General features: G+C 35.0%; 2 protein-coding genes across 2 annotated transcripts; one reads left to right on the top strand and one right to left on the bottom strand.

Moving 5' to 3' along the window:
* Nucleotides 1-23,614: 23,614 nt before the first annotated feature.
* On the bottom strand, nt 23,615-24,634 carry LOC149554701 (uncharacterized). The gene is made up of 2 exons (XM_089828962.1): nt 24,287-24,634; nt 23,615-24,193 (listed from the first exon to the last, which is right to left on the bottom strand). The coding sequence occupies exons 1-2, from the start codon at nt 24,632-24,634 to the stop codon at nt 23,615-23,617; spliced, it is 927 nt and encodes a 308-aa protein (XP_089685088.1).
* A 7,590-nt stretch (nt 24,635-32,224) lies between these two features.
* LOC149554700 (metal-nicotianamine transporter YSL3-like) lies at nt 32,225-37,032 on the top strand. The gene is made up of 7 exons (XM_089828752.1): nt 32,225-32,628; nt 33,163-33,335; nt 33,431-33,528; nt 33,722-33,856; nt 34,068-34,257; nt 34,431-34,548; nt 35,919-37,032. The coding sequence occupies exons 1-7, from the start codon at nt 32,238-32,240 to the stop codon at nt 36,893-36,895; spliced, it is 2,082 nt and encodes a 693-aa protein (XP_089684878.1). The 5' UTR covers nt 32,225-32,237; the 3' UTR covers nt 36,896-37,032.
* Nucleotides 37,033-72,089: the final 35,057 nt, after the last annotated feature.

Below are 72,089 nucleotides of genomic sequence, written 5' to 3'. Positions count from 1 at the left end.
TGAGTACCTTTCTTGACTTGCATAGGGTTCAAGGTATAGACAACTATACTTACAACTTCTCTCTAGTGTTTCAAAGCAACATTTTTCTCCATCATGAGTGTCCTTGCATAGTCCATTATAGATTTGTTCCTCCTTTTAGCAATTCTATTTTGTGGAGGGGTTTTAGGAGTAGATGTTTGTCTTTTGATTCCTCTGTCATTACAAAACATCTCAAAATCATTTGATGTAAATTGTCCTCCTCTATCAGATCCCAAATATTTTAGATTTTTACTTATTTCTTTATCAACTCTTATTAAGTACCACTTAAACATTTGGAAAGCATTATATTTTTTTTTCAGAAACATAATAGTCATCATTCTAGAATAATCATTAACAAGCAACATAATGTACTTATCTCCTCTGTAGCTTTTCACTTCAATTGGTCCACACAAGTCAGTATGAACAATCTCTAATATTCCTTTAGAGGTATGAATCTTGCGTTTAAAACTTAACTTTGTCATTTTGCCTAACTGGCATTATTTACAAATTATATTGTCAGGTTTCTTCAACTTAGGCAAACCTCTGACTCTTTTCATGTTATTGATAGTAACCAAGTTATCAAAATTAACATGACATAACCTCTTGTGCCATAGCCACAGATCATCAAATTTTACAATTAAACAAGTATCATCCTCTATATCAAGATAGAATAGATTACCTCTAGTTTGATCACCTTTTCCAATTAGTTTTCCATCAATATTATATATCTTAGCAATCTTGTTTTCAAAATCAACCTTACAACTTGAATTATTTAGTTATTACACACTCAATAGATTATAGTTAAGTCCTTCAACATAGTAAGCATTGTCAAATATGAGCTTGATAAAAACTTTTCCTTTTATCAGACATGGTGCATCATTACTAAATCTTACACTATTTCCATCATAATAATTCAAGCTAATGAACTTACTTTTATCTCTAGTCATGTGATGTGAACACCCACTATCAATGATCCATCTGTCATTCTTGTTCACACAAGACACTAGTACAATTGCCTCATCTTCATCAAATTCATCCTTCAATGCAACATACACCACTTCATCATCATGATCATCAGATCCATCTTTTGTTTCCTCTTCATCAATGTAGCAAGACTTCTTGCCTTTGCCTTTGTAATCTTTACTATCTTCATCTCTTCTACTTTGTACTTGTCATGACCTCTATAATTCTTCTTCTTTGGACATCCAGTAGCAATATGACCAACCTCATTGCAATTGAAACACATGATGGGTAACTTACATTTACCTCTGTGAAATCTCCTTGCCAGTAGTGTTTCAAGTTGATCTACATCTTCCTCATTTGTATCACTATCACTGGAAACATATTTTGTCTTTTCCTTTTTCTTCTCATTAGGTTCCTTCAATGACATCTTAGCTTTGAAAGCATATCCCACATTTTCAAGTTTAGATCATATCCTGACATACATCTTTGTTCTTGTATTGTAGAAACCCTAATAACATAAATAGGTAGCAGTGTTCTCAAAACTTTTCTTAGTACAGTATCATCATCTATTTTACTAGTAGCTCCTCTTATTGCATTAACATCTTTTATCCTAGAGCAATATTGAGCAATATTCTCACCTTCTTGCATTCTCATATCACTAAACTTACCCCTAAGACTTTCAGCTTTGGCTCTTAGAAATTTTTTATCACCTCCATAGATAGTGTGTAGAGCATCTCACATTGCACTATCACAACCTTTGATATCATCAAACTTAAAATTTCTTAGGGCAGAGGCAATCTCCAACATTGCCTGGTTTTTTTCTTTCTTCCTTTTCAAATCTTTAGTAGTTAAGACTCCAACAGGATCAACATACTCAATAGCGCATGATCTCCAAGACCTCCTAGGTGTAGCTTGATCAGAATTTTTCATGCAAGAAAGTTATCTCTATTAAGATGGGTACCTCTCTATTCGACATCTTGATCTTTTTGCTTCTAGTACCTTCAAACTAGTCCTCTTTAGTAGATAACTTTAATAACAATTTTTGGAATTCTTTAGAATAACTAAGAGGGGCAAGATGAATCAGTTATCCAAGGTCCAAATGTACAATTAAAACTTTTCATAGCTCAGTAAACCCATATCGATAAAATATTTTCATTATGCATGTATCCATTAAATTATGTAATCATTTAAACTTGTAGGTTACTATCAAATCAACTTTGCATAAATGTAAACATGAAACATAATAGTTTCAATAACACATTTGATATAATGATTTAATGTGGAAACCCAATTTGGGAAAATCCACTAGTAGAATGCTACTCATTCTCACTCTTCTGAAGTGATGCCTTGTGAAAGGCCAACCCTATTAAAGGTTACAATGCACATTGTTAAATGTGACCTGGTTAAAGGATTTCAATCACCATGTGGCAATGATCCTTGTTAGAGGACTTTAGATCATTCACTTGGAATGTCACCCAATTAAAGGATTTAAAAATGACTATTAGGTCAACCTTAATCCAAAGGATTTACTCCAAACTAGTACAATGATTAGAAAGAAACAGTAAGGCTTGATCTACTAAAAACTTACAACACACTTCCAGATTATAGATCTTTGTTTCAATCCTCCATTTTTCTTGGCTTTCACACACTTCAGCTTTGATAGCTTGTTCAACCTTCAAGCATCCATATCCTTGAGCCTTCTTTCTTTTCTTGCCAATGCGGTCTCTTCACTTTGGTCACTAAATGAAGCAATACCCTAGACTCCTTGTCTTTCTTAGGTTCTCACACATGACAACCTTTTCTTCTAACCAACCATCTCTATAAATAGAGAATTAAGATCTTTAGTTGTTCATCCTCCATCATCCATTTCAGAGTTAGGTTAGATTAGGTAGGATTCAATGAACCTACTCCTCATTTCATTCCATTCCCTTCTAGAAACTTCTCCTTCAATCCTCTTTGAAAATTTTTCAAAATGGTTCACCATTAATTCTGTGCCACCATCTCATCAGTCTTATCTTCCACACAGTTCACACAATTCAAGAAATCAAACTTGTCACCTTAGATTCATTGTATTTTCAATATTTCTCATAATGCTAAAACTCAACATTAACTTGCTTCTAATGCTTGACATAGACTGCATTGCTCAACATCCTCTATCAAATCACTCAGCACTAACTAAAGTTTTTTGGTGCTTAACATCAACTAAAATCTACTCAACTTACATTGTATTACTTGGCTTACATTGAAATTGACTTTGCTTGGTGTTGGTAAATAGATTGTTCTTTCCAATGTAACTCTTAAATGCCCAAACCTGTGAAAAACAATTTGATGCCAACATTTGTATAATCTATCATGAGGTTGATAGATTTTCTCTAAATTAAAAGGTACAACTCCCTTATCAATGATATTCAATGAATCTTATTTTATTCCTAAACTAACTGGGTACGTTCTTAACTTGAGAACAAAAGAGGAAAACCAAGCCAACCCTAGACAAAACTAACTCAAGCAGAGAATTCAGTTCTACACCTAGCCAACCTTAAGAATTCCCGCTTCTTATGACTCCTCGACATTGGTAATGCAATGTGAATGCTATGTATGCAAATTCAGTGCAAAATGAAATGAAAGAGAAAGTTAAATAATCCCAATTCTTGTAATAGGAACATCTACAAATACTCTGATACACAACCCATTCATTATTCAACACAAGATGCAAGATGATGCCCAAAACTGAAAATAACAATACTCTGATTGATTATAATCAAAGGATAAATAACTAAATGCTCTGATTCAAAATAAACCCATGTTGCCTTGAACATCACACATAAGAATGCTCATATTTTATTTGCTCACCGGTTATGCTAAATCTATTCCAAAAACTCAAACTCTTAACATGCATAATGAAAATGTAGAAAACTAAAGTAAGTTCCTTCCCCTTACTCTAGCTCTCTGTCTCTCGCAGAAAAGAAGAACCCCCCTTTGCGACAGAAAAGGTTTTACAATAAATACATTCTCCACCAATGTTTGATTTCTTCCGGTGACTTTTCAGTTCTATAACCGACTCTTGTCTCTTTGACTTCTCATCTTTTTGAAAATTGATATTCTTATTAACTTTAAAGTTAATAATGATATATCTTAACATATTTAAATTATATTTTAACAATTGACATTTAAATATGTTAAATCAAAATCTTTCCTTTGTTGGGCGGACAAAAAAAATAATATTGCTGCCAGTAAAAATGGCTCATGTTTCGGGGGAATATCTTTTTCTTCCACTATTGTATCAAGTTCATTTTTGGATATGTTTTTCCAAACCTAATTTTCTACATTCTAACTAAAGCGATCAGAAAAATAATCACTGAGTCAAAAGATATGAGCTACTGAATGCTGGTCTATATGACTGTTACAAAATTAGAATTGATAAAATAAAGTTTCCAGCCATTCATCTTTCACATGCTTTGTAATCCAGATGTCTTCAATTTTCCAGTATGTTCTTCCATGCTTACCATGTTGATTATCTACTAAATTTTGGGAGTAATTCTTTGGAATGCTTGTGGCAGAAAATCCTGAATGGAGGTCGAAAAGCGTACCAATTTCTCAGTATTCCGCTTCTTTGTTGTACGTGAAATTTGCAAATTCTAGTAACAGCTGCACTTTGAAAATAATTAACAAGTAATAATTCTTCTTTGTTATCGTGTCACTAGTTACATAACCCTCAAATTCTTTCTTGACAGAAATCTAATTTTTGTCTTCTCCCTTTTGTGGAAAACTCCAACTTGACTACAAAAGGCATAGGATAAAATGAATTTTCCACTTCATATTTAATGTCATGTTGATGTCCAAATCTTCAAGCGATAAATCATTATGAGATTATCATTCTTTGTTTAATCAATTAAGAGCTCTTTTCCATCTCTCTATTGTGGATTTGATGCTTGGTGAAAATTCCATTTTTGAGTGCGAAAAGCACACCCAATCTTCAATTTTCCATTTCCATGTAGTGGGAAATTTTTTGATGTAGATTGATTCATAAATTACTTTTCTGGAGTGATCTTGATACTAGACCCCATATATCTTCATTGTGGATTGAGATTTGCCTTTTCTCTCCTCATCTGAAAAATTGAACTTTGACTATGAAAGGCATAGAGAAAAATAAATTTTTCGGTACACATTTTTCCTTTTAGTGGAAAATGAAACATTTTCTTCTCTAATGGAAAATCTAAAAATGACTGCGAAAGGCATAGTGGAAAATAAGTTTTCCACTATGCATTTTTCCTTTGATGGAAAATCCCGAGTTGACTACTCCATTGCGAAAAATTCAAGAAGTGCTTCTCCATGGCAGAAAAATGAACTTTGAATTCTATTTTGCTTCCACATCTGCATGTCTAGACTCAGAAACAATTCAATCCTTCATATAAACTTTCTTAGAATCAAGGAATACATTGGTGAAAATTTATCATGAGTGACAACTTAAATGTTTTAAAAATTGGAGTACTTTTAGTGCACCTACACTCGACTCCAACTAATTTTATTCTTGGCTTACACTAACTTTTTTCAACACCTATTGTGTAGAATGTTGAGCTTGGCAGGTAAACTTCATTTAACTTATTCTTTTGAACTTAATTAGTGTAACCATCCTTTGTAGCCTTAAGTAGATTATCAATGCACTATACACTGTCTTAGTTGATCCTTGTACTCCTTTTCATTTCATAAATCAACCTTTCCTCTTGGTGCTATTGTTACCTCATTTGATCAAATCCTCTTCATTAATCAAATAAATGATAGTACTCAAATTATATATGCAGTTGTCTTACAACAAGTAGCAGGTTTGACATCAATGACAAAACAATGATTGGAACACATTTATCATACTTGTATCAATCTATTTTCAACAATAATGGGGTATTGAAGTCTCCCACACTCATGAAATGAGAATTCTTCTAGTTCTTCATACATCTAAAGGCTTCTTCCCAGAGGTGGAGGTTCCCTCCCCTTGTGTTCAGAGTGTAGAAGTTCAATAACACCTAGTTATTTGCCTCCTCATTGAAGGAAATTGCAATGAAGTGTGGGTGACAATGAAGCTCTACACCATTGAGATTATTAGGGTTCTAGATATTAGCAATCCCCCCTACTGCACCAGTGGCTTCACTATAGACATATTTATCTCCTTTCCATAAATAATTGGCCACTTTTTTAAAATTATGTTTACTAATCTTAACTTCCTGAATGAGAACTATATCTACCAAGTTATCATCCTTGATCATAGATTTCAAAACAAATTGTTTCCTTGGGATGTTAAAGCTCCTAGCATTCCTTGAAATTAATTTCATTTCTTACTTCTTTTGGTATCCTACAAGGTCCTATGTGATCTATTAGCAATATCCTGGGAGGCAATCCTTGCTAAAGGCCTTCTTGTTCTTGTTTCCAAGCCCACATCAACCTTTGGTTGGCCATGCCTCTTCCATTTGGGTTCTTTCCATACCAATCCACCCCTTATGGGGTGCCAAGAATAGAGGATGGGGAGCCCAAATCGGAGGGGAGTTGGAGCTCAATACAAGGAAGATTAATAGTGAGAATGCCCTACGGCAATGGGCAACTTGACCCTTTAACACCCATCCTGACCCACACCTCCTCTAGATGGACCTATGGCATCATGTCCTCAACAATCTGAAGCATCCATACCTCAATAGCATGGGTAGCCCTTTCCTCACCAGTCTCCATCTAAAAGCCTCTTACCTTGAAGAGGTCATAAACATGGGTCATCCTTTCCTCCATAGGCTCCATCAAAACTTCTCCTTCATCCAATAGGTCGTCTGGATCCTTGTTAACTACTTTTGAGATAACTTTATCTATATAAACCTTATCTCCTAGTTGGATGACAAACCACACCTTATCCCCCTTCCATGGGGAGTGGTCTTGGTTTGTCTTTATGGATTATCCTTAACCTCCCTCTGGGGTAGCCACCACTTTGATGGTTTCTTTCTCTTTATCACCATCCTTTTTGTTGGGCCCTCTTTGCATTCTGAAACTACATGGTCATACTATCTTCATTTTTGGCAGTATAGATCAACATTGTCATAATTGATAGCTTGCCTCCATGTTCCACACTTTGAGTTCAAGAGAATACACTTTGGGAGAGCATTGTTGACAACCACATTCATGCAAAGTCTGCCAACCTTAAGTGGGACTTGTTTTGGGTAACAACATCCACCTTAATGAAGTGGCTAAATGAGTCCTTGACCCATTGAAATATTTTATCATCCGAAAATTGTAGTGGCAAGCCTAGAATGTGAACCCAAACCATAGTCATTCTCTATAAATCCAATCACAGATTGAATCCAGGTTTACAGTTAGCCACAACCAAATTATTTTTTCCTAGTCTTCGAGAACCGCCAAAATATGGTTATGATCCTCTTCGTTAGTAAATATAAAAAGGAACATTGCCCCTATTATGGCCACAACCACAATCGAGTCTTTTAACTTCCACCTATTAGTGACCCATTTTCTAAATATTTCCATGGAGGCTCTAAAGGATGTTAATCTTCCAAAAAGGCACATAGAGAAGCCTTTGGAGATATTTCCAATAACCATGTCAGGTAAGGAAATCTCCAGACTAGAGTCCCCATACAGAACAGTGGGGGTAGCATCGGTTGTGGAGCCAGAATCCATTCAACCCATCAACATCCCTTCCTAGCATAGTTTAGGGCCAGCCATGTCTGACACATTCTTCGGGATGGTGGGTTCAAAGTGTTGCAAAAATGTTGGATGCACTGGAAAATTCAATGAAGCAACAGAGGTCAATCCCTCGCCACCAAAGGTATTCTTGGCATCGAGGTTTGCCCCATTTGACATAACTAGGTAGAGGTCAGGGTAGACCAACTAGTTTGGAGGGGCCAAGTTATCTCATGAAGAGCCCACCATTAACGACTAGAAAAAGTTAGATAAATATAAAAATAAATAGATAGAGTTCACATCAGTTTACAAGATTCATTAGTTGTTTCAACTTTAACGGTGATGTCCTTAGGGGAAGGCCACCAACAATTGAATACATTATAACAATTGCACACTCCACACACACACAACCCCTCAATTACTAATTTTAGAGAAGCACCAAAAATGATAATATATGTACCGATAGTTGCTTATTTTTTAGTTTTTATGGTTCATAATGGGTCCCTTTATGTACCACTATTGAGACATTTGTGCAAACTATTGGTACATTTGTGTGAGTACTAGCAATTTTGAGTGAACTTGATGATAAATAAAAAAATAAAAAAATAAGTTCACATCAATGTACATGGTTCATTAGTTGTTTCAACTTTAATGGTGATGTCCTTATGGGAAGGCTACCAACAATTGAATACATTATAACAATTGCATGCTCCACACACACACAACTCCTCAATTACTAATTTTAGAGAAGCACCAAAAATAATAATATATGTACCAATAGTTGCTTATTTTTTAGCTTTTATGGTTCATAATTGGTCCCTTTGTGTACCACTATTGAGACATTTGTGTAAGTACTAGCAATTTTGAGTAAACTATTATTGGCACATCTTTAAGCCAGTATCATACAACACTTTAAAATGAACATTTTTAAACTCTTTAATGCTTAACAATCTCTACAAACAATTTTGCCAATACCTAAAAGCCAAAAAAACATTTTTTAAGTATATGAAAACACCATAAAAAAGTCATCATAATTTAGACTTTATAAGTGAATGAACTACAAAGTGTAAATCAATAAACAAGAAGATAGACCCCAGAGATGCCTTCTTCGATTCTAGAGTCTATAAGGTCATGTGCTCATGTGGTACCCCTTACATAGGCAAAACTAGTCGTTCGTTCAACACTAGAATGAAGGAACATGCCGCTGACATCAAGCATGAGCAGGTCCTCAAGTCTGCATTAGTTGATCATTCTTCCTCTACTAAGCATCATATTTGCTTAGAGAAGACGCAAATTGTGTTCGGGGAAGACAACTTCGCTAAAAGAAAGCTCAAGAAAGCCATTGTCATCAACGATAACCCTTCTAACCTCAATAGTGATGAAGGATGGACCTTAAGTAGTTCTTGGCATCCTTTGTTATCCTCCCTTCACAAACCGCCATGCTCGTGACTCTCTGTCTGGTCTCGTCTCCTCCTTCTTTTGGCTTTCCCTTTCTTTTCTTCCTTTTTTTCCGTTCCCTCTCCTCTTGCACCATTTTCTCCCTACTCGCCTCTCCCCCCTCCCCGCCCTCCACCCCCCCTCTCCCTTTTCTTGGTCCTTTTTCTTGGTGAGCTCGCTGTCTTCCAATTTATATATTTTATTATTTATTATTTTAATTTTTTTTGCTCATATTCATATTCGTGTGCTTTCTCATATATTTCCCTCTTATACCCTTGTGGTCATTTTCTAGTTTTCATTTATTTCGTATTTTTTATAGGTGTGCTTGCTTTCTTTTTTCCTTTGCATTGGCCATACTTAGCAGTTTCTTGGTTTGCCTTGTTGTTATTTTTTCCCTTGTTCTTCTATTTATGGTTTCGCTCAATTTGGGTGCCCCCCCTTGCTTCTTTATTCTTGTACACTTATATTTTTATATTTTCTCTTACATCCTTTTTTTATATTTTTGTTTTTATATATACATGGTTATTTGTATAGGTATATAGGCTTATATATATATATATATATATATATATATATATATATATATATATATATATACATACATTTTTATATTGATATAGATATAGTTATATTTTTTCTATATATTTGTGTGTATATATTTGCACACATTTTCATACATTTATGTATATATAAATATGCATATATATGCACCTATATATATATACATACACACACACATATATATATACACACATATATGTGTGTGTGTGTGTGTGTGTGTGTGTGTAATCTCTTTTCAATATTTTCACATATTTAATATATTATCAGATATATATATATATATATATATATATATATATATATATATATATATATATATACTTTTCTCACGTTTATACATTTTCGTACTTGGTGTATTTTATATATTTCTTTTTTCTTTTATTGATTAGTCTCTTTTGTATATTTGTATTTTCCTTTTATTTTTACATTTCTTTAGCTTCTCTGTTTTTGCTCATTTGGTTTTTTTTCATTTTGATACGCTCTTATTTCGTCTTTGTGATTGTGTTATCTCATAGTTTTCCTTTTTCCTTTGGCTTTCTCTTTTAAAATAAAATAATTTTTAGCATTGTGGCTTCCTTTGTTATTGTGTCTTTCACATCCCACTTTTATTCCCCTCTTGGTTTATTTTTATTTTTATTTCATTATTTTTCATGTGGGTTTGGTGTTATGTCTCATTAATTCTCTCTCCTCCCCCTTCCCCCCTCCCTTCTATTTCTTCAGTTGGTTGGCTCTGCATTTTACCTTTTCATGTTCTCTTTTCTCTCTAGCATCCTGATGATGGATCATGTAGTATGATCCGACACGTTGATGTAAACAACTGTACACAATCAAATCTAAAAATTTGTGAGCACATAGTAAATTAATCAAAATCATGTTAAAAACCCAATAGTCAAAATATTCACGGAAATGGGTTGCAAATAACAACTAACGTTACCCTAAAATCCAAAGTAGGGTACATAAAAGAACTGTGCTGCATGCGGCGTGGTGGACGACTCCACCACTCAACCAACAACAATATGTCTCTTCCTGTTGACCATCATTATCGCAATGACCTTTATATTGCCTATTATTATTGATAACCTCTACTCATTATTCAAAAATATCTATTATACTCATCATTTCAAACTTTTATCATTTGTTTGGAATCTTTCATTGTCTCACGTTTCATTCTAGAAGCCTTTATTTTTTAAACTTTTAATATAACGTGGGAATATTCCAACAACATAAATACTATCCGATATTCACCATATAATTGGATTTGAAACTTATTTTATAAATGAATGCTGAATATTACATAATTATTATTATATTATAAGATATTGATATTTGTATTGTGCAATCATAGATTAGGTAAAATATGTATTTGTATGATTCTATGTAGGATATGACATTATATTCTATACGAGGTTTGGTGAGTATCATAATTGATGAGTATTGAAATTTGACAATTAAATTTTAGAGAATCTTTGTATATATCATTAGTTCCTGGGTTATACAATTATTTGTAATTTTATAGTAGTTTTGGTTTATATAGTAGTCATGTATTATTGTTATACAATTGCGTATGGAATCTTACGATAAATAGATCTTATATGTAAAATAGTATATGATATTATTTACACATTTAATGTATCTAAAGCTTATATTAATATAAATTAGAATGAAGATGCTGAAGAATACTTTCCAATATAAAATTATTTGATTGATTAATTTTCAGATTTTACAAAAAAAATTGTTAGGATATTTATCATATATATAATTTAAATATTTAGAATGATATTAAAATATTGTTAATTGAGATCATACATATTAAATATTAATGATATTTATAAGTGAGACATTTTTTACAATAACTTAAATTGTGATATTATTATCAAGATTCAATTGTATAATTTTTAAGCTAAACTCATTGACCCAAGTTTCATGAATTCACACAAGTATGTCTCTCATGAAGATGAAGATGAAGATGAATGGAACACTTAGCACTCATTGAATCTAGATGATGCTCACATACTTACGAATTATCGAAATATTTAATTTTATCAAAACTCATAAATAAGATTAGAAATTTTAAAAATAAAAATAATAAATATAATTGAATTTAAAAAATATTTAACTTAATTTTTAAATGTTAAAATATCTTAAATACTTTCACCTGTAAAAAAAATTAATATTAGTTTATCTTGTTTCCTATTTACCTTTACGAAAATATAAAAAATATAATATTTTTTATACATATTTATTTATATATAAATATTTATTCTATAAATAATACCAACAAAACTTATTCATTAAAAATTATCTTTATATACTTCCAAAAACTTCATACACGTTCAGCATAGATATTAGATTTTCATAGATACTTTCTTAATCCCTTCTAACTTAATTTGAATCTCTATTTCCTTTTTAAGAGTATATTTGTTTTCATTTATTTGTTTCTTGGTAATGTGAGACGGTTAATTGATTCTATTTATCTTTTAAAACATATTTTGTATTTTATTATTTATTTTCACTATTATGATAATCATCCTTTCTGCCATTCTAACTTTAATGTTATTTTCTAGTCATTTAAAAAAAATTTATTTATTTATTTTTGTGACAATAACAATGTCAAAGTTAATATTTTTTAATCATAATTTTGTTTTCATTTGTTTATTTTGATGACAATGTCAATTATACATAATTGTCTCAAATGTTTATTTTTACTTTCAATTACAATTTTTTGATTGATTAATTTCTAAATTTTACCAATACTTTTAAGGTTAAAAATTTATAATAAATATCTCTTAAACATGTAGCATACTTCCAATAAATTTAAAATCAAAATGATTGGAAGTTGAAACTATAACCTATGAAATATTTGTTCTATAATGATTATATTAAAATTATACTTTGATTAATATTTATAAGAAATATTAAAATTAACTATATAAAAATATAATATCTCTTAAATACGTACATGTAATTGCTTCTCAAATCATGATTAAAGTGAGTAAACATTTCAAAATAATTTCATTTAGAAAAAATGAGTTAAGTTAGTCATCAAAAGAAACTAAGAAAGATTATTGTTTAATTATCTTGTTTTCAAATTTTTTTGGTTAACTTCAAAAATATAACTTGATACACTTACTTTTTTATAAATATAATAAAAGCACTCATTCATTTATATAATTTTTTATATATTTCTAAAAAAGTATATAATAGTATATTTAAATTAAACTCAAAAAGATCCTTTTCATCCACTCTGCTTCTTTGCAACATGGCTTGGGGTGGTCACCAAATGTTCCTCTTGTTGCTCCAACTATTATCGGTTGATCTACATCTGTTGTTGACCCCAAGTAGTCATTCCCTCACCTAGACTTGGGAATTTCGTCGCCTAGGGCAGAAGGTGAGGAAAAGGAGCATACTATCGATGTTGTTGATGAAGGAGGAAGCCACCCTCTAACCCCACTAATACATGGAGGTTTCATCATTGACATGATCCTCCTCCCTCCATTGGTACCACTTTAGTCACTTGAGGGTTGCTTATATGTTTTCTTGATGAATAATTGTTAGTGTTTCTGGCTCCGCCATTTGAACTCTTATGGGGTGATCTTGTATCCCCCAACCACTTTTTTGTGAATATGTAACTTTAATATTTAATTAATACATAAGGGACAATTCATAAAAAAAAATCTTTTAACCACAATATTGAATTAATTCTCTTTATTGTGTAATCATATCATTTTTAAATTTCTCCTTGATAATATTAAACATGCAATATTTTGTAGAAGTTTCAGCATTAAAAATAATAATATAGTAATAATACAAAAAAATAATATACAAAAGAAGAAAAAAAAATCAAATATTCTTGTTTACATAGAATGATATATATATTTTTAAGAAAATAATAATAAAATATTTATTAATTTATAAAAATATTGACATACTTCCAAAAAAATTATACAATGACATCTCCCAAGTTAAACTGTAAAGAACACTTAAAAAAATCTCTTCTAATCTTTATGATTAATTGATTCTATTTATTTTTAAATTTATTTACTTGTTTCTCTTATTATATTTTTTGATTGATTATCTTTCTTATAATAGTAATCATACATAATTAGGTAAATTTTAGTATTATAAAAAGAAAGAATATATCATAGTTATTAATATAATTGGATAGTTTTCAAGTGTTGGAGGTATTTAAAGACTCAAAGCTTTGGGAACAAGAATGGCGAATTGGTGTCATTTAAAGAAAAATTATATTTAAACCATTATAGTGTCATACAAATGTTTACCTGCCGCTCAAAAGATTTACAATATAAAGAGTTCATTTTAGAAATGCTAGTGGTGTGTTTCCTTGTCAGAAGAGATCCACTTTCTAACTTCCTCAGGAAACACACCACTAGCGTATTGTGCAATGAATTCTTTACCATCTTTGATAAAGTACATATGTCCTCCCAAAGCAATATTAGAAGCATTTGTATAAAAAATAAAATCATGTGTTGTGGGAACATGAAGTATGGGGAGGTCTAGCTTGGAGCTTTTGGTGGATCTTCTTCATAGCTTCATCATGTATAGAAGTCCATTGTATCTTTTACTTTGTTAGTAATTTTTGTAGTGGTTTCTTGTCAAAACCTTCTCCTAGATAGAAACTATATATACAATTCAAAATACTTATTAATCCTTGCAGCTCCTTAGCATTAAGAGGAGGATGGAATTCAAGGACTTTTGTTTTTATGTGAGGTTGGACCTCAAGTTTACTAGAATTAATAATCATATCTAGAAATTTGCATGATTCTGAACACTATTAAATTTTAGATAGGGATAGAACAATCCTAGAACTTGAACATAACCTATAAAATGTGTCTAGATGAGATATGTGCTCATCAATGGTTTTACTAAAAACAAGAATATCATCTATATAGACAAATAAGAAATTCTCACAACCAAAAACATCTTGTCCATACGTACCTAGAAGTAAGATGGGGCATTCATTAATCCAAAAGGTATTATTGTCCATTCATAGAGGCCAAAAGGGTAGCTGAATCTAGACTTGTGGTGATATTCCTTCTTTAAATCAAGATTGTGAGAAGATTTTAGCATTGGCTACTTTTTCTAATAAATAAGATTTATTTGGAATGGGATATGGAGAAGGTACTATTTTTCATTTAATGGTCTATAATTAATAACCATTCTTTTTCTTTTTCTTTTCTTTTCAGATTCTTTGTTAACCATAAATGCATAACAATTAAAATCAGACTGAGAATGGACAATATGCTTCCCTTTTTTTAGCTCTTAAATGGCTTTGTGCATATCATCATAGTCCTGTGTTGGTATTGGAATCTTCTTGCCACTTTTCATTTTTGTACATGGTTGTAGTTTTATTTCCATCTCTAGCATCTCCTTTTGCCAAAACTTTTGAGGATCTTCAGAACATATATCTTGGATAACGACAACTTTTAACTCTACAAGTGGCTCAACTAAATTTATATTCTACTGACAGCTCTGAATTTCTTAGAAGCATATAATGTAATCTAGAAGTACTTATCTTTTCTCCTTAAAGTGTGAACTTGATACTCTTTTTTGTACACTCATATGGAGTGCATCTTTCTATAAAATTTCCACCAAGAAATATGTCTATTGACATTCATGGCATGGCAAAAGATCACACTTAAAATTTCTCCTTTCTAAGTGGACTATCTATGGGTGACTATATTTATCACAATGAAACTCATTACCTTGTACATCACAAGTAGTATAAATCTTCTTTTGAGTCAACTGTTCCTAGTTGTCCAAAACTTGTTCCTTGTAGAAAGAGAGGGATGCTCCAGTATCTATCTAGGAATCATACTATTTTCCATTAATGATGACATTGATGTATTGAGAAAACTTGTCAGTAAGTAGTTAAACTAAATATTGTGTTCTATCTCAGGAGTAGGGTCTGGGAAGATGAACATAACCATTCTAACATTAATGGGGTATCGTACACTAGGAAAAATGGCTTCTTCATCATCATTATATCCTTCTTGGATTTTGACTGCAAACTGAGTATGAAGAAGGCCTAAATAGGAAGTAGAGGGTTCAATAGCTTCTTGGATTATCACAGAAGGTTCAGATCTCACAATTTGAGGATTTTTAGGGAAGATATTGTAATTAGAAAGAGCTTGAACTACAGGATCAATTCTAAACCCTTGTTGGTATTTCTTAAAGAATTTTCTACCCTTATGCTCAATAGTGAGAGGTGTGAAAGAGATTGATCATTGTCACTCATGTTCATAAGGCTCTATACTTTGGTACATATTAAAATCCTGATAGTCTTGTGTAAAATCTTCATATCTTGGTTCCTTTTGAAATGGTGGTTGATAGGACATTATATGTGGCTTAGAAGATTTTGGATGATCAAATGTTCTTCCAAAAGAGTGTCTTCCTTTTCCTTTTATGATTTTTCCAATGGTTTCTTCCTCTTCCTCTGCATGTACAACTCATCATCAATGTGGGTAACTCCTAATCATCTTCTTGCTCAAGATGTCTTTCAATCTTTTGTAGAGTGGTTGAAAGATCATCTAAAAGAGAATCATCTTCTTCAAAGAATTCTTCTTCAATAATAGGTTCAAAAATATTTTCTTGCCATGTATAAATATTCCTCTTCATCTATTATACCCACAACGCAACTATAGTAGGATCATAATATATAGCTTCGACATCTTTGTTGTGACAAGAGAAATCAGGGGATTTATGGCCAAGTTTATTGCTAATATAGTAGATGATTTGTTGAGATTGTGGGTGAAGATGAGTGCACTTGTGAAGATAGCAATTTTTTGGTACATAAGATTGGAAACGAGGAAAATTTATGGGTTGGAAATGTAATTGTTTATGCTTCTTGTGGCATTTTTGCATTTTACATTTAGATTACTATCAAGGAAAGAAGGGACTGTGCATTGTGCTTCATGTTTTGCAAATTTCTATTGGTACTTGCCATCATCAATGAACTTTAAAATTTGATCCTTGGAAAATTGAATGAGATTATAAATGAGACACTCTTCAAGTGTCAAATTCCTTAGATCTAAGTATGACATAACCCTATCAACAATATTATATGGCAATCCTTCAAGATACTTTTTTTTTTCCATGTCAATTTATTTCTCTTCAGTAAGCTGATATAAAAAAAGCTTTCTAAAGTCCTGAGAATATGTAGAAAAATCTTTTAAATCACAATATTTCATCTAAAGTATATTCTTGATTGCTTGTTCTTGTCTATTTACAAGTTTAGGATAAAATCATTGACTAGCTCATTCACTAGATATTTAATTAAAACCAATTGGACTTCTTGTTGTATAGCTTGACCAATGATTGGGTCTACCATAGTCTGATTCTGATAATTTTGGTAAACCTTGGCTTCATTTTTTGATTCTCTTTTTCCATTCCAATGGCTCTTGTTATTCCCCATAAGCAATTTGCAACAAATTTACATGTATCTTCATTGGAGGTTCTAGATAATGCTCCTATGATAAAAAAAAGTATTTATATCCATCTTCTATTTTATGCTTAGGATCATGATCATGATCAATGTCTAAGTAACAAGGATGGATGTTAGAACAAGTTCTCATCAATATGTCTTTTTTCTTTCTTCTTAGGTGCATAGAGCGATGTGGGAATAGCCAAGGTTGTTTGCTCTAGTTTTTTTTCTTGCTTTGTAAGCCAGTCTAAAGAGGTGGATACCTCTTGTAAGGAGTGATCTACAAAGTCAAATCTCTAAGTTAGAGAATTATGTTTCTGATTTGTATGATCTACATGATTGATGACTTTATATATATTATCTCTATTTTATGCAGATTGTTTAGTATTAGCTCTGACTACAACTTAATTTTACTAAAAGAATCCCTCACCTCAGTAATTCCATCATGATTTTCTAAAACTCTATTTCCTAATTTCTATACATTTGTGTGATAGATATATAATTTTTCTTAAGAGAAAAAACATCTATACAAAATTCATCTATGTATTTTGCCCAAAATGTTCATTGAATCTTGCAATAGAGTTTCTTTTCTTAAACTCATTAGAGGCTTCTCTTTCTTCAGTCATCTTAGGTTGAAATGGACACTAAAACATACACACATTACCATGTTCTATTTTAAATTCTTCTTTTAATGGTGGCCATCTAGCATTATGATACTATGTATTCTCTTGTTCTATAAACTAAGCGAATGTATCTTCTCGAGGGAGTGGATTAGCCATATGGAAGAAAGGACGGTCGATACACTTCCTTTTTCCCTTTCTTGTGGATTTGGCTTGGACTAGTTCTGGTATACTAGGGGCTATATTAATAAGAGATTCTTCTTTCATTTTGATGACAAGATGAGCCTTCCTTTGGCTTTTGGTACTACCAAAAGAGCTTAAAGAAGAGCGAGCATCTTGGTATTCTTCTATAAAGGGATTATGAGTTTTGGAAGAAAGAGATCAAGGAAAAATGTCGATATGATTATGAGACACATGGTGAACTGTCTTAGTAGTCTCTAAGAATTTAGGAGGTACATGTTGCATCTAGTTAAATCTCTATCCTGTAGGTATATCAACAATATTGACATGACCTTTCTGTAACTATACTTCTCCATTTAGTATTCTAGCATAGGGAAAATTATCAAGTATGGCAGGATTGTTGGTATTTTTCAAGCTATACATGACCTAAATTTGCACTAAGGCATATTTAAAAGGTCCAAACATTTTCATACCATAAAGTGAACTAAAGACACCCTAGCAATTTAATGACACATAATTAACTTTAGCACTAGATTCATCTCTAGCAACAATAGTAAGGTTTGGATAGTATGTAAAGCCCATAGAGTTTTTTGACATTCTCAAAAGACTAGATAATTGACAAACATGACTGTAATCTACTTGTCATCTATCACAAAGGGCTAAATAACACACGTGTTTGATATTTTCTATAATTAATGAAACAATAGTTACTTGGATGACACCAAAATGAACAAATTTTTCATCCTTCCGACTTCCAATGTATTCTATTTCTTTAGGAGGAAAGATAGACAATATTTTGGTTTGAAATGTTTGACTAGGGTCATATTCTAGTGTAAGCTCTACTACCTTCATCCTAGGGATTACAAAATTCTTAAAAGTGGATTTTGACAAGAAATTCTTCAATGGATTAGACTTCAATTGAGGAGGTACATAAGTACTTACTTGGTGATCTAGAGTCCTTTCATTTGTCTAGATATTAGGTATATCTTCATTCACGATCATATCCTCTATAGTAGACTAGACATCAGGTAATTTATATAGTCCTTCAATACTAGCTTCATTAATTCTTTCAACTCCCTCCTAGGTAGAAAATTGTTGGAACTTAACCATCTTCTTTTACAAGTGAGATATATGATATACAAAGACACTTACAAGGGTTTTACAAGAGATACTTATAGACAACAATTGACTACAAATGGTAGTTAAAGACAAGACAATAACATAAGAAATATGAATCTCAATCCCAACACCAAAGTGTAACCCTACAGAGAAATTCTCTTCACACTTAGCACTTATCTCAATCTTGTTACTAGAGATGGATAGATCTTCGTACTCAAGAACAACCTAAGCTCTAATACCACTTACACTTATAGGAAGAAAACCAACAGTGGAGTTATAGGAAGAAAACTAGTGGTGGAGGTTATTGGCCAAATGGTTACAACTTCTTACTATTATCAAATAAATCTTACAATTCTTAAAAGACTTACAACCTATATCACTTTATTTTTTATCTATAAGGAAGATCGCTGAAAGCACTTATGCAAAGAGCATACATAGATTGACAAAGCTCTAGACTCAACTTAACACTAAAGACTCAAATGAAAACCTAATGACCAATATGCTTCTGCATGAGCTTATTTATAGAAACCTAGTAGGTAAAATTTGACTTGGAATTAGGGATATTGGTTAAGGCAATATGTCTACTCGATAAAGTATGACAGTGACGACCTTGTACAAAGTTTCCCCTTAAGGACTATAATTATAATGACTCCCAGTGCTTGTTGACGATGAGCTAGATGCTAGTGATGGGATAGTAGGTGTTAGTTCTCCATGATCAAAAACATCTTCCCATGTGAGTGGTCTCCATCGAGCTAGAAGACTAAAGCAATGTTGAATATTCCAATCTTGGTATTTTCATCATATGTCAAGTGTGGTGAAAAGTAAGATTCCCACTTTAGCCTCATGTTTTTGATGGCTCATACACAAACTTCAATGTCAAGTTTATGATTAGGATTAACTTTATTAGGACCTACGTATCTAAAGAAAACTAATAATTGCTTTGTATGTGGGGTAGTGCATTTAATTATCCACATGAAGAAAGGTTTCCTGATAGGATCAAGAATTAAGAGATAATGATGATCTGTTTTAAACTAACGAATTGTGAATTCTCTATAGGAATCATTTTTAATTATTGGTTGTGTTATACATCCCATATGCATAAGTCTGTCTGGAGAATAGTTTGCATAGTGTAGGAATTTAGTGGTGATTCATCTCATTAGACAAATTCTCTATGCAATTTCATGGAGAGTTTTGAAATAAGCATCAAATTATTTGGATAAGTGGAATCCTAGATAAGGTGGAGGATTACGAGGATTCTGCATGAAAACACCAAGGTTATGTCTACTCAGATAATCAACAACAACATTATGTTTCCCTAGAATATGTTGAGCCTCATAATTATATTGGTTTAAATATTCTTGCCATCGAACATATTTTCCTCTACCATCTTTTCTTCCATGACCCTTTTCCTTGAATGTCAAGCACCTTGTGCAATCAATGCGAATAACAAACTTTGGCAAGTGCAACAATTTTAGAGAAAATTTTTAAAAATATTTTTTGATGCCATAAATTTCCTTGTCAAAAGAGATCCATTTTCTAACTTCCTCAAGAAACACACCACTGGCATATTCTTCAATGAATTCTTTAACGTCTTTGACAAAGCACATATGTCCATAGAAGATCCAATCACTATAACTTTTCATAGAGTTTTGTATTGACAAATCAACCATACAAAAATTCCTCTATAGACCATTATAGTGTCATCTCTCTCAAAAGATCTACATTGGAGTAAATCTAAGCACTATAACTTTGCATATATTTTTCTATTGTCAAATTAGTTACATAAGAACCGCAAATAGTAAGTGCAATTTTTCTTAGACCATTCTAGTGTCATCCCTCTCAAAAGATTTACATTGTAGTAGATCCAATCACTATAAATTTGCACACATTTTTGTACTGACAAATCAATCACACAAGAATAGTAAATAGTAAAGGAAAATTCTCTATTTTAGACCATTATAATGTCATACAATTTTTTATGTCCCTCTCAAAAGATCATTGTATTAGATCCAATAACAACTTTTGTAATGGAAAATCAATCACATAAGAATAGTAAATATTGCTCAAGGCAAGTTCTCTTTAGATCATTATAGTGTCATACAGTTGTTTATGTCTCTCTCAAAAGATCTACAATGTAGTAAATTCAGTCACTACAACTTCACCTATAATTTTTATATTAACAAATAACTCACACAAGAACAATAAATAGTAAAGATAAGTTTTCTTTAGAGCATTACAATGGCATACCATTATTTATGCCCCTCTCAAGAGATCTACAGTGTAGTGGATCAAATCACTATATCATTGCATGGACGAAAGCCAAAAGAACCATATATGTACATAAAGAGAATCTAGAAATGTCTTGAGTGCTGACAATGTGATCTCTTTCATAGAAGCGTCTCAAAATTTGGGAGATGGGTCTCCAAATAACCATTGAATATGCCGATAATAGCAAAAAAAGGAATATACAAGAGAAGAAAAACCAAATGAATCTTGACCTAGAGGAGAATTCAAAGTAGTGAGATAGACAAACAAATGCTACCTACAAGTTGCAGTCCCGACGTAGAACTGTGAAGGCACTTCCTTTACATTGCTTTTTCTAACTTTTAAAAAAATTAACTAAGTCCTCTCCTTCGTATGGAAGTGCATTTTCGTGGCTGTATAGACGTTGCCTAGTCTAAAGCGTATTTTGTGGACTTGCATTGAGAAACTCTTAGGGCCCGTTTGGTTGCAAGCATAGGAATTGAGTATTAGAATTGAAAATAAGAATGGGTATAGAAATGGAGAATGGGAATGGAAAATTTGTATTCCTGTCCTACTTGGTTCGCCTGGAATTTGTTTGAGGATATGTTAATCCCTTGTTTGGTTATACAAAATCAGAATTGGAATGGGATTAAGTTAATATTTTTTTTCCCTCTAATTTTATTTGTTTTAGTTTTAATATTGTTTTCATTATTTTTTCAAAGAATGTATATTTATTTTTGTTTTATTCGTTGAGAATTCAAATTATTTCAACTATTTTTTAAATAAATAGATAACATCACCCATATATATATATATATAATCACAAATAAAATAGTATCCAAAGAATGTATATTTATTTTTGTTTTATTCGTTGAGCATTTAGATTATTTCAACTATTTTTTAAATAAATAGATAACATCATCCATATATATAAAATCACAAATAAAATAGTATCCACAATCATAATTAAGTTGAAAACAACAAAAATGACATATCATTAATTTGTCTACCATCAGGTATACACAGTCATAATACACTTTACATCTCCAATTACATATCCAATATCTGTCTTTTAACCATATTTACAAATTTGGTCTCCAACCACCAATAACTAATACTGTGATTATAGCAATTAGAACACAAATAATACATCGTTGAAACATGAGTTCAACTTTTTCCATGGAAGCAATCTCCTTGACAGCAGTATCTCGAATGTTGCACAACTTGCAACCATTCCTTTCATCTTCTGTATAGTTAGATGCAGTTGACGTAGATGGGTCATCCTTGACCCACTAAAAGAAATTGCAACCATTACCCTCCTGCATTTCAAAAATACATAAGTGCTCGCCACAACAACTTAATACACAAAAAATACATATTAAAAAAATACTAACAACCTTTCGACTATTTGGACAACAAAAAAATTTATGCCCAGGATTACGCTCTGTGCGTGAGGTCCTCATTACTACAGTGCCAACGCCACAGTCACACAATGACAAAGTATTCAAAGCCATGGGCCCTATATAAATAATTTAACAAATATAATGAGAGAAAATAAATAACAAACAAATTATAGAAAATATATTCTTACAGATCAATGTAAACATAACTCTAAAAAGTATGTTAAAAGCATACAACAAGTAGATGTGATTTCACAATAAACTGCAAGCAATGTATATCGCAACAAAGACAATCTGAATTGTTGGGTGCACCATATTATTTCATTTGTAATCATAGTGAACAATGATACAATGAAATAACAAGTACTAGCTAAATACAACAATGCATACAACAACATCATGATTTATTTTATACATACAACAATGCATATAGCAACATCATAATTTATTATGTACATACAGTAGTGCATACAACGACACATTACAATTAGTGGAATACAACTATTGCAAGTAATCCACAAAACATAATTCATTATAACTATAAATATTATTCATATATTCTTGCTCAAGTAGAAAATAACCTCTATCTTGTAGTATGATTTGCACCAAACAGCAGTCCATACAGCAGTCCATACAGCAGTTCATACAATAGTACATAACTATAAGTATAAATATTGTTCATATATTCTTGCTCAAGTAGAAAAAAATGTCTATCTAGCATATTTTGCACCAAACAACAGTCCATACAGCAGTGCATACAACAGTACATACAACATTTATTCATTGGAAGTATAAATAATTATGTTGAACAAATTGAAGGTAAACAAAATGCATTCTTCATCCATTTCAAAAAAAATTGGAACCAAAAGAGTTGAAAATACTTTATATCCATCTGAGTGTGACAAAGATTGTATGTTCCGACATAGTCAAAAAAATAATAATAAGTTCATAAAGATTGTAATTTATCAAAAAACTCCTCCAAACTTATATCTAATGTATTCTTCCCTCTCCTCTATAGTCATCTCTAGGAATGCCCAGGCTTTTGTAGGTTCTGAAGAAAAGAAGTCATATGCAACAATCAAAGTCCCCCTACCAACTCCAGGCATAGCCTTGAGGGCAGCAAATGCACTTGATATATCATGCTTGACTTCCCTCTTATCAACATTGACATTATGAGACTTACTCATGCCCCGGTCAATATTCTGGATACTTTCACATATGATCTCCAAAGAGGAAGCCATGCTTGGCTTCTTCCTCTTTGACTTTCTTGCTGATGGTGGAGATGGATTTTGTCTAACAGATGTTGTGGAATTGTTTGAATGGCGGATTTCTTCCTCAAATTGAGGAGTATCATCCATTTGCGTATCAAAACCCCCATCTTCGTCAAGATCAACAGCATCTTCAAAGATATGTCCATATTGAACCTCTGGACCTGTTGTTGCTCCATTTCCATCAGCTATGTCATTGCCAAAAATGACTGCTAAGTCATTGAAATGGGTGAAGGGCTGCCTCTTGTAGACTCTTGCATTTTTGAAATCTTTTCTCTACATGGTGGAAAATTTTAGGAATTAGATGACTTTCATTTCAATTGATAATTAGAATACTTTACTTAAATAAAAATAATGTGAGAAGATTACCTTCAGCAACTCTTCCCATACACTATCATCCGCATCCACACATTGAGTACTCTCATTCCATGCAAAACCGCTCATGTTTCGCAACTCTCTCATTATTCTATAACCTTGTTTCCATGTTTTGTACTTATTCTTAAAGTTATCCTTTCGAAGATTCATTTTCATTTCTTCATTGAACTTTCTTTGTATTGCAGTCCACGCTTCCTTTTTGAAGCCCCCTTCACCTTTTCTTCCTAACTGAATTTTCTCAAGGAGAAAATCTATCAATTTACGTTCCATATCTTTTGACCACACCACTTTGGCATTTTTAGCCGAAGTAGCAACTGTACTCACATGTGCCTCCTCATCCATGCTTGTTAAGAGATTGGTAAATGACATTTTCAGCTATCGATGGGTAGCTACAAAACTTGAAAATAATCGTCAGCATGTCATGAAGATATCATAGTTGCATGAACAGCAATAACATTTATAGGAGCAGCAAAAACATATGGAATATGCTGATTTTTCTGAGTTACAAGGCATATCCATTTAACAAACAGCAGTCACATCCATAGAAGCAAGACAATAAACAATAGATGGTTTTAATAAACATCAGTTCCATTACGAAAAAAGCTAGATTCTATGCTTGGACAGTAGTATTTATTCATTAAAGAGTAGTTCACAAAGAGATAATGCATAAAAGTTGATGCTCTACACTACGAATCTCTACAAAAGAAAAACAACACAAGTTTTCATCAGAAGATTGAAGGAGACTGTCTCTCTCATAAATATGGAAGACTAGTTCTGAAAATAATTCTCTTACAAGGATTAGCCCTACATAAATCCATTTTTGGAAAATATTCAAGCAAAAAGCTATGCTTTTTTTCATCTAGAAACACAAATAAAAGCCCTCTTGGAGCATTTTAGCAACTTATAACTCCTCTCAGCTATAAGAGGTGTTATAATCTCCTTATTTCTGTCTGTTTGCATGTTTTGGAGTTTGAAACTTGCTGACCTGTTATAAGACATGTAACCTATAATGTTAATGCAGATTTAAATTGACTTGTTATAAGACATGTAACCTATAATGTTAATGCAGATTTAGTGACTAGGACCCTTTTCTCTACCAGTTGATGCTCCCATTTCTCTATGATAGACACTTCTTAAAACTATTTTGCTGATCTTACAAAGATATGAATAAAAGGAAACAAAATCAACATAGATAACTATAAATCTATAACAAAGCTCTAAAACATAGCTATTGACTAAATGGAAAGACAAGAATTTAGCTTGTGATTAGGCCTGATATGAAAACTTTTGTACAGGTTGACCCAATTAAATTCTATTTGTCTGGACCTATTCCAATGTCTAGCTCCTGTATATTTCTATTTTATCCATGCTAAAAGTGTATATCAGAAACAACATCGATTATAAAGTTGTAAGCATATAAATCAAGATCTGAAACAACAACATAAAACAATCAAGGAAAATAAGATTGAATGGCCAGTCAAATGTAAAGGACAACTTTAAAAATGTCCTCTTGGAGCATTTCAATATATCCTTTCTTGACACATCTCCTGAAAGGATGCATATAGCAGACAGTTTGGAATAGTGAAGTGTAAAATGATCCTTGAAAATACAAAGTGCAATTCCTATTCACTACAAAGTGCAAATAAATGTTCATATTTTGTGGTACAACTAAGTTTGAGAGTTGTAATTATCCCACATCCTTTGGGCTATTTCATCTCTGAATCTTCCCCAATCATCTTTATCTCGTTGATTCATCCCATAAGTCTCAAGAATTGGCACATTTATCCCAACACGATCATCATCCTCTTCAACTTCCACTTCAACTGGAAGACCATCCTCCATCGTAATGAAGTTGTGTAGTATGCCACATGCCAAAACAATCTTTGTTTGGGTAGATATACTATAGGATGTTGCATGTTTCAGGATAGGAAAACGTTGCTTGAAAATACCAAATGTCCACTCTATCACATTCCTAAGAGAGGAGTGTCGATGGTTGAATAACTCTTGAGGATTGCTGATCAGGTTTGCTCTGCAAAACTCTTTTAAGTGGTAACATGTACACCGATAAGGAGCAAGAAATCCTGGTACATTTGGGTACCCGGCATCAACTAAATAGAATTTTCCTACACAAATAGAATTAAAGTTATACTCAAAGTAGAGCATTAAAGTTTTGATTTATTTTTATCAAAATATAATCATATTAAATATGAATTAATATACCAGGGGGAACCACAAGTGGATCTTCTCTAGATAGAGCTGAAGCAAGCACCCAACTATCTGCAGCAGACCCTTCCCAACCAGCAAGAATGTATTGAAACTTGTGGTCAAATGAACATACACCCAAAAAATTTTGTGACAAATTACCCTTTCTATCGCGATATTTTGCTTGCATGTCCACATCAATGGTAACCAACATATGAGTTCCATCAATTGCACCGATACAATCCTATAAAAATCTATATTACTATCAAATACAAATTATTATATGTAGTCTCTAGTAATGAAATACATGCCAATAGCATAGTTACCTTGAAATATGGATCAAAACGGTCCTTCCCAGAAATTTCTGTAGGAGTGGTCGCAATAGGGGGTAAAATATAATCATCATGAAGATCTATTATAGCCTTTAAGACCTTGTGGAAGTGTCGACTCACTGTCTCTCCTGAGTGACCAAAGTTATGACCAATCTTTCAATTCCTTAGATTGTGGCCAAGGGTGTGGAGGAACATCACTAGCTGTTCTTCCAGTGATATGTTTGTCGTATCTTGAATGCTCCCTTTTTGTCTTAGAATTTTGACCAAGCGAAAGAAGGCTACTCTACTCATACGTATTTGGTCGTGGCAATCTGTGTTAGTAGAATAGATAATGTGCTTATAAAAAGGACATGTAGCTCTTCTTCGCTTATTCCTATCTCTTCTAGCCTCTTGGGAAGATGCTACTATTAACACTGCAAGACTAGCAAGAAAAACAACGAGTGTGCGCATAACCTTGATCTTCCTAACTATGGCTCCTTGGACTTCTATATCATCAATAAGATCCATCGAATGATCTACAATGGAAACACATCAATCTATTAGGTCACATGAATCATATTATTGTTAAGAGCTATATAAACAATATATAAACACCAATACTTAAAACTACCGAAATGTTGTATAAAGGTACATAGACACATAGATGCATAGATCCATAGATATATAACAAGTACAAAGAACATAACAAGTATCCTAGATTGCAATTCTATGAGGAGAATGTTGCCCATTGTCATAAAGAGTTGGGAATACAGTGAATGCCCCACTTCATATGCATGCTTGTGCTCCTAATAAGAATGCCCCACTTCAAATGTTATCCAATGAACTATGTGGAAAAAAGTTCAAAGGTATTAATCAGAATAGCTCAAGTGAAAGTAAGGCATCACTAGCATTCTAAACTATCCAATATGTATAGTCTTAATAGAAGAAAAAGAGTTCATTTTTTAACAGGTTTTATCTTTCAATAAACATTAGTGTTCTCATAGCTTCTAGTGTTATTATTTGGATCCAGCTGAATATTGGGTGGGGAGTAGGGTTTGGAATTGTTGCTGTGGCCATGGGAATAGCAATCTATACTTTCTTAATAGGTACCCCTTTATATTGACATCAAAAACTAGGAGGAAGTCCCTTGATTCGAATAGCTCAGGTGATAGTTGCATCATTTAGAAAATGGTAGGAGAAGGTTCCAGATGAAAAATCTTTGTCATATGAAGTTCAAGACAAAGAATTGGTCATTCAAGGGAGCAAGAAACTTGCTCATATAGATACATTCCTGCAAGATTGCTAATTTTTCTCAATATCCTTTTGCTGTAAGATGTATATTGGAATATAAATTAACTGACACTAAATTTCTGTAGGGTCTTTGACAAAGCTGCAATAGAAACACCAAGTGATAAAAATCACTCTAGTCCCATCAATCCATGGCATCTCTGCATTGTGACCCAAGTTGAGTAGTTCAAGACAATTATTCACATTTTTCTAATTTGGGCAACTAGGATCATATTTTCTGTTGTCTAATAGGTGCAACTGGGGATGCTTACTTGCATCGTAGTTCCTGTTCCTAGGATGCATTCCATTTTGTAATTCAAAAAATAGACAGACATAAATGGCCCCCATGCCCATTACAAAATTTTATCCACTCTTGATGGAGTACACTAATCCATTTACAGTTCCATCTCAATTACCACAATCATTTTTTTACTTGCAGCTATGATATTTAAGAGGAAGGAAAGAAGAGAGATCAAGCACACATATTTTTCTAACACATCTCTTACACAAATGAAATTCATGCTCTGAAGTTCAAAGCACACCTTGCTTGATGCGAAATAAGGAAATTCTTTCTCAAAATCTTCATGTGCCTCCAAAGGCATCTCAGGAAAGTTGGATACAATAGGTTGTTTTATTGGTTTGGATGCTTTCCAAACAATGTGCCATCTGGATCATTTTCTTATACACTCTTTTTAAAATTGTGTGCTTAACTTGGAAGCATCACAGTACCATATTCATAAGAGAATGATATTGATTGTTTAGTAGTATTCTTTAGTTGCTTAGTCCTACCGAGTAGCAAACTGGGCACTTTGTATGATCATTGCCTTTATTATTTCTGATACTAAGCACCAAATATTTTTGTTACTGACTCTTTTTATGTCTTTTTGTAATATTGTTTTAAATATGATTGTGATAGGTTCAATAATTCAAGTCGGGTACATGCTTACATCTTATTTGTGGAATGTGTATTGAGATTAATCATTAAACTGTTCTTTTTTTTATCTGAAATAGAGATTAGTTTGATGAATATGAAGACTATTGCAAGCCTAGCATATTTTTGTTGTTGTTGTTGTCCTTGTTTAACTATGCACATATTTGGTCATTTTTTGAAGTATACTTTTGGGTGTTTGAATTGTACCATTTGAGATGCTTCTATTTTCGTTGTCTGTTGAGGTAGGTAATGTACTATGTTACTAGGCATTAGTTGAAGTTTCAGTATGCTCCCGATTTAAAATTTTAGTTAAAGAGATATCAGTCCCCACCTAACTAATTCTGAGCTTCATTTAATAGATATAGTAAATGGGCATGTGAAACAGTATAGAGTCGATTAAAGGGTATTGTCTTGTGTACTCCAATGACGTCGTAATGGTGCTCGGCAAGGGAAAATGAGGGGGAAGGTACGTACAAAACATTGGATTTTGCACGTCTTTTAATTGCTTGATTGAAGAACAAGCAAACACATACAAGGATCCCAAATGACAGGACTGTTGTATTTTAATTCTTCCAATTGCGTGGGCAAAAAGGACTGGAACTAGCGTGTCAATTAGCCTTTCCCTCTATTCACATTCAATTTAAAGCTTTCAGCATGTACAAGTTTGGTTGGGCTTTCAATCATTTGCATAGTCTTCTTTTCCCCCTTTCTTGTAATAAAATTGGGTGAACGAATGAATGAAGCCACAGACCTGATTGGAGAATGTTTGAGAAGCCCAAAATTTTCAACTTGGAAAGATAATGGGGATGGTAAGTAACTCTTCCATAGCTTTCTTCAACACTCTGTTTTCAGTCCGCAGTATATGAAGCTATCTCCTCATAAGAGTAGCAAATGCCCATGATATGAGCAAGCTCATTTGCTTCCTCCCTTATTACAGGCGACATCAGAATTTCCAAGGTAGGTTGCGAACTGACAAAAGGGCTTCCCTTTCTTGCACTTCTCATGTGTTCAACATTCTCAATACTAACCTTCTCTAAAAAGAGGCAAGGCAATTTAAGTGTCAAAAAACCAGACTGACTGCCTACATCCCATCTGTTAAGCAAATCAAGAGGTAACTTGACCCCCATCTAACTTGAACAACAACATGCTTTCTCACAAGAAACCTGCTGTGTGCGGTCAGAGACAAACCCTCTAACAATTTTTTGCCGCCCACAGATTTCAGAGTTTCTCCAATTTGATACTTGTGGGACGATTCAGAGTGGTCTACAAAGGAGTTCTGATCAATGGAAAATAGGTGGCAGTGAAAACCTAGATGTTTCATCCCAGCAAGGGGAAAGGGTATTTCTAAACAGTGATTACAAATAGGGATTACAAATTATACCCCTTTCAAACAAAGGAGCAGATTTGAATAGGAAATAGCGGACTTTTCTTCAGAGCTCATAGGTTCATAGGATTGTTGGCATGCCTCTATGTTGGGATGTTTGAGATTGCAGAAGGCCAATCCTCCACTCTTCCACTAAGTTGATTCTCACACTAGTCTTTATTTGTAGAGAAAAGAAGTCTAATAAACTTGGACTGGAAACAACACATATACAATCTAAAACAATTATAGGATAAATGGAAAGCAAAGACATTATATCATACCCTTTTTACAAACCTAGCACCATAAAACGCAAGATTGCAATCCATAAAACACAGACCATGCAAGAATCGCAGACAAAAAAAAACCTAAAAACAATACTGATGAAAACGTTTTACACACCTTTGACAGAGCTGGCCGCAAAGTAGGAGGAAGAGCCTCTGAAGATGAAGACAAACGCACATAAAATCCAGCTAAACACCTCTGAAGATGAACAAATGCAAATGCAGAGGAAAGCCCACATAAACACCGAAACAGCAGGAGTTTTTAGTCGACGAAAAAAAATAACAAGCGGGAGTTTCCAACCACGGACCGGACCCGACAGATTATCAATTTTGGATAAGTTGAATTTGGAATGGAATGGACAAAAGCCAATTACAAGTATTTTTTTGAATGGACAAAAGCTCATTTTGGGGCTCAAACAGGAATACATAATCCTATTCTCTATTCCTATTCCATGAACCAAACAAAGAAAACAAATTATATTCTGATAAGTAGGAGATGATTTCCACAGCTAGTCAAATTGTGATGTGAATATCAGGATTTAACTATGTGATTTTTGAGTCAAACTCGATGACCCATGTTTCATGAGTAGTGATTCAACATGAATCCATCTCTCATGAGAATAAATGGAACACTTAGCACTCATTGGATCTAGGTGATGCTCACAGGGGTGAAGCACCGGGACTTCCCGGGAGGTCACCCATCCCAGTACTACTCTAGCCTGAGCGCGCTTAACTACGGAGTTTCCTCCACAGTTAAACCCAAAGCTTGCTAAGTGTTCCATTTATTCTCACGAGAGATGGATTCATGTTGAATCACTACTCATGAAACATGGGTCATCGAGTTTGACTCAAAAATCACACAGTTAAATCCTGATATTCACATCACAATTTGACTAGCTGTGGAAATCATCTCCTACTTATCAATTGATGAGCTTAAGGGGCTTTCTAATGAATGGTTCATAAGGCACAACACTTGGTGAAGGTTTTGCAAATGGGGTTGCAAGCTTTGGGTTTAACTGTGGAGGAAACTCCGTAGTTAAGCGCGCTTAGGCTGGAGTAGTACTGGGATGGGTGACCTCCCGGGAAGTCCCGGTGCTTCACCCCTGTGAGCATCACCTAGATCCAATGAGTGCTAAGTGTTCCATTTATTCTCATGAGAGATGGATTCATGTTGAATCACTACTCATGAAACATGGGTCATCGAGTTTGACTCAAAAATCACACAGTTAAATCCTGATATTCACATCACAAATTATATTCTAATTATCAATTCCTATTCTAGTTGTATTCTAGCAACCAAACGGGCCCTTATCGTTTTCTATTTCCATTATTATTGTGAGTGGGCCAGCCCAGGGATAAGATTTATTGCGCTTCACCACACCTTCTTAATGTGCATTTTGTCTCGACTTGTTCTCGTCAATGCATGCATCATCTGCAATAATAGAAATCGTACATACTTCCTACCACTCTTGTACAATATCTTCAACATGGGCTTCTCTGCATTAATAATCACTCATGAGAAACCATTATAAGAAGCTTATTGAAGAGTAATATCACAAGCTGTTTTGACATGGGTGAACATACTTCTTTCGAAGTAGAGAAACCCAAGCTTGCAATGAATGGAGAAAACTCAGCAGAGTGGAGTGAAAATGATGGGCAGAGTATTGGAGATTTGAATATGGAAGAAAAGGTGCCTTCATGGAAGGAGCAGTTAACTTACCGTGGGTTGGTTGCAGGGTTAATGATTGGAACTCTTTTCAGTGTTATAGTGATGAATCTGAATCTCACTACTGGTCTTGCCCCATCGATGAATGTTTCTGCTGGTCTCTTGGGATTCGTGCTCATGAAGACTTGGACTAAACTTCTGGACAAGGCCGGCTGGTTAACAACCCCTTTCACCAGACAAGAGAATACAGTCATTCAGACTTGTGTTGTGGCTTGCTATTCCGTTGCCTATGGTGGTATGTTGTAGGATCAATAAAATTTCATGTACTGGTTTTAAAATTTGATTATGTTTGAGATTTTTTATTGATACCAGTGATCTTTTGGAAAGTTCTTGTACTTTATTTTTGTGCGTGTCGTTTAGATGCAATGACTGCTAAATGTTTCGCTCATTTTGAGACCAAAGGCTTGTGATGATTCAGAAAACTGTACAGTTGAATTCTCATACCAATATCACAAACCTTTATTCACTTGCAACCATCGAAAACAGGAAACAAAAATTTGATAATTTGTAGACTTAGAAAGATTAAATGAAAAAAAGAAGAAGTGATATCCTTGTTCCTAAACAAGAATTTATCATTCTGGTGATGGATCGTAGATGCTGATCTGAAATCACAATCGAATTTAGAAACAACTACTTATATCCCTATAAATTATAGAAATCTGGTATTATCTATAATTATATACCCATGTTTGATTCCTTTCAAAATCTGTTTTTGTTTATGATTCTTGATCTGATATTTGATTCTTGATTTATCCATCATCCTGATCAGGAGGATTTGGGTCGTATTTGTTGGGAATGAGTGGAAAGATATATGAACAAGCAGGAAGAAACACCGCTGGTAATACGCCAGACACTGTGAAAGAGCCAGGAATTATGTGGATGGGTGGATTTCTATTTTTGGTTACTTTCGTTGGCATTCTAGTGTTGGTGCCCCTCCGAAAGGTAAACATGTCATGCTGATGCCCAGTCATGGATTTTGAAAAATTGCAGTGCTGAATTGAATGCAAAGTAATTCATGTGGATGAGTGTGTCAACAGGTGCTGATCGTTGATTACAAGCTAACTTATCCAAGCGGTACAGCAACAGCTGTGCTCATCAACGGCTTTCACACAAATCAGAAAAATAAATTGGCAAGGTATGGGTCCATTGATAAGTAGGAGATATTTGTTTTTCTATATACCGAGTCGAATTCATTAACTCATGATAGCTTGCAGGAACGGATCGCTTATAAAAAGAAATAAAATACTTGCATTTATTGATCAGCTAAAGTTTTGTTTGTTGTAAACTACGTACCAATTCCAAACTGCTAAATTTGTTGGTCATTGCAGGAAGCAAGTTAGATGCTATGGGAGATATTTCAGTGTTAGTTTTCTTTGGGGATTCTTCAAATGGTTTTTCACCAGTGGAGATGGTTGCGGATTTCAAAACTTTCCAATCCTTGGTTTGAGAGCTCAACAACAGAGGTGATTTACTGGGTCTTGACAATACTTTTATTGAGATATTAATAATCTAGATGTTTTAAATTATGCGAGATTTTTCTTTCTTATCTCTATCTATTGCTTTTGTCAAATGAATCATAGATATGATCTAAAATGTCTATAATGAAGAATTTCAAACAATTTTAATAAAAAGACAATATTTGACATTTGTTTATTAATGGGCTGTGTATATCAGGTTTTACTTCGACTTCAGCCTGACATATGTTGGAGCAGGGATGATCTGCCCTCATCTGGTGAACGTGTCGATGTTGTTAGGAGGGATTCTGTCGTGGGGCATTATGTGGCCTCTGATCACCAAAAGGGAAGGAGATTGGTATTCCCAAAACCTCCCTGAAAGTAGCATAAAGGGACTTAATGGCTACAAGGTAATTAACACACTTTCTCTCTCTCACTCTCAAATCTTTAAGTGCCCATGATTAGACTAACGATCATGAATGCATTCATTATTGCAATAATTGGACACGGACTATCGTCTGAATCTTCTTCCAAGATTATCGTGGGTCCCGAGGTTTGATATTTTCTCGCTGTTTTCCACAAGGTGTTCGTGTGCGTTGCCATAATTTTGGGAGACGGTCTCTACAATTTTGTGAAGATATTGTGGATCACCGGGAGCAACTTCTACATCGACTGGAAGAAGATGATGAAGGCTAGGAATGGTGAGAATTCTACAGTGTATCTATTTTTCATTGAGTTTGAAACCCGGAGACAGGTTAATTTCGTTTATCAGATTTTCGCTTCTTATACTTTAATAGATTGGAAACTATTAGTGGCTTTTACATTTGACTTTCTAACTTGTTTAGAATCAATGTTCAACATCATGTTCTGATTATTGATTTATTTATAGAGTTAAATTCTATTGTTTATCTTTTTTAGCCTCACTTAGATTTAATGAGTGTTAAATATTTCATTCATTCTAATAAGAGATGGATTCCAATCACTATTCCTGAGTGCAATATCACAATTTGACTTCTTGTGAAAAATATCTTCTATTTATCAAAATTAATATTCTTCAATTTTTAGATTTGATTGTATAACTTTTTTAGAATCAATATTTTGCATCATGTTCAAAAAGCTGAAAACTCTCATTTCCTCTGATGAGAAAAACTAAGAGATGATTAGAATTTTTGGTAATGTCAAAGCAAATCAAAGATAGATAAACAAAACATTGGCTGAAGTGGTCAAGTTCAGCAAGCAATTGATGGATAAAATGACTTCCTCCTTTAACATTGGGTAGGAAGAGTTGTAGTACAGTAAGATCAAGAAAAGGAAATGCAATGTGACTCAGCTGATTTCTATCCAGCCAGTGAAAGAGGGACTTGTTCTGGTGAAAGAGGGACCTGATTTAAATATTGCCATGTTTCAGTCTAGAAATACTTTCAGTTATTTTAATGTTTCTGGTTTTCAATTATGTCAAGTTTTTTAATCAACATTTCGAATTACACCCTGTGATCCATCATCAGGATGACACAACAAAAGAGCTCAAGAGGCACTTTTCTTCTGATCCATCATCAGGATGACACAGCAAGAGAGCTCAAGATGCACTTTTCTTCTTGAGCTCCCTTGCAGTGTCATCCTGATGATGGATCACAGAGTGAAAAAAACTCTAAACATCATCAGGATGACACAAGGTTCCTAATAGTCCTAGGTTCTGATTTACTTTTAGCCGATGAAAATCACTGCTCGTGAATAACTTCATATTTATTGTATGACTTGATACTACTTCTTATTGAAATTGGGGCTCTATCTGAATTGAACTTAATTAGAATACTTTACACCAAGTTTTAATGATTTTTGCTAATATTACTTAATTGTTTCTAATCACACTCCACAACCTAAAATTAATCTCATTTTTTATTATATAACTTTTTTTTAGCATTGATCCATACTAAGATAATTACTTCTTAGACTGAAATCATTTAGCTGCTTCTAATCACGGTCCATCCCAAGATCATATAGTTGCTACCTAATTCTAATCATGATCCACACTAGCTAACATCAATTGAGTTCCCCAAACAATATATTGCAGGCGACCTAGAGATAGAAGGCGCTCCAAGCAGCAAGGAGGAGCAGAGGCAAGACGAGGTATTCGTGAACGACACAATACCACTCTGGATAGCCGCATCGGGATACGTAGCACTGGCGGCCGTATCAGTCGCCGTGCTCCCGAAGATGTTCAACCACATGAAATGGTACTACGTGATGGTCTCCTACATGTTCGCCCCCGTCCTCGCTTTCTGCAACGCCTACGGCGCCGGCCTCACCGACCAAAACCTCGCTTACAACTACAGCAAAGTGGCCCTCTTCGTCTTCGCCGCCTGGGCAGGGGAAGACCACGGCGGAGTCCTCGTCAGCCTCGCCCTCTGCGGAACGGTGAAATCCCTTTTACAGACGGCGGCAGATCTGATGCACGATTTCAAGACCGGCCATTTAACTCTCTCTTCGCCGAGATCAATGTTCGTGAGCCAATTGGTCGGGAACGCAATGGGCTGCATAATAGGGCCGCTTACATTCTGGCTCTTCTTCAAGGCCTTCGATGTGGGAAACCCCGCAACGCAGTACAAAGCCCCCTTTGGTATCATCTACAGAAACATGGCCGTCTTAGGGGTGGAAGGATTTTCAGCTCTTCCCAAAAACTGCGTCTTTATCTGTTACGGTGCTTTTTCCTTTGCTCTTCTCGTGAATGCTATCAGAGACGTGGTTCCCGAGAGGATTGCTCAGTATATTCCTCTTCCCATGGCCATGGCGATTGCGTTCTACGTGGGTCCCTATTTCGCCATCGATATGTGCCTTGGGACCGCCATTGTTTTTGCATGGCACAAACTCAACTTCAAGAAAGCGGAGATCTTTGCTCCCGTTGTGGCGTCTGGGTTGATCTGCGGGGAGGGCATATGGATTGTTCCGTCTGCCATCTTGGCTCTCTCCAAAGTGTCGCCCCCGATTTGCATGAAGTTTCTGTCGAATGGTGTCAACCAAAGGGTAGATACTTTTCTTCATGGATCATAGAGAGGAGAGAATAGATACTTTTCTCTATGGTGGATTAGAATGACCTCACTGGTATACGTTCAGCTTTGAATTATGTAATTTCTATTACAATTAGCATATCTCCATTATAAGCAACGAAAGTTTCCCCACTTCTGAAACCAGGCCATCTGTAATGTAGGAATGTAAATTGTAAATTGTTGCTATCATCATCATTATCATATTACTGATACAAAACTAAATGAAATGACTAAACAATTACCAGAAAGGAAGACTGCACTAACAGTCAAGAACTAGAGTACAAATTCTGCCAATAGACAGCAACATCTCAACAACATTAAATGCAATAGTATGTACAAAAGATTAAATATGGAAGAGATTTAGTGGTTGAACGTCTTAAAATTTTATATGAAAATTGTTGAAATGTATTAATCTAAGTATTTAATCTCGAAAACTTCTCATTGTCCATGGTTTGATTCATTTTATTTTAATAATTAAGACTGCTGAATTTGGTTCTATTGTTTTCTCCAACTAAAGTCAAGATAGCTTAAACATCACACACTCACACTTGATTTTTAGGTTAAAAGTGACTTTTTTCTTCTAAGCTTAAATTTTCCCATAATGTGTGATGTTAAGAGTGGCAAGTCACAAACGACTTAATTGTTGTAACTGGAAAGCGGGGAAAGTCGGGGGCGGGGGGGAGGATCAGAGTATACAAAAACCTTTTACGGCTTTTATAGAAAAATAAATTTTATGACTGATTACTTATTGAGCAAAGTAAGACATTCATATTAACAAATTCAAGTAAAATATTTATGAAACTTATAGAACGTTAAATTTAAAATAAAATATATCAAAGCATCTAAAAAGAAAAGAACTCATGAAGAATCAACACATCAATTTGTGCCAAGCGGGAAACCTTCAAAACCAATTGCTTTTGTCACAGGAAAAAAACCACTCTAAAACTTGTAAGTTTATTGAGGAGCAACTCCTTTACAATATTTTTGCAACTCCAACTACAAGGAGCACCAACCCCTTCCTTTCTTTTTACAACTTTGAAATATTTATGTAGTTTCTATTCCAATTAACATTTCTCCGTTATAAGTTAAACAAAGACACTCAGCAACTCTTGCTCGCAGTGTTTGAATCTGCCTACCCTAGTGCCAACTGGCCATGGCGCCTGGACCTGTTCCTGCGCCTGCCTCTACTATTCTTGCATCTGCCTCCAAGGTTACCCGCACTCCTCCAATGCCCTCTGTGTCATCTGCCCCAGTGTCCTCGCTCAGGAAGGGATCTTCTTTGACAACAGTTATTGAGTCTACTCTTTAGCATGATGCCATAGCTGGGGTTCTTTCCCCATCTGCGGCCTTTGGGCCTCGCTCTGGCATTTTGTTTACACTTGGCGGGTTGTCTTCTTCATCGTGTGGTGGTGTGGGGTCGGCTGAGGCTCGTGTTCCTGCCCCATCTTATGTGGATGTAGCTACCTATGAGGCTAACATAGGTGGTTTGAATGGGTGTTCAGGTTCCCAGGGCAGCTTCGGGGGTCTGAAAAAGTGTTTGGGGTCTAGGGTTTTTGAGCCGGTTACTATTGGCGACTCGTTGATCATGAAGCTTGATCCAGCTGTTGTTGAGGATGTTAATGAACAGTTGGTTGATTTCTCATCTACTATAGCTATTTTTCACTTCAAGGGTTTTTGGCCCTCCCTATTGAACTTGCATGCTTGGATTGGTCGTGTTTGGGAACCCTTTTTGTCAAGCACTACCCAGATTTACCCTTTTGCTAGGGGTTTTTCATTGTGAAGTTCGATTCATCTAAGGATAGAAATGCTATCCTTCATCAGGGTTTCTCTTGGGATGAGAAATTTCCCTTGATGGCTAAACCTTAGTTCAAGGATTTTGACCTATCTACGAAATCTTTTAACAAGGTCCCTCTATGGGTCAGATTGCCAAATCTTCCCCTTCACCTTTGGGTGTATTCGGTTCTGAAGGCTGTGGGGGAGGCCATCAGGGATTTCTTGCTTGTGGATAATGCTTCTTCCAATGTGTTTCGCACCACTTATGCTCGAATCCTAGTTGAGGTTGACATCTCCAAGGGTCTCCCAACGAAGATTTGTTTGGCTTCTCTGATTGGTGCTTGGATCCAGAGTCTCGATTATGAAGGTATCCCCTTCTGTTGTCAAAAGTGCCACTTGACTGGTCACCTTGCTGCTCATTGTTCCTCTGATAAATCTAGACCAAAAAAGTCTCCTTCTTGGTGGAAGAATGTTTCGGATGATCATTACACTATTCTCAAAGCCTCTCCCATTGGGGATGGTGACTCTTCTCAGGACTCTCAAGTGGCTCTCCTACTTCTTCGGAGCCCTCCTCTATTCCTCCCTTGCTTACAAATGTTTCCTTTGTTGATGGTTCTTCGTCGAAGTTGGAGTTTGTCCCTGGCCCCTCTCCTCCTGGTCCTATTGGGGGTCAGGACCCTGTTCCCCCTCCTACCCCTGCCCCTGTTCTAGACTTTCCTCCTCGTCCTGGGGGTGGCCAGTTGGGTTCAACCTCTTTTCGAGAGTTTGTAGTTTTTTTGGCTTCCCTTGGTCATTCTGTTTCCTTAGGGGATTGGACTGCTGAGGTAGCTAAGGTGGAGGATGGTTGGACAACTGTTAAAGGGAAGAAAACTAGGCCATCTGCTCCCCCTTTAGAAATGAATCTCCGATCATGCAGTGAAGGCTCTAAATCAAAGGGAAAATCATGATGTATCTGGCCCTGCCTCCTTGCTGGATCTTTTATTTTGGCTAGTGATAGGCTTTTTTGTCACCGTGGTTACCCTTTGTTTGTGGGGTTACTAGTTCTGCGCTTGTCTGCACCTTTGGAAAATGCGCTCATTGAAAATCTTTAGTCTTGTACAGGGTTTTAGGCTCCCTTCAAAACTTTTTTTACTTAATCAAAAACATTTCTCCATTATAAGCAACAAAAGTTTGTCGACTTATGTAACCAAGCCATTTATAATGTAGAAATGTAAATTGTAAATTGTTGCTATCATTATTATTATATTGAATCAAAACTAAATAAAGTGAATAAAAAACTAGCTGTAGCAAAGCCTGGACTAATAACAGTAAAGAATTAGAGTATGAATGCACTGCTAATAGACAATAACAACTAAACAACATTAAAAGCAATAATATAATAGAAAAAAAAGGGTTAGAAAATATAGAGTTTGAACATCCTAACTTCACACTTCTTACAATTTCATATAAAAATAGTTAGGAAGTCTTAATTTCTATCATTGAACTCAATATAACATCAAACACAATATTTAGTTTAGAAATCTTTCACATGCCCAACATGTGTCCATTTAAATAATTACAGCCGATGCATTTTGTTCTATAGTTTTCACCTACCAATGCCCATATCATTTACATGAGTAATTGACACTATTAGAATACTTTAGATATGACCTCTATAAATAGAAGCATTATGTAAACTTTTGAGTATGGGATGTTTATTTGATCATTGTGGGTCATGAGTCAATAAAGAATGTTTCAACATTTAGAAGAGTTGTAATAGATCTTATTTATGTTAATCAATGAATACAATGTGTAGTAGTACAATTTAATAAATGTTTATATTTTGTATATTAGATTTGAATGTTTATCTCTAACTTTATGTTTATCTTTTATCCACTTCATCCAACTCCTACAAAAAAATCAAATTAGTTCCAATTTTTTTACAAGAGCTTATATGGGAAGTCCAATGCTTATAACTAGGTTGTAAGAACCACATCATCAAATATGATGGATACTATGTTATGATATCTAAAATATCTTTGAAAAAGATGGATTGATACTTTCACACTAAGCCATGTTTTATTGGTATGGTTATGTGACATCAAATGATTTATTTCTTTCTAGATTGAATGAATAAATTTTATTGAATTATGGATAGTCACCATTTAAACACTAACAATTTTAACATCAAAACTATTGGTGCAAAATTGTTAAAAATATTGGGCATTAATCAACAAGTGTTATAACAACTATTGGAACAACTTCAATTGTTGAGCCCTCTCCCCTATTTTTGTTAAAATCTAATAGTTGTGAGCTCCATGTCTTGAGATTTAGAAGACATGTTAAATGAGATCTTTCCACTTTTGGAACATTTTTCCTTTTCCACTAATATTTGGTAAAATTTTGTATCTTTTCATGATTGCATAACTCAACTTTAATATTTCAAGAATTATCTAGAAGTGGTTCACAACAACATCTCATATAAGAAGGACATTTTTTGTAATTGATTTTTCTTGAAAATTATGTACCTAATAAATTTCTAAGAGAATAAAGTCAGTATGACACAATGGGTGGAGGAGATGGCATGTAATTGATGAAATTCTTATAGATTATGGGATATGGTACAATGGAGGAGATGGTATGACCTTGAATGCTTACTATCACCATTGATATATGATATTGTCTCTCTAAGGAGGCAATGAAGTTTGTAGAGGCATGAGGATGTTACTAAATCCAATTCAACCAACAGACAGGTACATTTGGGTATTTGGGTTTGCCCCACGACCATATCTACTCCTAAGGGCCTGTTTGATTACTAGAATATAATTTAAAAATTAGGATATAGAATGCTGGATTTGGGATTCTAGAACTTGAAATCTAGATTATGATTTTGGGAATTTGATTTGAAACCATTTGGTTCATCAAGAATTCATTATGAGAATTCACATTTCCTCTATTTGGTTGCACATTCATGGAATTAGAATACCAACTTCACATATCTCTTTTCATTGCTAGTCAAATTAGGTGGACCTTCCATATATTGCAAATAGTAAATGATATTCTTATACCACTCACAATAGTCCATATCACAAGTGTAAGGGTGATGATCCTCATCTACAAGGTTGATTTGATTAGCATATAAGTTAGATTGTGCCATTAGTTTGGCTAATCCTTGGCCTCTTACTAATTTTGTGATTTAAGGACATCTATGTTAAATTCATGGATCATATTTATCCATCTGTATCTTCTTCCAAATACCTCTTGGTAAGAAAATATGTCTTTCATGGTAGTACTAGGAACAAAGGCTACAACAATAGCACCAACCAGATAACATCTAAAAATTTTGACTGCCTTTACCAGAGCATAGGCCCGTTTCTCATTTATATCATACTCTAGCTCTGCATCTTGAAGTGATTTACTAAAGAATGCAATAGGTTGTTCAAAACCTTCTTTATTTTCCTGAAGCAGTACTATTGTAATTGTGTGGAAAGAAGCAAATGAAAAAATATACATTGGTTTAGTATAACCTAGAGTTCTAAGTACAAGGGCATTCTTGATTGCATCTTTTATTTCTTGAAATGCAATTGAAGGTTATCCATCCCATTTTATTATTGCTCCTTTCTTAAGCATCTTGGAAATCGGCCTGCTAATCTCTACAAAATTTATTATAAATCTCCTGAGGAAATTTACTTGGCCAAAAATGATTGGATATACCTTTGACATTTTTAGGTTTGGGGACTTTATCAGTAGTTGCAACCCTTTATGGATCAAGTTTTACTCCATCCTTAGACACTATGTGGCCAAGAAGCTTCCCCTCTATGACTCCATAAGTACAATTCCTTGGATTTAAGGAAACTCCATATTCTAGACCTTTCAAGAAAATTTTCTCCAAATGTATGTAGTGATCCTCTACTTTCTTAGAATAGGCTATTAAATCATCTTGGTAAACCACCATGAACTTGTCTATGTATTATGGAAAAGCAACATCCATGGCTCTTTAGAAAGTGGCCCCTACATTAATTAAGCCAAAATTAATTCTAACATATAAATAGGTCCCCCATGGTGTGGTAAAAGTATTTTTGTATTGTTCCACATCATCAACTAGTACTTGATTGTAACTAGAAAATCCATCCATCATAGACATTAGCTTAGAGTCAGTAACCTGTTGCAACATAGCCTCCATGTTGGGAAAACCATAATTATCCTTTAGGGAGGTAGTATTACAATTTCTAAAATATGGACATGGTTATGTGTAGGATCATGGTCAACCAAACTATGGTCATAAGTGGCAATGAAAAACCAACAAATCAGGGTTATGTCAACTTGATACGTAATTTTAAAGTAGTTTTGGACTTTGTATCAAAATGTTGTAAGAAAAGAATCTGTAGGAAATTTAATATAGTTTCTAAACTTCTAGGCCTTACCTAGAGAAAACATTATTAGATTGGTCAAAATTTTGGATTTTAATGCAGTACTACAAAAATTTTAGGGCAAAAATAAAAAGTAGGTAACTTATGTATGACTACCTTAATCAAAATCAAATGATAATATTTTTTAATATAATTCTAGATATAAAAAGTAGACTTATTCCTAGATGTGAAGCATATTTTTGATATTTTTAATCAAAATAAATAATTAATTATGAATTTTCTACTATAACATTTTTAGAATTAAAAAACTCCCATGTCTGACCACCTTAACTAGTTCAAAAAATTTCAAAATTAGATTTTTTTAATTTTCTTTCCTTGTAGTAATTGAAGCATAGAATGTGATGCATCTTTTGGATTTCAAAAATCTTATATGGTTTGAAAGTTATAACTATTTTTCAATCAGCATGTCAATCAACACTTTGTAGCTAACTCCATTAGAAAATAAGTAATAATTACATACTAAAATCATAATTTAATAGATGATATATCAATAAAAATATGAGAACATTCTAAAGAAACCCTTTTCATTTCATCAAATTTGGATGAAAAAAATTCGTTAGCTACATCATCAAAATAAAAAACACACAAAAGTAGGCCAAAAACATGTTTTTGGGACATTTTTTGTGTTAAGATAAAGATAGAGAGTGAGAGAGAGAGAGATGAGAGAAAGATAAAAACTATGATAACACTCTTACTTACCTATTCGCTCCATGTTTGGAAAATAATGACTACCTATTTTAGACCATGATTGATTCTAATGGATGGAAAATAAAATATTGATTTCCTAATATTATTTGAGTTTCATTACATTGTAGATATCTTCACTAGCTTTCCAACACATTTTTAATGGAGTCAATCGAACTTTGGATGTGAAAGTTATGGGATTTTTCATCCTAGAAACCTAATCAAGTTTTGTTTTTTTATGTATTTTGGCTAGGATTAGTAACCAAGCCTGGCCACTTTTTGAAATTTCAAATAACTCAATCAGGTTATTCATAACCTGATCAAGTTATTGATGTTTTTGGGTTTTTTTTTCTAGTGTCCACTAAATTGTACACCATCTTGGTGTAAACACCCTAGACAAAAATATAGAAGTGATGCTTGAAAGATGTCTCCTAATGAAAATTTCTTGCAAGAACATTTGGATCGCTACCCATACATAGAAGAAACCCGCACACAAGTCTCCTAGGTTTCTCTTTGTTAACATGAAATGCATATGGGTTTCTACACCATAGTCTTCTCAATACTGGCATGAAATGCATATGATTTTTTGCTATGTAATCTTCTCAATCATAACATGAGATGCATACGTGTTCCAATGTTGAGATAAGTATAAATAAATTATATGCATGACACATTCTAAACTAAAGGAAGATTCTCCATCATTGACCATGCCAATTTCCAAGGATTACAATACTTTTATAAAGGATCTCAAAACCAAATTTTTTTCTTCTAGAAAGTCATAGGAAAATATCGAGTTTTTAAATCCAATGTGGATTACATCTCATAAGTTTTAGATATGATCTTTCTTAATAGATTGAAAACATTTGTGAATACTTGGAATTTTTTGGGCTTCTTGATTGAGTATTTTAATTATTGTAATATATGAGATTTCCATGTTTCCCAACTAATTAGGAACCCAAAGAACTTTTCCTATGTCTCTTTTGACTGTCAAACTTGAATAGATTTGGACAACTTGACACTAATGAAAAAATAATCTGAATGAAAATGCTATGAGGAGCTTGAAACAAGGAACAAGACTATCAAGATGGCTAAGGGGTTGGTCCTTGACAATTAAAATAATTTTGTGAGCATCCGTGGAATTTTGGCTCATTTGATAGCATAAACACAAAGTTCTAACATATTTCAGGGATTCCATTTTCCTTATAAATTTACAAAAAATACTATACACAATTGCATCATTACCCCAGTAAAAGAAGCACTATTATAAAGTGTATGAAGCCTGCATTAGTGAACATTTTACTAGATGACCAAATATATGAATCAATCTCATTACACAAAAGCTTCAAAGCCCCCAAAATAGTGATGTTCATAAATTAGTGCTAAAACTTCAAATCACCCAACAAAAAAGAGAGATTACAGACTAATTGCTAATAAAAGCAACCAAAATAACACAAAGGAGAGTGCAAATTCTTGAGAGAACTAAATAACATAAAGACAAGAAAATATAATCAATGAGCATGCTTAGCATTCAATAATAAGAATGGGAGAATAAATCTAGATCATAGATGAAAGTAACAAAAGGTAGAAGATGTTATTCTTGTCAAGAAAGATTCAAGCTATTACTAGGAAATAAAGACTGGATGTTGGATTCCTCTTTCCTCTCCCCCACTTTCTATCTACAAAAAAATAAAATCCTTCAAGCCCAAACAAAAGACCATAGATCCCAAATGAGAGAGCAAGCACAAATGCATACTTGTATGAAGCAACCAAAGGTGGGAAAAACTAGAGGTGGCAAAAATTCTGAGCAAAGTGAAGTGTGCGACCAAGATTATAATGCTAGAAAGTGTAGGAAACATACTAGGTCATTCGGACCTCAAAAGAATTTCATTTTAATTGTTCTTTAATTCTCATTTTGGGATTGTTGGAATTAAAATGATAATTAAATCAATTCCACCTATTTAGATGAAAGATCGAATCAACATTTTGGGGGGTAAATGGGCATACCATATTCTCATTTTATCTAATTCCAATTCTGATTGCATATACCCAAACAACTAATTAGATTTTTTTAGAATTCCAAATGCTAATTCCATTCTAATTTTGGCAACCAAAAAAGCCCTAAATGTCTACCGATTATTCAATGTGAAGAAGATTACAATGATGCATTTTCCTCAAACCTGTGGAACTTATACATGCACAAGCATCTAAAACATAAACTAAAACACTAATTGTTACCAAGGGGGAGAATTTTTTTTTCAAACATTTTCAAACTTCCTTTGTCTATTTTATGTTTTAGTTTACATTTTAGCTAGTACCCACCCTCATCATCATCGAGGTGATTAGCAATGAGCTAAGCGTACCCTTGCTCTATAAAAGTTTTACCCAAAGTGCTACACTTTTGATCCAAAGTGAAGAATTGAGACGGCCATGCCCAAGTCTGAAGATTACCATGTGCGTGACCGAGAATATTATTGGAAAAATTTCTTGGATGATTTTGAGGTCTATAGAAGACAACATCACCATCTAACCCAAGGTTAGATGAGAACCTACAGGTTGAGGTCATTCTTGAAGCAATTTTCATATACAAGAGATATGGACACACAATTCAAGGATAAAAGGTATATATAGATAAAATAAGCCTCCCTTTGATGGATTGAGAGACCCAAGAGGATTTTACTATTTCAAAGATGTGTCAAGAGATATGTTGGAAAGGAGTTGCGCCTATTTTTCTAAGGTGTTCCCCACAATTGAGTGTTTGGATAAGTTGATAAGTTATTTAGTTGTATATGGTCCCCCACCAATGGATGAAATTACCCAACACTACCAACATTGGGCTAAATAAAAAGGAAATGAGTGTGAGTCTTCTACTCAACCCAACCCCTTGTAGAAAACCCCAATGGAAGTAATTGAAAACCCCAATGGAAGTAATTAGGAAGAAGTTAGGGATCAGTTGGATAACTCTCAAATGTTAGCATCTACAACATAGGCATGAGTGACTATCGGTCTCTGAGCGAAACCTTTGAGCACCTCACTTTCAAGAGCCACAAAATCCATTCTTAGCATAACACTCGATAGCATCAATCTAGATGAAGAGACATAGGTTAAGGTAGACATATTGCTACAATGTCCAAAGAGACAAAAACATTTCAAATATGTTTGGTTGATGCAAAATTGCAAATGGTCCAAGAATGTTCTTGCATGAGTTGGTGATCTTTGGGATACTATGTAATTGATGATCAATTCTTAACATTTAGACGTGTTGGATATTTTTAGCTAGTTAGTGATGAGATAAAAAAAAAAATGGAGCTACCACTTTCGTAATATGTCTCTTTCTAGTGGAGGTTGAGGTAGACATGCCACCTAGAATGTGTTGATACAATATCTTCACAAACTAATTATTGAACTTCTATAATTCAAAAATGATTCTCTCTATACAATATATACATTACTTCTTTATTCATGTAATTGTGTAATTGCAAAGGTTAAATTTAAATTAATTGATAAATAAATAGATCAATTAAATTATTTTTCCATCTCAAGTTCATTTAATTATCCATTGTAATCCATATGATTCTAATTAACTTAATAATGTTCTCATGAGTTATTTTGTCTAACATTGAAATTATGGATACATGGTCTTCCAAATTATAGTTAATATATGGGACATGATAGTAACTAGGTCCAAGTTAATAATTATCTTATGCATAATACTTAAGTATATGAAGTGGAAATATATATACATGACAATCAATTGCTAGTTTAGATGAATAACTATTAATTTATGTTACATTAACATAAGATTTATAAGTATTGTAATTAAGGCCAATCATGAATGGACTCCTACAATTTGTCTTCATATTCTTGCATTTCTTATTGAATTCACCATTTTATATATTAAGACTTCAACCAAAACCATCTTAAATTAAAAAATTATGTAAGGTAAGGAGTGGGCCACCATAATCACCAACTTTGATAAGCATGAACTTGTGGAATTGTTAAAAAATAACAATATCAAAGACAAGAATTTTAAAATAGACTCTCATGCAAAATTTCTCATTTAAGACTTATTGTCAACAAAGTGAACACATCATTTACTTTCTCTTCCAATATTGATTGTGTTTGGTACTCACAAATTTGTGTTGTTTCATCAAATATCCCCATGGTTTTAAGACCAAACCATTTCTTCATGCTTGGAATAATATATAACACAAATGAAGACATTAAATAGTTGATTTTTTTCAAGATTATCCATTTGGTTATGAATATTATCACTTTAAACATCCCTAGGTCAATAAATCAATTTTCTTGATATATAATATTTATGAATAAACATATTCATTTGTTGGTCCAATTTTATCATGACCCTCTATTCTATTTATGAAAATAATTGATTCATAAAACTAATTTATGTGGCTCAAATATTGATGTTTCTTCTTCTTACTTAACTATGATTATGCAAATTTTGTTGTATGTGCTCTTCTTTGTTATCCTAACAATGTCACTACAACATTTGGGGTCAAATTGAGATGGGAATCTGGGAAAGTAGTGTCATTTGTTTGTGATTTTGAATTTTTTTTTTTGCAAATGTCCCTGATGTCATCATTATACTAATATTGGCATTGTAATAAAAAATTGCGACATCATTTCATTCCCCATTAGAATAGAGAAAACCATATCTCATCACTCACATTCTCATGCATAGAGAAAAAAAGAGAGTAAAGGAAGCACTGTAAAGTAGGAACCCAACCATTCAATCAAGTCAAGCCGTCTAGGTTGTATTCAATAGGTGAACTAGAGCTACGAATGCACAATGAAAAAGAAGAGCTACAAACATCACTAAGGAGCTTCTTGGGTCATTACAATTTTCAAACGTTAAAGCAAAAGGTTAACAAAATAATTAACAACGACCGGTATCTCCTTTGGTGGATCTGTATCGGTCAAAGAAGAGGAGAGCTTGTACAACTAGTGACTAGGGCACCAACACTCAACAATGGATAGGGTACCACCACATAGTAATGGATAGGGCACCAACAGTGTCTAGGGCACCAACAACGAATCAACAAGTGAACTAGGTCCTTGTTCTCTCCCTTCCTTTTATTTCTCTATCATCTACGAAAACTGTCAGGAAAGATACTTGCAAAAAATACCTTCCAAATGCTAATTTGTAGGGGAAATATAAAAGACTATAAATTTTCTTTAGCACACTGAGATGCACAAGAAAAAACAAGAACATTAAAAAAAAATACACACAAGATAAAAAAAAACAAGATTTAACATGGGAAACCCTTTTAGGAAAAACTCACCACCCAAAAATACCCGAGAAACTTTGTATTACAGTAAAAAATTTACATACAAAAAACTCTCATTTCTGGATAGGTTCATAGGCTCAGACCGACTTTACAATTAACTTGACTTTCATAGCCCTAGCCTCAACCTTAACCTTAACCTTTGCCTTAGCTTAATTAGCAATTCGTTATGGAATTAGGTGCATTAATTGTCAAGAACAAGACAATTGCAGTCCCAATGGTTACTCATCCATCTGATGGTCACTCTCCTAGTTGGCATTCCCTTTAGCATTGGGTCACTCCCTTTGGTATGGGATCACTCTCCTCAGCCTCCAAAACTTCCTTCAGCATCAGGGCCTCAGGCACTCCCTTCAGCCCTCGGTCACTCAAACCAACTTTGTCATATTGCTTCACCATACTATTGTGAGGCTTTATTGTATGGTTTTATGGACCACACATGACTTCACCATACCATATCATTCTATTTCGCCTTACCACCATACAACTATATGGATCAGTCACAACTCCACTGTAGAAAACAATATTGTGTCACCGTATGATGATTCACCTCCACCATATGGTACAGTGGACTCACTATATGGTGAGGTTCCTTGCAATGTACGATGCACACTTTGTCACCTTAACAATCTCCCACTTGACGAAGTAGCATCGACCATTCCAACAAACTCATCTCTAATCACAAGAGATAACACCATCATATATATCTATAAGTTTCCATGAGCACCTGTAACTAATCAATCCATGCCAACTCCAAATGCAACACAAAGTATCCAACAAATGATCAATGTACTCAAAACAAAGAAACTAAACCAAGATCAATGTCAAAGTTCCAATCATGGCCTCGGGAAAATAAACATGAAAACATGATCTAAAAAATCTCAACCAGAGAGATTACATGCTCCATTTATTAAATGAAAACATAAACCACACCCTTATCAAAGACTCTGTTAAGCCCTCCAGATGTCAACATCTCCAGTCACATGAAGATTAACATCTCTAAATAGTACTTTAGCAAATGTGAAAAGTTCCTTCTACAACATCAAAATCTCATGCCTTCAACATCTACAATACTAATGAAGATTAATTACTTTTTTCATTGCCAGCAACTCCCACTATAACCATGGTGTCAAGTTACACATGGCATCTATGTCACTGCCAACAACTCCCACTGTACGGTGGTGCTGAGTCACACATGGCATCGTGACAATCATCTTCCACACAAAGATTGAATCACTCTAACCAGTCATCATCAGATGACCGATTAGCCAAAGCAACACTTCTTGCATCTTCATCATCACTCTAAGAAGACTCAAAATCATAAGAACTCTCCATTTTCTTCTTCTTCTTCTCTTTGCAATCCTTTCAGATATGGCCAATTTTCCCACAGTTCCAACACTTCACTTTGGACATTTTCCCAAAACATTTAGGCTTCATATCCTTCTCACTTTTGTCCTTCACTCTGACTTTAATGATGAGAGCCTCCTTATCCACCTCAAAATATTTCCTCTACATCTCCTCTAATAGAAGTGCAACAACCACTTCATTCATTTTTAATTGGGCGGTAGTACTTCCAATGGCCATCACAAGATGATACCATGAATTAGGCAATGAGCATAGCAATAACATACAATGCTCTTCTTCACTAATAGACACACTAATAGATGTCAGTTGTACAATCACCATATTGAACACATTTAAATGATCTACCACAACCATTCCTTCGTCCATCTTCAGAGAGTACAACTTCTTTCTTAGGAAGAGCTTGTTTACCAAGGATTTTCCCTGATAAATATCTCCCAACTTCTTCCACAAAGAATCTACAGTTTTCTCCACATGAACATTCAAGAGAACAAAATCTGTAAGACATAGCCTTATCAGTCCTTTGGCCTTTCAGTCTATTAAAACCCAATCTTCTTGCTTCATGCCTAAAGGCTTGTTACTAGACACAAAAACACACAGATCAAGAGCAACAAATATATCTTCAACTTTAAGTTTTCACAACTCAAAGTTTGTGCAATTGAACTTTTGAATCTCTACTCTCCCTGTACTCACCATCTCAATTGCCAAATAAACACTTTTTCAAACTCCCACTGGAAACAAATCGGCACAGAAAACAACACTATCCGACAAGGATAGGAAAGCTACTTGCAGAAAATGCCTTCCAAATGCCAATTTATAGGGGAAATATAAAAGAATGTAAGTCTACTTTAGCACATTTAGATGCAAAGGAAAAAGCAAGAACATTGAAAACAAAAATACACACAAGATAAACCACAAACAAAATTTAATGTGGGAAACCCTTTTGGAAAAAATCCAACACCCAAAAACCCACGAGGAACTTTTTATTATAGTAAACAATTTACATACAAAAAACTCTGGTTTCTGGACAAGCTCATAGGCTCAGACTTCCTTTACAATCAATTTGATCTTTCACAACCCTAGCTTCAACCTTAACCTCAGCCTCAGCGTAATTAGCCCAACAAATCCCACAGACATTTATACACTCTGCAATTTGTTATGGAATCTAGTGCATTAACTGTTAAGAACATAATGGTTATAGTCCCAATGGTTACTCATCCATCTAATTGTCACTCTCCCAATTGGCATTCCCTTTAGCATCGGGTCACTCCCTTTAGCATGGGATCACTCTCTTCAGCCTCTAAAACTCCCTTCGGCATTAGGGCCTTAGACACTCCCTTCAGCCCTTGGTCACTTGTACCAATTTTGTCATACTACTTCATCATACTATCATGAGGCATCACTGTATGGTTGTACAAACCACACATGACTTCACCATACCATATCGTTCTACTTCACCTTACCACTATACAACTGTATGAATCACCACAACTCCATTGTACAAAATAATATAGTGTCACTGTATGGTGATTCACCTCCACCATATAGTATAGTGGACTCAGTGTATAGTGAGGTTCCTTGCACCATATAGTGCACACTTCATCACCTTAATAGAAACTACATCCTTCTATACTCTCATAACAAATCGAACAAAATAGGTGTTTCATTACAAGAACTTTAAACTGCATAAACTCACACCATAGTTTATTGGGGTTTTTGAGAAAGTATTCTTTGTTTTAGCAAACATATTAGGATTTCTAATAGAGCTTTGTGGAGTAGGCATGGTAAGAATAGGGTAAATCCAAAGCTAGGGTATGTTTCATCACCAAACCATACTAAGCTAAGGGTTTGGGGAAGCAAGAGGTCCAAGACTTCATGCCCCGTTTCTTCTACATTATATGATCATGCTCTTTATTGCATCATAGATTTGTAAATTAGCTATTGTTAAACATTGTAGATTAAGGAGTTCTTTCTCTTATCCGCTATCAATTTTAATAGGAAACAATTTTCTTATAAACATAGAATATACAATGGCCTTTTCAATTTTTAGTTTATTATCATCATTCAATGTATGATATTTTGTAAGATGAAGGTTTGCTAATCCACCCATTTTCCTAATTTCTTTGACCTGTTCATTTATAGTTTTAGTAATTAATTACTCATCACTTTAAATTGGTTGATATCAAAAAATTTTGTATGCTCACTATCTTCATCTTTATTAGTTTTATTCTATCTTTTTGGTGGCCATGTCACTAAATGTTGAGAATTTTTTTCTTTTGATAGTTTTTTGTCTTAAAGAGGCAAGCAATATTTTGTTAGCATTGGTTTGTTGTCATGTCTCCAATCAAATATTAAAATTCTATAATCAATATAATATTATATTAAATAATGAATATATATAATTTTAATAAAATATAGATGATTATAACTGATAAAACTAAATTATAAATATGTTGGTACCCAATATAGACCTAGTATTAAAAAAATTTAATTTATGGTTTCAAACCTCTTCGAACTAAAGTTCAAAGAAGTTTGAAGTGGTTCAATTTATTGAAACAGGTTCAAAGTTTGAGAAGATTTAGAATTCAATTTCGAGGTTTGGAAAATTTGGTATTATAGATGAATTTCGTGATTTCAAAGTGCAACATTTGGATTCTAGCTTTTGTCTAGTACTTTTGGTTCAATTGATATAAAGAGATTCTCTGATTGTCAATGTTGAATTTTAGTATCCAGTTTTGGTTCTAGGTTCAAATCCAAAGAGTTCATATGTTCAAGGTTTGAAGGCCCAACATCTACAAATCAATGAGCTAAACTCAGAGGTTCAATTTCAGAATTTGGATTTATTAGTGATACACCATTAAAAGTTCAGACTTCCTCACACATGATGCAAGAATTCATAGTCAGCTTAATATATCAAGAATCCAAATGTAGGTGAATATGTTCTCATGGGAATACATTTACTTCTATATTTGATGAAATCCTAAGAGAGGAAAGTTATCTAAACATATAAAGAACAAATTTGGCCTCAATGAGCATGAAGGATTTCTATGGGTATAAGGAGACCATTGGTTCAAGTCAATGCACATTAAAAGAGAATTTAGAGGACCTGTGCAGAGGTTCAACAATTTCCATACTGTAGGGGTTCTAGTGATTTCACTTCTAAAGTACAAGAAAGAAATGTTGTAACTCGATGAAGTTGTGTAGATCCAATGGTCCCATACTCATTTCAAAACTTGATCTAAACACCCAGAGGAGACTACAAAACCTTCAAGAAGAATTTTGAGCTTGAACATGTTTGTATGGCATGTGAGCATGCATTACAAGATACTAGTCAAGATGTTTGACCGGAAGCTTATCCCTAGACATTCAAGAATTCATGCCTCATCGGGTTTGTAATGTAAGGGAGAATGAGGATACAATGGGTATAAGAATTTTTTTTACTAGAATGCCTAAGGAAAGAGCTCAAACCGTTCTACAAAGAAATGGAGGGATAACATTTCCACCAAATCTTTCTACATATGTGAAAATGGGTGAAAGTGGAATAGAAGAAGCTAAAGAAGATGGTGACATTCTTAGGATTATTCACACTTAGTTTGTGATAACAGATCCCATGCTTTCATCAAGGTTCAATGGCTCTAATACCCATTTCGAACCCAACTCTAAATTCAATAGTAATGCCTCATTAAGGGAAACCCAAATGGTAATTGTGGTGCTAATTCATATTGAATACATATCAAAGGTTTCATTGAAATATAGGGAAGTGACAATGAAGGAGCTTCTTTCATGGGTGTGCATTCATCATTGAGGGGAGGCTACATTACTTCTCTTCTCATATCTTCCTATAAGGATGATTCCTTGTCTTTGGAGTTTGATTCACTTTCATACATAGACATGTTACCTTGTTTGCCACCTTCTTTTGGGCATGGGCATCCACCAAATTGGCTTGTGGTATCTACATTCATCAAGGACCTTTCAACATATGAGTAGACTTCAGAGGCAGCATCCATAGCATACTACATATGGATTCCTCATCCATCTTCCTATCCACAATGGGATGTATACTTGCACCTATACTTGGTTTATTTTCTTGCTAAAGGGAGAAATGTCATTTGTAGACATTGGATACTTTTTTGTCTTCATGAAATCCTTGTAGGATATTATTTAATATGGGGGGATACCATCATGTATTTTTTCTTATGGGGGATATATGCTTGTACATGCATGATGTATGTCATACTAGGGGGGTCTTGATTACTCCATCCTTGCATGCATCTTGTATTTCTTCATCTCTCTTTTTGGAGGAGGTTTTTCTTGTAAGGTTTTCCCTCTTTCTCCATTTTCAAAGAGATTGCATTGCATTGCATCGCATTGTATGTAGAGAATTGCATTTGTACATGGGTACCTAACATGGCTTAGTAGCTAGGACCCACATTGCATCTTGCATTTAGCTTTGTGAGTTTAAGTGCATTCCCCTAAGTTGCACTTAAGGGGGGTGTTAGTGTAAATAATTAATTATTATTACACTTTACTTAGGAATATGCATAGACATATGAGTTGTCTTGTTGACAACATAGGAGTTAGAAACTTATTTGAGCACATGGTGTTTACAACATCTCTTTATGAGATACACCTATGTAAACTTATCCTCTCATCATCGCACAAACTCTTGTGCTCAATGGAGGATAATCCACTCTTGGTGGACATGTGCTTAGTTGTGATATTTATCTCTTTGCTGACTCCTAATTATTCTAGTTGCCTTTATATATAGGCACTTCTAGTGTGTATTCATCCACTTATCCAATTATTTGATATCCATTCTCATTTGATTCTCATTTGTCTCTCTTGTGTTATCTATTGAGCTTCTTGATCTTGGCATTGAATTATTGTCTTAGGCAAATTCTTACATTGTATCAGAGCTATACCATATTAACTTTTTGGCTTTGGTATCAAGATGGGTTGAAAAAAGTTGGAGCAGATTTTGAAATGCTTTTGGACGTTTTCAAACTCCATCTTTTTCACATCGCCACTTTTTAGTACACCATGATCCTGCACATACCCACTATAAACTCTATATGAGAATATTCTTGACTTTGAACTCTATAAAATGATATTTATATGTTATTAAAAAAAATCATAAAAATAGTAAGAGTTATTGAGACGTCAATTTTTTGAAATAGTTTTATTTCTTTAGTAATTGGATGAAAACTAGTATAAAACATGCATTTAATTGACATTTCCAATTGGAAAAATGTGAGACCATATATAAATTAGCTAGAGTGAATTTTTCTAAATCATATATATTTGAAAAAAATGATTTTTAAATAGAAATACTCAAATTTAGTCATTCTAATAAGTCAGCCTAAAAGGTGACACAACCTTTTACTTTTACCCATATATATATATATATATATATATATATATATATATATATATATCCCAATCCCAATTCCACCCGTTCACATCCCCTATTGTGTATCCCTCCCTCTCTTTCTATGCATCATATCCCATGCACCCATTGATCCCCATCCTCTACTCCCTCTCTCTTTCTCTCTCTATCCCACTCCCATCCCCTACTCTATGTCCCTCATTCTCTCTCTATGCATCCTACTCCATGTACTCTTTGAACCCCTATCCTCTACTCCCTATCAATCTCACCCTCTCTCTTTCCTATCCACTACTCTCTCTCTCTACCTCTCCCATCCCCTACTCTATGTCCCTCTCTCTTTCTATGCATCCTATCCCACATACACTTTGAACTCCCATCCCCTACTCTCTCTCTCTCTCTCTCTCTCTCTCTCTCTCTCTCTCTGCATCCTATCTCATATTCTTCCCCCCTTCTCTAATCTATGTCCCTCTCTCTCTTTCTATGCATCCTATCCCATATACTCTTTGAACCCCCATCCTCTACTCCCTCTCTCTCTCTCTCTCTCTCTCCCCTTCCCTCCCTCCCTCTCTCCCCACCTCTTTCTCTCTCCCTCCCTCCTTCCCTCCCTCCCTCTCCTTCTATCATCCAATACTCTCTCTCTGTCTCTATACATGCATCCTATTACATGTACGCTTTGAACTACAATCCCCCTTCTCTCTCTCTCTCACCTCTCTCTCTCTCTCTCTCTCTCTCTCTCTCTCTATCCTAATCCCAATCCCACCCTCTCACATCCCCTACTATGTGTCCCTCTCTCTCTCTCTTTATATGCATTGTACCCCACGTATCCTTTGATCCCCCATCCTCTACTCCCTCCCCCCCCCCCTCTCTCTCCCCCTCCCTCCCTCCTTCCTTCTCCATTTCTCCCTCCCTCTCTCCCCATTTCTCTTTCCCTCCCTCCCTACCCCATCCTCTCTCTCTCTCTCTCTCTCTCTCTCTCTCTCTCTCTCTCTCTCTCTCTCCCCTCTCCCTCCCTCCCTCCCTCCCTCCCTACCCCATCCCCATCCTCTCTCTTTGCATCCTATCTCATATTATTTCCCTCTCTCTTTGTCTCTCCTACTCTCCCCCCCCCTTAATCTATGTCCCTTTCTCTCTTTCTGTGCATCCTATCCCATGTACTCTTTGAACCTCCATCCTCTACTCCCTATCAATCTCTCCCTCTCTCTCTCCCCCTCTCTATCTCCCTCTCCCTCTCCCTTTATCCCTCCCTCCCTCTCCCTCTATCATCCAATACTCTCTCTCTCTCTCTCTCTCTCTCTCTCTCTCTCTCTCTCTCTGTATATATATATATATATATATATATATATGCATCCTATTCTATGTGCTCTTTGAACCTCTCTCTCTCTCTCTCTCTCTCTCTCTCTCTCTCTCCTCATTCCTCCTATCTTTCTATTCTTCTCTATTACTCTACATCATATCCCCTACTCTCTCCCCAACCTCAACTCTCTTTCTCATTCTCTCCCTCTCTCCCTCTCTCCCTCTCTCCTTATCCATCCTCTCTATTAAAACTGAAGGCTTAAATAGTGCATATATGCTATTTATGCCTTCAATTAGAAAAAAGGTTTAAATAGTGCATATGCACTATAGTGTGTATGTGCTATTTAAGCCTTGAATTTAAAAAATGCTTTCCATAGCATGTATGCACTATAGCACATATGCACTATTGTGCACACACACTATCTAAAGCATTGAATACCACCAAGCCTAAGGCTTGAATTTTCCTTGGGGATCCAACCCAAAGGTTTGGAGGCTCTAAATTGGTCTAAGATGTGTTTTACAACAAGCATACAAATATGCTTGTTTTTTCTTTTGTGCTCTCCTTCAAGTTTCCCCATGGTTGAGAATCAATAAAATCAAGTTACATAGTATTATAGATCTCTGTGTTAGCTATATAACCCTATAATTTATTTCAAATTCATATCATTTCAAGCCTTTCAACTATAATTTATTTTGAATGTATGTCCATTTTATCTCAAAAACCAACATGTACTAATTAGGCTATAGATTTTAGCTCATTCATCGAATTTTGCAAAAAGTTAGCTTTTTAGAAACTAGACTCCATTCTACACACTTTGAAAATAATAAGTTTATATTTTGGATTATTTTTCAATAATTTCTAGGGAAAGAACACAGATATTTCACATATTTGGGATGTGTCCACTTACAAAATTCATTTAAAAAAATACACATTATAAAATTACTTGAATTTTTCTAGATAAACTACATAGTGTTAAGTAACTTTTGACCAGAGTGATTAAAGAATTTTAAAATAAAAGTTAAAATTTTAAGGGGCCACACTTTGCACTATGTTACGTTTTTTTTGAAAAAAAAATAGTACTTCTTTTTGTGGCCCCCTTTTTTGAGGGCCTAAAAATAAACCATTTTGAAAAAAAATAGTAGTTTAGAAACTAGATTCAAAGGAGTATTACTTTTGTTTCTGTCATATCTTGAAATTTTGATTTTAACTATCTTCAAACTCTTGTTGAAGTTTAGAAATTGCTGATTTCAGAAAAAAGGTTTCCCCTTATACCCCCTTTTGGCACCACAACTTGGTGCACTTACCCTATGGGTTAATTGTGTTTTGTTGAGTCTGTCAGAATATTCTTGATATAGAGAACATTTTTCTTAGTTAATGAGATAAATCCTTTTTGAGCTGTATTCAGTGCAATATGATAATCCATATTCTCCTCCTCAATCAAGCTTTCATCCTCAAAAGGAAAACATCTAGTATGCTCTTGAACTTGCTTTGCAAACAAGTTGGAGAATCTATCCAAGGAATTTGTGATAGTTTTGTCAAATAATATTGTACTCGCAGGGGTCAATGAATCTAAATAATCAATCTCTGATGGATATCCCTTCCCCCAACATTTGATGGAGTTTTTGAGTGATCACTAGAGTCTCAAGAAAGATAAGCCATCACACATCTAATGGTGTGTAATTTGTACACTTCAACATTTGATTTGTTGGAGTGAATGACCGAAGAACATTCTAAAAATCTATAGCTTCCTTATCCCTATTCACAAGCTTATCTAATTCTCAGCACTCTATAGGCTTTCTTGCTATTGTGTAAGTCTTCCCCATTTTGAATCCCTATGATATTTCTATTTCATGTAGGGACCCTAATCTTGTGCTTGGAAAAGGGTTGTCATGACTAGTTGAATCAACAATATTTTTGGTTGAAGAAAACTTGTGATAAGATTCCATCACGCCTTGCATCCCTAGATTGTCTCCCAAACCTTTTGCATGTCTACCATTTGGAACTTCACACAGACAATCTGCTCCCAAACTAGATTGTAGTCCAAATTGATTGGAAGGCTACTTATTAACTACAATTGACTCACTTAAACCACACTGACCTAGTTCCATAACCGCATTTCTTTTCATTGAAGATGTCCTTTCAATGTCACATTTATCCATGCCACCTAGCCTCTTCTAGAAAGAGAACTCTGAGACATAGCTCTGTGTCATTCTTAGATCTCTTCACCTGCTTTACTTCTATTTGCATATGATGACTAGAGCTTGAATCCCCTCTAACAGTAGAAGCAACCTAGTTGTTAGAACCAATTTTTTTTAATAATTTGACTAGTCGTCGCAATTGCGAGACTTGTTTTGACAACTAGCTATCTAAATCCCACACCCTTTCCATCCATTTTGGGTCCTTACATACCTAATATGAATCCTTTATCCCCTCCATCTATTTTGGGACCTACACCTTCCATGTTTCCATCTATTTTGGGTCCATATCCTTCCTTCCCTCCATCCATTTTGGGCAATCATATCCATCCATATCCTATGTTCCAATCTATCCTTCCATCCCCTCAAATCCACCAGCTAGATCATCAAAGGCACTCACCCTTGAATCCCTTCCAACCTTTAAACCCTATCACTCCATCAATTATCCCTCCATCTCCTCCCTACTCTTGTTCCCATCCCATGGCTAATAGAAGCATATTGGATGCCAAAATACAAAAGCATAAATCCAAAAATCCACAAAAATCCAATTCTCAACATGTCCCTTCTAAAATACATGTTCAAAACAAGAAACATTTAATCCCAATCAAAGAAAAAGTCAAGAGGCCACAAAAGCCCAAGCTAAAAAAGTCAAAAATCATGTGGAGACCCAAGATGCTCATAAAAGAAATGCATCTCAAAGAAAAATCTCAATTGGCATCCATTCATGCTACTCAAAAAGCCTCATCCATCCATCCTTCATCCAAATCCCCATATAAGCATCCTTCATCCCCCCAATCCACTTTCAGTCCATATGCTTCTTATCCTAAATTTCCCATCCTCCATCTTTCAACTCTACTTTTAGTCCTTATCTTTCTCTTCCTCCATTTTCTCCTCAACCTCGCTCAAAACCATCTTTCCCACTACTTTATCACCTCTCAAGGTGTGTGCCAATGATGATCTTTCCATTTTCCTTATCCATTTACCCACAAGCCTTATGTCTTCGCATCCATTATCTGTCAAATTCCCACCCACCATTCCACTTGTTCAATCCAATCCTTTTTTTCATCCATCCTACCAACATCTATGAGCCAAAAATAGCTTAAGAAAGCCAAAATCATTCCAGCTAAGTCCAAAGTCAAAAAGTCAAAAAAAAGTAAAGAAAAAAAAAGCGTCCACTGGTGAAAACTTGGCAATTCAAGCGCCTTGGACAAGTACCATGATGAAAACTTGGCAAACAAGCGTCATGTGTAATCCCGCCATCCCCAGCTTAGCCTATCACCCTCATGCTTTTGGTCATCTCTTGACATCCAACTCCATCTTCCAATCTATCCACCTATCCTCCACCCTCCATCTTCCATCTCACACCATCCACTTATCTCCTGCAGCTTCAACCAACCATCCCATCTATCATCCATCTCCCTAGCCCCTTCAACTTTTTCCATCCTAGCTTCAATCCTATCACATCCATCATAAGACCTCCTTCTTCATGTTATCTTCTGATTGGGGGCACTATATTCCTTGGAGATCTTGTCTTGTCCATCCTCCCTTGTCATTGGTATCTAGCTCTAGGCTATCCTCATGCAAATCCAATGTAATCTCTTTATATCCATCATAATCCTAGCTATCTACCATCCTATCTAGCCATCTCATCCTGCTCCTCTAGCTATCCTTGGTCAAAAAATCTCTCGTCATTATTGGATGCATCCTGCCAAATGCATATCTTTCTCTATCACCCCACCCTTAGCTTTCACATCTTGCACAACATCGAACCATCCCGCTATCCTATCATCGTAAGCTTTTTCCTTCTTGTAACTATCTTGGTCAGCTTCAGCTTGTAAATATCTTCGTCCGTCAACTTGTACATCCTCTTTAGCTTAGTACAATTGTATCTATCCAGCGTTCGTGTCAGTTCGTCCTTGATCAGCATCTTGCACCCATTGCACATCTTGGTTAGCAATTCCAATGCATCCTTTAGCTAGATTTCCTATCACCAAAGTGTTATCTTTCTTAGTTCAGCTTGCTAGACGCATCACTCATCCAAATCCACCAACTTAGGTGCTCTCCGATAGGTCCTTGCAGGATATAGGTTTCCTCATGTCTGATCTTGGTCCGTTAGTACCTCGTCCTACCCATCTCCTTGGCAAACGGTTCTCTTTTGGATTTTCGCTTTCTTTTGATTTGGACTCTTCCTTGTTGGGTCTTGAAATATCTTTTCCAAGCAATCTCCTTGTTCCTTCCTCAAGGTTGCCATGGTCTTCCATATCATGGTATACTGCGAATTGGGCAATCAGAGCGTAAGGTCTTGATCATGTCTTTTGCTTGTTTTCTTTTCTGTTTGTGAGTTACCCAGTGTCGTTTCCACACTGCTTCCTCTAGGATTCATGTGTGATAAATGGGCAATCCTTGCGTGTTTGTTTTGAGTCAATTCGTCAGTCCTCTAGATAGTTGGTGAAAAGGCCTTGATGTTCTTGGTAACCTTGGCAATTAACCAACAGTCCTATAGCAAATCTAGTGCTCAACTACATGGTGGTACTTCTCTTTGAAGTATCCCCCCGCTCAAAAAGCTTCAATGGTTTTCCTTCATCTCCATTATCCCCCATCCATATCCAGCATCCGTCTCTCCTACCCCATCTTATGCATCAGTATCTCTTTGAATCACTCCTCACCTTTAGCTTTAGGGATCCACAATCCTAGTCTTAGGGATCCACCAATCCAAATCAATCCACCAAGCCTCATCTTTCGAGATCCACAATCCTAGTCCTAGGGATCTCCGAAACCCATCTTCCGCCAATCTGACTCTTTGAAATCCTATTGCATCAGCTCTATAATCCCCTCATCCAGCTCCCTATCCTAGATTCCTTTTTATAGCGCTCCGCTCCTTCATCCTCCACCTTCCCCAAAGTCTTAAGCTTGCTTCCTCTTGTGCATCTGATTCTCCTTTATCATTCTCCCATAGTGAGAGTTTGAGCTAATTCAGCCCCTTCTCTTTGCCAATCTGAGTTTCCTTGCTCATCCGAGATTCTTGTACTTTTCAAGAAGCCATCGAGCCTCGCTTTCTCTCCCCATCGCCTTCTTGAGGGGGCATCTCACAGTCCATTCTCTCCTCTTCTGCTCTAGCCTTGGGCATCTTATTTTCTTGTCTTTGATGCCATGCCACTTGCGGCATCACATCAAAGAGGGGCAAAATGTAGACACCTAAAAACCTTTAGAAAATAAAGTATTTTTATTTTCTAAAAAATTCCTGTTGACATCATCATTTATTAATTAATTAATTATTTAATTTATTTATTTATTTTTATGCCATTAAATCCCTTTATCTTAATTAAAATATTTAATTAAGGAATCCCTCCCAAAAATGTTTAAATCTTATTTAAACATTATTTCCTTATTTATTAATTATTTAATTAATAAATTGACCAAAAAACCCAAAATAAATAAAAAAATTATTTTTTGCCCAAAACTTAGCCAATTTCCTTAAGACCACTAACCTCTTCCAAAATCTTCTAATCCTTCTTTAATTTTGATTAAAGGCTAATCCCATCATTTCCTACCCCTAATCCCAACTCAAAATATTTAATTAAGATTAAATATTAATCCTCATGTTTATTAAAAAAGTTTTAATAAATATCTCCTCAACCCAAACCCTTGAAATAAATAAAACTTTATTTATTTCCTAAAAATCTAATTTATCCTCATCCTAAGAAGTTCTAGAATCTTCTAGAAAGTCTTCATCCTCATCCTAGAAAATTCTAGACTATTCTAGAAAGTCTTTATCCTCATCCAAAGTCTAGACTCTTCTAGAAGATGTCTTTAAACCTAATCCTAATCCCCTCCTAAACTTTTCACATTCCCTAAACATGGGTTAAAACTTACTAACCCAAGCCAAAGTTAACAAATATCTCCTCCTTCACCCACCCTCATTAAATGCCATCCACTTGCCTATCCCTAAGCTAATCCTAAACCATTCTAATCCATCCTCTAATCATTTGCACAATCCTAAGCAAGCTTAAAACCCTCCTAATCAAGCCCAAGTCGAAATTGCTCTCATCTCCCTCAAAATATCTCAACCATAAAACTTTATGAAGCCCACTAGGCCATAAATGACTCTTCCAAGCCCTTTTATTGCTCTTACAAGCCATTATGAGGGTCTTTATGAATATTTTATCCCTTGAGCCTCCTTTGTTGACTCATCCTTCCCCTTTCCTCCATCCTCTCACCATGTGACATGTGTCACTCCTTGATTGGCTGTAAGGAAGCACAATCTATGTGCTCTCTTCTCATGCAATCTGAGCCCTCCATGAGCTTTTTCCCATCCTTTCATCTTAGCCCTCAATCCCTCAAGCCTCTTGCCTATAAATTGGATCCTTCCCCTTTGCAAAATAACACAATCCATGAAGTAAAGTCATAATGCCATTTTAAGAAGCCATTTTACATCAAAACCATACACTCACACCCAAATTCCAACTCCATTTGAAGCCCTTTTTGAAGCATAGAGCTTGAGCATACATCCTATCTATTTAGACAAAGCTACTCAACAAGAGAGCTTCTTATTGAGAGAGTCCATTAATGGCTCATATTCTCAATTGAGAGCTCATCTTAGTCTATCTTGAAGTTTATGAATTTTGTTTAGTTTGTAGAAGCTTTATTTAAATTTGGTTTCTATTAGCATACTAACATTGCTCATATACAATGAGACCCATCCCGATGGATGAATGTTGCTTCCACAGCATAGCTTTCATACAAACATCGTAATTGTGACAAAGGACTAGAAGCTTAAGATGTCATAATTACAAGATGGACTATCACAATTGCGACATTGCAAACATGAACTCTTGTCCCTTCCTTCTTCCAAGTTATGACAATGTCATCTTTCACTATTACGATGGATACCCTAGTTGTCGCAATTTGCGACAACAAAAGTTTGACGGTTGTTCGATAGGAGCCAATTCGTGGTTTTCTTGAGCAATAGGTAGACGTCGTAATTGTGACTGCCTGACGTCACAATTTGGGTCTAAATCTATTAGTGTGTGTTGTCGTAATTTTTTTTATCATTTCAACATAATCATCTATCTAGAACAAGTTAAAAGTAACGTTGACATATTTTCACTTAGTCTTAACAATTATCTTCTACTTATCAATTATTTCGCAAAAAGAGGGGTAAAAATTTATTAAGATAGAAAGAAATACAACAAGGAGAGCTCAACAAGGAGCTCGATCCTAAGCAACAAGATCATCAAATTCTTGCACCATCTCAAAGGACAGTTGCCTCCTATCCCTAATACTCCAACCCAGATCATGACTAGATGCCCATTTGGCTAAACAATCAACAGTTCTATTCCATTCACGAGGAATATACGTGAACCTAATGAACTGAAAAGAGGAAGAGAAGAAAAGAATCTGCTTAACAACAGTGGCCAGCTGCCAACTAACATCCTCAAGCTCTTGCGAAGAAAGCATGTTCACCACCACCTGGGAATCAGACTCACAGATAATCTTACTCCATCCCCGCAAGCAACACTGTTCCACAACATATAAAATAGCCTGAGCTTCCATGAGATTGTTAGTATAATCACCCTTATGAACTGAGAAGAAAAATTTAACATCCCCAGAACTACAATGAGCCACTCCGCCAATACCAGCCGGACCAGGATTCCCATGGGAAGAACCATCAATGTTAATTTTCAGAACTCCACAGGGAGGAGGAGTCCAGTGCCCATCCCGGTTAACCCGACCCTTCCTTTGATGGTGAAGTTTCCTGGACATAGAAGGAAACCTATGAGCTGCAGCCCCATCCTGTAGATGAAAATTGAGGCGATTATAGATAGCAAGATCAACCGGATCCATACCCCCATCAAGCTCACACTTCACAAGAATAGTTTCCTGAAGAGAATGTGATATTTTCCACCAAAGATGCAAAACACCAAGCCGAACATCTTGGAATATGCGATGATTCCTCTCCAACCAGATATGCCAAAGCATGAAAGATGGGCCAACAATCCAAGCAGCATGGAGAAAAGAAGACTTGGAGGGAGCAGTACCCAAGTGGGCCCAAAACTTAGGCAAAGAGGAAGCACGCCGAAAAGAGCAACCCCAAGCGCTCCACCAAAGGTGCCATAACTGAGTAGAATAGGAGCAATGGAAGAACAGATGGGAGACAGACTCCTCTCCATTACCACACAAAACACAATAAGAGGGGCCCTGAAATCCACGTTTACAAAGATTATCCCAAGTAAGACAACGGTTGTGAGCCACTAGCCACATGAAAAAATTGCACTTGGACCAAGAAACTTTATTCCAAACTTTCTTCCACCAAGGGACCTCAGCATCCCCAAATAATTGTCTAGTTATCTCCTGATACCCAGTAGAGACATGATATTTACCAGAAAAGGTACCACCCCAAGCCAAAACATCTGGACCAAGAAAAGAAGAACACTCTCTAGAGGCCAAAATTTGAGAAAGCTCCTGACGATCCATGTCTGTACCTCCAGGAGGCCAATCAGAAGAATGCTTCCATGTGTAACCAACAACAGGTCCCAATTGATAAGGAGTCTTGTAATGAGCCACTTTATCCCATCCAGCAGAAAGAAAAGAGTCACAAAGAGGCTGAAGATGAGGGTATATGGATAAAATGGAAGGGAATCCATCCCAAGCATCAGACCAAAACAAAGCCTGAGAACCTCCTTTACATATCCAAAATAGACCCCTCTTTACCAACATCACACCTGTCTTCAAAGTATGCCAAACCATTGAGCCATGACCTTCAAGAGGAAGTGCAGAAACAGAGCAAGGATCAGCACCATGAAAATATTTATGAGTGATAATACGAGCCCAAAGTTGATGTTGTCCAGAGCACCATCGCCAATAAAGTTTAGCAGCCAAAGCTTGACTACTCAATAGAGCAGATCGAAGACCAAGACCACCCTCCTTTTTAGGCCTACAAATAGTTGCCCAATTAACCAAGCTCCATTTAGTACTACGCAAATTACCACTCCAAAGGAATTGTCGAGAAAGAGCATCAAACTCCTTGAGAAATTAAATAGGTACAGCGTGAACCATGCTTCGATAAGTAGGAAGAGCTTGGATAACAGCTTGAAGAAGAGTAACCCGGGCAACAGTAGAAAGCCATCTATGAGTCCAATGATTTACCTTATCCTGAAGCTTGGTAATCAAATTTTTCTAGAAGAGACGTGGTTGCCTGGAAACAGCAATAGGGATGCCAAGATAAGTCAAAGGAAGTGATCCTATCTGAAACCGTAGGATACCAACAATCCTGTGCTGAATAGAATCAGGAGTGTTAAAAAAATAAATGGAAGATTTGTGCTCATTAACTTTTTGGTCTGAAGCTGCCAAATAAACGCCCAAAGAATGTCGAAAGGCTTCAGATTCCTTGATCCTAGCAAGACCAACAAGAGCAGAATCATCAACAAATTGAAGATGGGAAAGAGAAGGCAAGCCATTACCCCACCGCCAGCCTTAAATAGAATTCTAGGACACCTAATTCTTAATGAATCTGCCCAAGCCTTCAGCCATGATGATGAATAGATATGGGGAGAGAGGGTCACCCTAGCGGAGGCCTCTAGAAGCACCAAATAGTTGAGAAGGTTGACCATTAATAAGAATTGAAAAAGAGGTAGAAGTAACACAACTCATAATCCAACTCACCTAGTCAGAGCTAAATCCAAAAGAAAGAAGAATAATCCTTAGGAAGCTCCATTTAATTCTATTGTAGGCCTTAGCCATATCCAGCTTAACAAACATGGCTCTCTCCCTGGAAGTAGCCATAGAGTGAATAACCTCAGTAGCAATAACCACCCCATCCAAAATTTGTCTGCCAACAACAAAACCACCTTGTTCTTCTGAGATAATAATGGGAAGCAACCTTTTCAATCTCTCAGCAATCAACTTAGTAATAACTTTGTAAACCACATTACATAAGGCAATTGGTCTAAAACACTCCAATTGATTAGCACCCTCTCTCTTAGGAATTAGAGTCAAGAATGTAGAGTTCAAAGCTCAAAGCATCTGCTTGCTAGCATAGGATTCTTTAACCACCTCCAACAAATCATGATTAATGATGTCCCAAAATTCTTGAAAGAATTCAACTGGAAAGCCATCAGGACCAGGAGCCTTCCCCTTAGGCATGCCAAAGACCACCTCCTCTAGCTCTTCCAAAGAAATAGGACGCATGAGATAATCATTCATTTCTTGAGTGATAAGGGAAGGAATACAGGACAAAATAAGATTTTCTTCATTATCAGCAGGAAGAGAGTCCTCAGAGAAGAGGGTAGAGAAGTACCAAATAGCCTCCTAGAACAAAGCTGGCAAGGAATTCAGTTGGATACCTTGAGAATTAACCAAAGAAGAGATAGTGCTCTGATTCCAGCGAGATTGCACTATTTTATGGAAAAGGAAGTGTTACGATCACCTTCTTGGAGCCAATCAACTCTAGCCTTTTGCTTCCAAAAAATTTCCTCTCGAAGTTCCCATTCTTCTAGAGCTCTAGAAGCAAGGGATTCAGCCTTGCCAAGAGCCTCTGAGAAACCTCGATCTCTAATCTCCCTTGTGATGACATCAAGATCTTCTTGAGCAAGCCTTTTCATAAAGTGAAGGTTCCCAAAGCATTCCCTATTCCATATCTTGAGTTGCCTTTTAACATATTGAAGCCTTTTAGAAAATGAGAACATTGCAGTACCATATGCAGGAGCACCATCTTTCCACCAACAGAAAACACAATCATGAAGAGAGGAGTCCCGAAGCCACATCAACTGGAACTTAAAAGGAGGATGCTTAAGAACATAAGCCCCTATAGCGGAAAATTTGATTGGCCAATGATCTGAACCCCTCCAATCAAGGATTTCTAAAGAGATAGTAAGGGTTCCACTAACCTAGAAGCAAGAAACAAGAAATCTATCTAGACATTCTGAGATAGCAGCAACACCAGTCCTGCGATTATTCCAGGTATAGAGACCATTAGAAGGCTTAACATCAGAGAGATGCAAAAGAGATATATGTTGCCGAAGAAGAGCAGAAGAAGGCCCCAATCTAGCCAAACCACCATGCTTCTCCTCCAGACTTAAAACTAAATTGAAGTCCCCTGCTAACACCCAAGGATGATAAGGATGACAATTTCTAACATATTGAATATGTTCCCAAAGTTCCTCCTTTCCCACAAGATCAACAGGTGCATACACATTAGTAACCATGATTACCTCTCCTGAGTCTAGAGCAGAAGCTACCATAGAGAGAGCTAAGCGAGAAGACATCCAGCCAAGAGGAGAAATTTTTTGAGGATCCCAAAATATAGCTAAACCACCCGCACTGCCTATTGCCCCAACACACTGGCATTGGCCACGAGACCAAATACTAGAGGCATGTTGGACCATAGACTCCACAAAGAGCTTAGTCTCTTGGATACAAAAAACATCAGGGCTATGATCAACCACCAAGTTATGAATAGCCTTTTATCTAGGGATGCTATTCAACCCCCTTACATTCCATGAGAGAATAATCATCATTGGGTAGAATTAGGAAAATGAGAATCCAAAGGTTTCACTGAACCAGACTCAATCAATATATCGCCTGTGAGTTTAATCTTCTCTTGGTCTATTTTGCGCCCACTCCTTCCCTGATGGTAGCACATCCTTAACCAAGTCAGCTAAAACAACATCATTATCCTCCAACACTGCAGGAGTCACCAGAGCCTCTGTCACAGGAGCTACAGGGCCCTCACAGTTCTGATATACTACAACTTGGAATGCCCCACAAGCATCATTAGGAAAAAAAATAGACTAGTAGAAAATGTAAAGGTGGAAAAACCTATAACCTAAAACAACGTTCTCTTAAAGATCTTCTGCCCAATCAGAATTATATAACCATCTTGCAGCTTAGTCTAAAAGTTATTCATATTAGCATGAGTTATTCATATAACTATCTTGCAGGTCAGTAAAGCTCAATTGTGTATGTTAGCAAGTAGACGGATCAATAGTGTGAGTTTCTACAATGGTCCAAAATATTGGTCAAATGCCATCTCTATCTGAGTCGTCAAAATTTCCATCAGTATTAAAGGGGTCTGGTTGTGCACAAATAATCTGAAATTTGTGTCAACCCATGTGCGCCACCCATCACCATCGCATAATATTATAAACATAATTATTTATGTTTTGGCTAGGATTGAAATAGATATAAGACCAGTTTAGAATGACTTTGATCCCATCACGCATGCTCATTTTGTTCTTTTTGAGGCATTCTATTGATTCTAATCACCATCGATATCATTGCATTAGCTGATTCATCGACTTCGAGTCGTTTAGATGTTGAAAGGCTAACAAAATCAAGATCTGCATTTGATCTGATTCCAAGAACTAGTTAATCAATCTGTATAACATAGGACCTTTAAAATTCGAAGCCACATTTTTACATCAATTGTTTACAAATCAAAATTTATAATATTTGAATTGGTCAATATAATTCAGTCAATTCAAGGAGCAAACTCATCATCCAAATAATTCCTATTTGTAGTATAAGTTAAAAAAATCTTTATGTTACAAAGTAAATTTACTAAATATAACAAGTAATTAAATTATACTAGTTTAGAGTTGTTATGATAAAAATTAGAGAAAATGAAAAGACATAGCTATCTTATTGGTTGACAAATAATCATCAACTACTTCTTTCACGAATTATGAATAATTTTTCATGATCAATATTTCTTGAATGCACAATAGAAATTTAAAAATAAAATTTGAACCAAGTCATCTTTAACATTCACTAGGTTGACTATGATTGTATAAATAGTTTTGTATCCCCTTCATACTCGTCCTTACATTTTGCCCAACAAAGATTTGGGTCCCCTTTTTTGTATTTTCCCACGTCTCTTGTTGGGACAAGTAGTTTCCTTTGGTTTTCCTTCTCTAGAGTCGGGGCTCAAAGTGTGTCATCCCTTGTTGGGGCTTTTGGTTCTTCCCAGTCGCTCTATGGGATCTCAAAGCCACCCCCTAGTTTGCTACTAAGTTTCTTTGAGCCTCAGGTTGATCTTTGGTTGGTGTTACTTCTGCCACTGGTATCAAAGATGCCTCTCCTCTAGAGTTTGGATCTTGAAGTCCAAAGTATTTATTGCCATTAAAATTCATTCCAAAGCTTAATGATTTTTACAAATCTCTATATAAACATTTCAATGGTATTTTTTTACACTTACCAAGAAAAATTAACTCTCTACCAACACTTTGAGATTTCTTCATGAGTGAATTACCTTCAACAAATTGTGTGTGTGCGTATTCCTCACATAGTTGTGAGTTACCTATAACCTTAGTATCCAATCTCGAAAACTTCACATTGTTAAGAAAAAATAGTAGTAAGGAAAGATTGCACTAATAACAGTCAAGAATTAGAGTACAAATGCACTACCAATAGATAACATCTGAACAACATTAACTGCAATAGTACAATAGAAAAAAAGTTAGAAAATCTAGCAAGTGAATATCTTAACTTTGCACTTCTTACACACTTCTTGCACTTCTTACACACTTCTTACAATTTTATATTAAAAAAATTAGAAAGTATTAATTACTACCACCAAGCTCAATATAACATCAAACACAATAAATTTAGTTTAGAAAACTTCCCACCACCACACATTTGTCCTTTTAAATAATTATGATTGCTACATTTTTTTCTAGAGTTTTCACCTACCAATGTCCATATCGTTCAAACGAGTAATTACCTCTATTAGAAGACTCCATATTTCTAGATTCCTCCTAGCCCTCTATAATAAACTTTTGAGTATGAGATGTTTATTTGATCATTGCGGGTCATGAGTCAACAAAAAATGTCGTAGCATTTTGAAGAGTTGTAATAGATCTTATTTAGGTTAATCAATGAATACATTGTGTAGTAGTACACTTTGATAATTGTATATGTTTTGTATATTAGATTTGAATCTTTATCTCTAAGTCTATGTTTATCTTTTCTCCACTTCATCCACGACCTACAAAACCTTTTTTTTTTTGCAGTAGCTTATATGGCAAGTCCCTTGCTTATAACTAGGTTTTAAGAACCACATCATCAAATATGATGGATGCTATGACAAGATATCTAAAAAACAACCTCAAAAAAGATGGATTGATATTTCATACTAAGCCATATTTTATTGGTATAGTTATATGGCATCACATGGTTTATATTGCTTTCTAGATTGAATAAATACACTTCATTCAATTAATGATAGTCGCTATTTAAACACTAACAACTTTAACATCAGGACTATTAAATTGGCACAATATTGTTAAAATATTGGGCATTAAATGAACAAGTGTTATGAAAAATATTCAAACAACTTAAATTATAGAGTCCTATCCCCTAGTTTTGTTAAAATCTAATAGTCATGAGCTCCAAATCCTAGGATTTAGAAGACATGTTAAATAAGATCTTTCCTTTTTTGGAACAATTTTCCTTTTCCACTAATATTTGATAATATTAATCATGTATTTTATTTTACGGATGCATAACTAAACTTTAATATTTTAATGAGAGTCTAATATTTCAAGAATTATGTAGAAATGGTTCACAACAATATATCATATAAGAAGAGACATTTTTTGCAATTGAATTTTCTTGAAAAGCATGTGTATCATCTTAAAATGGAAGCAGTTCCATGTTAAGAATGTTTAGCCCTTCTTAGGGGTTGTTTTGAGCCTTCATCAAGTTGGCCCCTATTTTATGCCTCCTCCTCATCTTTTGTGCTTATATAGGGCTCTATTTGGGCCTCATCGGGCACTATTTTTCCCTTGTGGATCA

The sequence above is a fragment of the Cupressus sempervirens genome, chromosome 5 (genome assembly GCF_028749045.1).
Source record: "Cupressus sempervirens isolate cs-2001-9-10 chromosome 5, ASM2874904v1, whole genome shotgun sequence".
In the NCBI taxonomy this organism is placed as follows: Eukaryota; Viridiplantae; Streptophyta; class Pinopsida; order Cupressales; family Cupressaceae; genus Cupressus; species Cupressus sempervirens.
Note: the sequence above shows the minus strand (reverse complement) of the source record. Positions and strands in the feature narration are given on the sequence as shown.

What these genes read in the sequence shown, in the direction of transcription:
- LOC149554701 (XM_089828962.1), bottom strand. Translation starts at nt 24,634, where the DNA reads ATGGATGAGGAGGCACATGTGAGTACAGTTGCTACTTCGGCTAAAAAT. An exon ending in TATGGGAAGAGTTGCTGAAG is followed by an intron (nt 24,194 to 24,286) that starts GTAATCTTCTCA and finishes TCCACCATGTAG; the next exon opens with AGAAAAGATTTCAAAAATGC.
- LOC149554700 (XM_089828752.1), top strand. Translation starts at nt 32,238, where the DNA reads ATGGGTGAACATACTTCTTTCGAAGTAGAGAAACCCAAGCTTGCAATG. An exon ending in TGTTGGTGCCCCTCCGAAAG is followed by an intron (nt 33,336 to 33,430) that starts GTAAACATGTCA and finishes GTGTGTCAACAG; the next exon opens with GTGCTGATCGTTGATTACAA. An exon ending in TTGAGAGCTCAACAACAGAG is followed by an intron (nt 33,857 to 34,067) that starts GTGATTTACTGG and finishes TGTGTATATCAG; the next exon opens with GTTTTACTTCGACTTCAGCC.